We start from the raw sequence: 72,089 nt of genomic DNA, 5'->3' as shown, positions 1-72,089 counted from the left end.
TAATTCGTCTTGGTCACAAATTCTTCTCAAAATGGCGTACATGAGTTTTAGGATATAAAAAGAGTTATTTTGTAAAAGGGTCGCATGTTTAATATATAATTAGGGTGTGGGTCGTGAAAGATGTCGTTGATGTGAAAGGGCGGTAGACTAACGGAAGACCGTTAACAAAACGTTAGCTGACTTTATTATTTTGCATAATACCTTGAATACACATTGACGAGCGTTGACAGTTTATATATCGTCAAAAGATACATATCTCAAGTTCTTTTCCATCTTCTTCCCACTATTCCATTTCTTATTTATCTATCTCAAAACCTCTTGTCACCCATACAGAGTTACAATTAATTACTGCTGTTGCTGTTATTGTCGTTGAAGCTATTGGTGGTTTTATTGAGAGATTATATCGCACTCGGTGATATGGCGATATTTCACAGCTTCAGGAATTAATCATTCTTAAGTGTGAAACTAACAACTAATTCCTTCTCCTCTTTATTGGTTTAAGTTTTATACCGACATCACCATCTTTTTCAAATTCCTCTAAACGACTCGGTACGCTAAGAAGATTCTCGGCGGTGGTAAGACTTATTTTCTAATTTCGTTACTAACAACTAATTCCTTCTCCTCTTTATTGGTTTAAGTTTTATACCGACATCACCATCTTTTTCAAATTCCTCTAAACGACTTGGTACGCTAAGAAGATTCTCGGCGTTGGTAAGACTTATTTTCTAATTTCGTTATTGTCCCCATTTATGCCTGCTTGGATTTTGATTAATTTTTGTTGAGTTATGAATCTGTATAAGTTTCAATTCATGGATTCAGGCAAGTCTTAATTTGGGATATCAATTTTGGATATGAGTGTGTAGAATTTCTTATACTTGAACTTTTATAAGCAGTCAAGATGTTCGACGAAATGTTTCTGTATATTTTCCGGTTAAGTTTTTAACTGGGGAAAAGATATGATGATTTACCTATTTCATAAGGGCATTTTGATAAAAATATTGGATTGTCAAAGTCAGTCCACGACCCTTTTGCATCAACTACAACTTCCACAACCCAGATCCTAATTAGATAGTAAACATTCGACCCTTTTACAAAATATCTCATATAGCAAAATAAAATGATTTTTGTTATGATTTGTTAATCCAACCGGAATCGTATAATAGTGTTGATTACAACACCGTATCTTATACATAGCGAAATACGAGTGTTTAATTTAAATGCCATGAACACAATGAAATAAACTATGTAGACAAATATAGAAAGAGTGAATGGATTCTTATTCATTCCTTATTATTAAGTTTCCAAAGACGTACATCGTCAGTGGACCAGTACAAGTATATATATATATAGAAGCAAAGAAGAATTAGTCGACTCCGCTCAGGGATAAATATCCCTCTACATGGGTCACGTCAAAGAGGTAAGTTTCATTCCCTTGCTAATTTTGTGGGTCCCGCACATAAATGTGTTACCTGGTGGATCAGCCACCTATCCAAGCCTTTCATAATACCCCCCTTGGATGATCCTCTATTCCGAATATGTTGTCTCATCAAAGCTTTGCCGGTAAACCAGATGGGACAGAATCCGAGCAAAGAGTCGTTGCCAAAAAAAGAACCAACTCTGTATATTTTGCTTCGTGGGGATCTTGTCAGGAAAAACCATCTGTGGCAAAAACCTGATTTAAGTAATACGGCCGATTATTCGATAACCGCACTCCAGAGAAAACTTTGTGGGTATATACATCTCTTTAGATGATTATCATCGTCTAAGATGACATCTCATTAAAACCCTCGCCAGGAAAAACCCAGAGGGACAAAACCTGAACGAAGGAAAACATGAGTACTCAGAACAATAATAGAACCGCAGATGTTGCCTCGTTAAAACCTTGCCCGGAAAAACCCAGAGGGACAAAACCAGGACGAAGGAAAAAGAGTACAACATTTCTAACTGCAGATACCAGTGGACTCGCATGCCACATCAAAACCTTGACAAGGAAAACCCAATGGGAAAAAACCTTGACTAAGGAAAAAGAGTACACGACGTAATGTCCTACATAACCAATATCCATAGTATTCTGTGGCTTTACTCCCCCTGATGAGTAGGAATCTTAGTTGATCATTCTGTTCGACAGTATTGCATAGAGACCATGAGCCATCTTCTAATGACTTCAGCAGCTTCAGCTTCCTTTAGTTGAAAAACTTGGTCTGATCTATCTTTAATTTGTGCAATTTTTTAATGATCATCTTGTTGTTCCAGACTTTTAATCTCCACTAGATTTGTTTGAACAATCATAATCGATCGGAGGATGAACAAGTATCCTCTACTACCAGACTATTAGCTAGGAAAATGTTTAGCTGCTTTAACAAACCTGCCTAAAATCAAAACTTAAACAGTATGATTAGCTTTTCTCTGTGGGAGACATTCAGCGATCTTTTATATAAAAGATCAAGCTCAATGGTACCACGAAGATAAAGGAGTTTTCTTCGGACCAATGTCTCGATATTGGTGCTGGATAGAACCAAACTTACATGTTTACTACAGACCCAATATCAGGTACCTATAACATATATCAGTTAATGTACCATTAGTTTACACATCTTTTGTGTAATACAAGCCACAGAGTGATATATCTCCTTGGTTGAGATGTAAGCCGATCAATCTTAAAAATAAGAGATCGAATGATTAGCTTATCCATTTAAACATGTCTAAACCTTTATGGTTGATGAAATTAAAGGACTTCTAGCTACAATGCTCAATCAAATTTAGCCCTTGTTTTACCGAGATTTTCCATCTCGAACTCCTGCTTTAAGCATTTTTGTGCTTTGGAGAATTCTTCAGGAGTTCCAATCAAATAGATGTTGCATATTTCAAATCTAGTAAATGCATAGTTTATGAGCATGTAAAATGGTTCACATATCCCTAGGTAATATAAGAATTCACTTAGACATTGATCACTTTCGTCCTTATTGAGTAAATGCTATGACATGGTAATTCTACTGAAAAAACTTCAGGAATTTACATGCAGTTTTCTGTATCTAGTCTTTCATACAGATCCGCAGTAACCATATCAACTAGATGCACATCGAGTCCTTAAATACTTCCAGAAAAATACCATAAAGGTAGATGCACCCATAATATGGAATATGTTACAAAGAAATCCATCTCAGGTTCCTGTAAAAGACTTTGTGCCATTAGTTGACTTTACTTTTCTCACTATGCACATACACCCACTTTTAGCCACTGGGGGTTAGATTAACGGATGTTGGAACTGCAAACACCCGTTTGTGGCCAAGAGTATCTCACATTATCGAGTGTTCGGGATGCAATACCAAATTTATGCATTTTTGCGAGAAACTATTATTCTGCTTTGATCTCTCCTGGTTTAACCAATCATACATTTGATGACATTCCCATAGAGAGTGGTTTAAACCAACAATACCTACGGTAGTATCAGTGGATACTTTGACTATGTCATGAACAATCATTGGATTACGATCGCAAATTTCTCTATTGCATGTATGCTTTATTGGGATCTTCTTATTTTGAAGTTCCACATCCTTTGCAGAGACGTTCTCTTATTATGAGAACTATACTCAGAGAAATCAGATATTCCTTTGATAGTCTCTTTGAGAGCACTATCTTTAAAATGATTGGGATTGGCTCTTTCTTTTAGGAGGTGAAGATTTAAATCCACTAGTTTCACTCCCAAGGTGTGTCTTAAATGCCACACTAGCTACTACATTCAAAGCTTCGCAAGGAAGCAACTTGATTTGCAATTTCTGAAGATATCAAATCTTCTGCATGTCTTTCATTGCTGAAACATCAAGATGAGATACATCCTGGTTTATCTTTGTATAAACCAGGATACTTCACGCCGTTTTCAGGCGATAGCCTTGATACATCCTGTTTTATCTTTGTACAACCAGGATACTTCACGCCGTTTTCAGGCGATAGCCTTTCCTTCCCCCAAACGGTAGAAAGACTTTTTCATAAAATTTGCAAATCTTGTAATAGAGTAGTAACAGCAGTGGAATATAGCACGTCTCAAACAGAAAAACATGACAATGGTTACATGAGTAATAAGTTCAAAGTGCACAAGAACATCAAATGTGCTCGCCATCAATGCCCAAAGCATTACTAGGATGATACAACATCAACAGATGACAAATAAGAGTTTTATTTAAAATCTATATGAGTATAGATACACAGTTACCATTAGGTGAGATGTCGAGTCATTTATGAATACCAGACCATACTTCCATCAACCTAGGTAGTGTCTGCGGAAACTCACTTTCAAGGGTTGGCGCTATACAACAAGTGACATTAATTTTCTCACTACGCTTTCATAAAAGCATCAAATTTTAACTGATGTTAAGACCAAGGTCCCAAAAGCGTACACAAGGGAGAAAACACTTCAATATGGACCTTAGTCTATACTTGCCAATCTATAAACTCTGTCGATAATTCCTTGGCAAAGGGGGATATCTATCCACAACCATTTCAGTAGATACTCTGAATATTATCGACAACCAGTTCATAATCAGCTAGTTAACGATCTCACATCATTCTCAAGAGCATGAGGATCTTTTAATCCATTGATACCAGATTTCAGTATGCGGATACTCTTTACCATGGGATATCAACGCAACCTTTATGGATGTGCTCCTCGTCAGGAGGTATATCAACTCATAACTCAAAGAGAATATGAACGTTATCTGATTATATTGGATTACCTCATACAAGAGGTTTTCGCCTATGCTTCTAAGCATATTTCCGGACGAAAAAATCGTTGCGATTCCATGGCAATCCTTGGAAGGACTTCAATATATGCCGAATCAAGCAAGCGTACTCTTGCTAAATCTAGCAACAGAGTAATCTCCAACACCTCAGACATTTCTCGGTGTGAGAATTTAGATGAGACACAATTGGAGTTAACCAATATCGTCGACGATTCTCCCCCTGACCCTCAGGCGGGAATGTCTCATCAACAGAACCTTCAGTTCCGCATTACTCTATCTATCAAGGGAGCAACTGGGTGCAGAAAACAACAGTAACGCGTAACCCATGAGAGGTAACTGATCAGGTTTCCTCTCTCGTTTACTGTCCAGCTGGAAGAATTTAAAGAATTTACATTTCCATGTAAAATCAACAGTAAACTGTAAAATAAATTATGTGACCATAGACATTATCTCAATATCAGTACCTGTCCTTCCAAGACGACCGATAGAGATCAACAACAATGAACGACACTTCAGGTGCACGTACTGTGTTTTTTATGTCACAACGATAGCAGAGCTCTTCCAGTCTCAAAGATGGCTTATTCAAAACAATCACTATGCTACCGTCCCGTATTATTCCACTTCTGATGGTACGGTATTCATCAGGTTCTTAAACCCGAGAACTATTGTGGTTCTCATATTCAAATATGCCTACCGCAATTGTATTTTCCTCATTTTTCGTGTCTATTCATTTTCCAAAAATAGACTAACATTTGCATAGGTACTGCTGCAAATTTAATTCACCAAATTTGTGATTTTAGGTAATAGCTCAGGCGGCGAGAAGACATGATATTAACTCAAAATATCATTGAAAGAAATGCGGCACTCATTATCGCTCGACTTTTATATATCTAGGAGACGCAATTAAAATATGCATCACTCGTTGTTGTCGACACAACATATATGAAGTGCAGATTAAGCACCAGCTCCTTAAAGCTCGTCGATGCATATAATTGGCGCATATAATGCACACCGTAAAGCTAGCGAGAACACATAAGGGCGCAAAATATGCAGTTCTTCTTATTTCTCATCGCAACATTTTACACGGTGCATTTATCTTCTCTAACATCAAGCCAAACTATTTATCATAAAATCCATCGAAGAAAATATACGTATCAAACTTACAAGCTCAAATTTACAAGCATACGATACCATTCTTATCAGCAAATTTCAAATTTCACCGCCTTTTTTGGGGATGAAATATTAATTTTACCACAATAGACAGATGAGCACACTTTCTGCAAATTGTCTCAATATCAAACTGTTGGTCACTTAATGGCCATTGATAGAGACCGGCTAACCATGAGCTAGCCTTGATGTGTCCGCTCCAATGTCCAACCATTTCCGACTTCACGAGGAACGGTTTAGTAAAATCCAGAGATTGCTAGAGCAGGGGAAAATTAAATTTGCACTATTCATCCATTTTAATGATACATCAAATCCCTGCTTCATTGGTACTCTAGACCAACGGTACCATAAAATACGTGAACAAAAGAAATTAATCTATACCTTTACAACTACATATGCTTCCCTGGTATATGTCTGTATATGAACTTTTGGTAAAGAGACTTAATTAATCACTTAAAGTGATCATCTCTTGTCATCAACCGTCCCTATCTGTGACCAAAAGAAACCAATTAAGTAAGTATATGGCTATATACATATTGCCTTTAATTAAAAGAAAATATGTAAGATGAGAAAGAAAATTTTGTTCAATTTTTTCTGTATTTAGCCAAGAACTCCAACTCCGTATACGGTAGAATCCAACGAGCAGGTATGTGGAATGAGCGATTCGTGTTGATAACGTGTTATGATTTGTTAAACCTGTTGGAATATGTGGCGCAATGTAAACCATATATGTATAGTTAGGATAGTCCCACATGGAATAAGAGGAAGTATATGTGGTGTCTAATAAGCTTGGGCATCTCCTTACATAGCACCGAGGCCTTTTAGATTAAAATCTCACACCTGCTGCAACAGGTGGTCAAGTGGTGACAATATCGGTGCTATGTGGTCGGGCCCAGAAGTAGGGTCTGGCGGTCCGTGAAAATCCTAACAACTGGTATCAGAGCTTGGGTTAGAGCTTTAGGGTTTATCGTAGTACGATTGGAGTGGGAGTTATGGGTGATAATAACGAAAGTAAGGTAGCTAGAGTTAAAGTTTTCAATGGGAAGAACTTTGCGTTTTGGAAGTCTCAGATGGAAGACTACCTATATGAGAAAGACCTTGCTGATCCATTGGGTGGAGTTGCGAAAAAGGGAGCACGCAAAGACGATGAATGGAAAACTCTTGATCGCAAGTGTGTAGCTGTGATCCGTAGATGTCTAACGGAGGAAGTCTACAATAACGTACAAGAGGAAACTAGTACGAAGAATCTTATGGATAAACTTGAAAAGTTGTATCAAAAGTTATCAGCCTCGGGGAAGATTATGTTATGTGAACAATTATTTAATCTGAATATGCAAGAAGGCGAAGCGATTTCAGCACATCTTGGGAAGTTTAAATCTATTATTTCTCAGCTTTCAAAAATTAGTATTACTTTTGATGATGAAGTTCAAGATTTGCGGTTGTTGTTGTCATTACCAAAGAGTTGGGAGACTGCAAGGACAACCGTTAGCAATTCCGCAGGGAGCGAGAAGTAGAAGCTGATGATGTGCAACAAAGGTTGATCGCTGAAGAGGAAAGAAGAATAGAACAAGGTTATAGTTCTAGTACTTCAAGCTCGGCCTTAAGTTTGCAGGAAGAAGATAGAGGCAGGAGTTCAAATAAGACACTACAAGCGCGATTGTCTGGAAAACAAAGGTGCTAATAATGGTGGAAACAAAGGTAATCAAGAAGAGGTCAATGTAGTTGCAGCTGCGGAACCGGTGAAGATCCTTGTTGATAACAAGAAGGTGATTATGGAAGGTTTTCTACTACTATCTGAGGACAACCAAGATGAGTCTTGGATTACAGACTCGGGAGCTTCTTTCCATGCGACGGGTGATAAGAATATTATGATATCTTACAAGGAAGGATATTATGGCCAAGTATTCTTAGGTGACGTTGAAGCATGCAACATCATTGGTTTGGGTGATGTGATCTTGAAAGTCAACGGTTCTACATGGAAATTGAAGGATGTACCACACGTTCCAAATTTGAAAAAGAACTTGGTGTCTGTGGGTCAAGTTTGTGATGATGACTGTGAAGTTGTGCTTACAAAACACAATTGGAAAGTGAATAAAGGAGCTATGATATTAGCTCGTGGAGTTAGAGTCGGTACTCTATACCGGACTTCAGATGGAACTACTTTAGAAATGGCTAGTAGTGGTGAAGACACTAACTTATGGCATAGAATATTAGGGCACATGAGTGAGAAGAACATGAAAATTTTATGTTCGAGAGGATACCTACCTAAGGTGAAGTCTGTTGATATGAGTTTTTATGAAAACTATGTTCTTGGAAAACATAAACGGGTTAGTTTCAGCAGAGGCGATAGAGCCTTGAAAAGTGAGAAACTTGATTTGGTTCATACAGATGTATGGGGACCTATTGATGTTGCATCTCACAGCGGGTTCCAATATTATGTCACCTTTATTGATGATCACTCAAGGAAGGTGTGGCTTTACTTCATGAAGAATAAGTTCGAGGTGTATGAAGTGTTTAAGAAGTGGAAAGCTTTGGTTGAAACAGAAACTGGTCTGAATTTGAAGTGTCTAAGGTCAGACAACGGTGGTGAGTATGACAAAACATAATTCTTACAGATATGTGCTACAAATGGAATTCGTTTGGAGAGGACAGTTCCAAGGACGCCACAGGAGAATGGAGTAGCAGAACGTATTAATTGGACGTTGAATGCACGTGCTAGGTGCATGAGGTTGATGTCTGGTTTGCCGGAGACCTTCTGGGCACATGCAAAAGAGACAGATGCTTATCTAATCAATAGGACACCTAGTAGTCCATTAGATATGAAGATACCAGAGGAGGTTTGGACTGGAAAAAATGTAAGTATTTTATATTTGAAAGTTTTTGGTTGTGTTGGTTATGTTCATCTTAGTCCCAGTGAGAGGTCTAAGATAGGTGCTTAAGCAAAGAAGTGTATATTTCTTGGTTACGGAAATGATGCCTTTGGGTATAAACTTTTGGACTACGAGGGTCACAAAGTTATTAGAAGTAGAGACGTCACTTTTAATGAGAATGATCTGTACAAGGACAGGAATAAAACACATGTTGAAGATGTCGGATCAAGCAACGTCGATAAGGAGTTGTATATCGATATTGATGATGTTTCTGGAAAAAGTGTGGTACAAGAAGAGCACGATGTTGCTGATGGCGGAGAAGTACAAGAAGGGACTTCTGCTGCAGTGGGAGTTACTCCTACAGTTCCACAAGAAGTAATAAGATCTTCAAGAACTCCGAAACCGAACCCAAGATATGCTCTGAATTATCTATTACTTACGGATGGAGGTGAACCTGAAGATATTAAAGAAGCACTAGCGGCTGATGATTCAGGCAAGTGGCAACTTGCTATAGAAGATGAGATGAAATCACTTGAGGAGAATGACACTTGGGTGTTAGTAAAATTACCAAGAGGTAAGAAGGAATTGCATAACAAGTGGGTTTATCAGATGAAATCTGAAGCAAATTGAGAAATTTTCTACCAAGCGAGGTTGGTTGTGAAAGGTTTCCATCAAAAACCTGGTGTTGATTACAACGAGATATTTTCTCCAGTTGCGAAGGTTTCCATCAAAGTCTAGTGGCTTCTGAAGATCTCTACCTTGAACAGTTGGATGTAAAGACAACTTTTCTTCATGGTGACCTAGATGAAGAAATTTACATGAAGCATCCAGAAGGATTCATAGTAAAAGGAAAGGAAGAGATGGTGTGCAAGCTAAAGAATAGTTTGTATGGTTTAAAACAAGCCCCGAGACAGTGGTACAAGAAGTTTGATAATTTCATGCATAGAGGTGGTTACTCACGGTGTAATGCAAATCATTGTTGTTACTTCAAAAGGTGCGGTTCTGACTACATCATATTATTACTATATGTGGATGATATGTTGGTTGCCGGAACATCTCTACAAGAAGTTGAGAATTTAAAGAAGCAATTAGCAAGTGAGTTTGCTATGAAAGATATTGGTGAAGCAAAACATATTATTGGTATGAGGATCATAAGAGACAGAGCTAAGGGTGTACTTATGCTCAGTCAGGCTGAATATATTGAACGAGTGTTGAAAAGGTTCAATATGGAGAATGCTAAACCAGTTAGTTCTCCACTTGGAAGTCAAATTCGTCTTTCAAGTATGCAGTGTGCGAAGACAAATGAAGAAAAGGAGTACATGGCTAACGTACCATATTCTTCGGCGATTGAGAGTCTAATGTATGCTATGGTGTGCACGAGACCGGATATTGCACATGCAGTGGGAGTAGTGAGTAGATATGCAAGCAACCCAGGAAAACAACATTGGGAAGCTGTGAAGTGGATTCTCAGGTATTTGAGAGGTAACAAAAACGTACCATTGTGTTATGGAAAAGGTGGTTCTATCTTGAGGGATTACGTGGATGCATACTTCGCAGGTGATGTAGATAAAAGGTGAAGTACGACCGGTTATGTTTATACTATGGGGTCAGCTGCAGTGAGTTGGAATTCACGGTTACAGAAGTTGGTAACATTGACTACTACGGAAGCGGATTACGTATCAGTAACAGAAGCGAGCAAAGAGATGATTTGGTTACGAGGTTTGTTAGATGAGTTGGGAAAGGAACAACGATATAGTGTTCTGTTTAGCGACAGTCAAAGAGCTATATATTTAGCCAAGAACTCAGCCTATCATGCTAGGACGAAGCATAAAGATATTAGTTATCATTTCATTCAGGATATCTTAGAAGAAGGAGAGTTGAAGCGCGAGAAGATTCTTGGTTCGAAGAATCCGGCGGATATGTTTACCAAGGGAGTTACATCAGACAAGCTAAAGCTCTGCAAGGCTTTAGTTGGTCTCTCAGAATGAGGATTTGGGAGGGGAGCCGCACTGACATGAAGATGTTTTAGCACCGTCAATCCAAAGTTTAAGAAAAGAAGAATTGAAGACAATCAATGAGTCTTCAAAGTGGGAGATTTTTAGTTAATTGAAGACTAATTAATTATTTCTTAAAGTTAGCCGTGATATTTTAATAAAGGGGTTTCCTAAGCCGGTTATAATTCTTTGTGGCCAAGTTCGTAACCTATATAAATAGGTAATTAGGCCTTGTAGAATTGTATTATGTAGAAAACGATTTAGAGATGGGTGAGAGATTTCTTGTATAGCTTTTAGGGCTAAATCTAGGGTGTCGTTGTGAGAGCATATTCGTGAGGAACTAGAGACAAGGTTATCGTCTCGGGTAATTTTTGCGGTGTAACCAAGGGTTTGTTGGGATTCACACGATGTTGTAATCGTTTTTCTTCATAGTGGATTTGAGTTGGTGCGGCTCAAAGTGGACGTAGACAATATATACAAGTTGTATGTATTGGTCGAACCACTATAAATTTTGTGTCTTGTGAGTTGATTTATCTTTCTCATATTATTATAGTTGCTTGTACTTGGTTTACTTATTATTCATCATAATATCTCAAGATCCGTTATTTCACGGTTGTCAGTGATTCCATAAGCAAATCATAAAATCTTAGGGTCTGACGGTCCGTGAAGATCCTAACAACTGGTATCAGAGCCTATGGTTGGGGCTATTGTCCGAACAGAGAAGTGGTTGTGGATGTCACCCGGTACGGCGCAGGTGGAGTCAGACTCAAGGTGGAGCAAGCAAGGCCCAAGGTAGAGCTGGCGCTTAAGGTGGAGTTAATGCCGCACCCCATTAACTCAGGTGGAGCATGGTTCTGTGGTGGGAAAGGTTGTGCTCAAGGTGGATTTAGTGCTATCCTTCCCATTAACTCAAAGCGGAGTAGGGTTCCAGGACGTGTAGTGACAATAATCATGTTCGATGGGTAGCATATACTGACGGTGATCATATGGTGGAGTATGATTGGATTGGTGAGGTGGTTTAATCTCGCCAAGGTGGAGATTGTTGGAGTATGTGGCGCGATGTAAACCACATATGTATAGCTAGGATAGTCCCACATGGAATAAGAGGAAGTACATATGGATCCTAATAAGCTTGGGAATCTCCTTACATAGCACCGAGGCCTTTTAGATTAAAATCTCACACCTGCTGCAACAGATGGTTAAGTGGGGACAATATCGGTGCTATGTGGTCGGACCCAGAAATAGAGTCTGACGGTCCATGAAGATCCTAACAAATCCAACCGGCATCGTATACTAGTGTTGATTACAACACCGTATCTTATATATAGCGTAATACGAATGTTTAATTTAACTGCCATGAACACAATGAAATAAACTAGGTAGACAAATATAGAAAGAGTGAATGGATTCTTATTCATTCCTTATTATTAAGTTTCCAAAGACGTACATCGTCAGTGGACCAGCACAGGTATATATAGAAGCAAAGAAGAATTAACCGACTCCGCTCGGGATAAATATCCCTCTACATGGGACACGTTAAAAAGGTAAGTATCATTCCCTTGCTAATTTCGTGGGTCCCACACATAAATGTGTTACCTGGTGGATCAGCCACCTATCCAAGCCTTTCATAACAAGTTTTGTATTTTTTTCCTTCTTTATTTTGGTTGAGATAATAAAGAATTGGTATCTTGGGATCGAAATCAATCAACTTGCCGGCAGGCCCCCCTGTGGACACGTTCTATATTAACGCAGCTCAGATGCATTGATGGATTTAAAATCAAAATTCAAGCTTGACAAATTAATCGTTACTCGAGATCTACAGTGCATAAATTGCTAATATACAATCCATAATGAGATGGTCACTTACATTGAGCGAATACATCGCCGATGCCTATTAATGCAATTCATTGAGCATAATTTAAATATTCGTCATTTATATACTACAGAGTCAACGGGTTATCAGATTTAACAAGCAAATATCCTACAGAGTCAAATATATGGGATCCAATCAAAATGATAGTTGCTTGCTCGTTGGTCGGACGGTTCCCAGGTGGTAGTTGCTTGCTCGTCGCACATTGATTCCTCGCTACAGATATTAATATACCCAACGAAATCCTTTTCGTGCAAGGCCCCAAGGCATATGAGATTCTGAATTAACTACCGTCAAAATAGAACATACATGGGAGAAAGGGAGATTAATGCTCTAGGTTTCCATGTAGGGATTGAGTTGGAAGAGACTTCCTCCATGTCTCTTGATGACGATCTTGAAGAAGTTAGTATGATGACGAAGAAGACGCCCGTAGCTTCATCTGTTCTCGCGTTCAATAATCTAACCTACAGTGTTAACACAAGTAAAGAATGGAGATTTCGTGGTATCCTTGGCCGAAAAGATACCGAAGCAGTAACAAGTACGCGTGCCAAGAGAAAAATGTTGCTGAATAATATCTCAGGTGAAGCTAGAGAAGGTGAGATTTTAGCTATTCTTGGTCCAAGTGGTTCGGGCAAGTCCACCTTGATTGATGCACTTGCCAATAGGATATCCAAGGAAAGCTTAGGAGGATCGGTAACACTGAATGGTGAAACTCTAGAGTCCGGGGTTCTTAAGATGATATCTGCTTATGTCATGCAAGACGATTTGTTATACCCTATCTTAACAGTTGAAGAGACGCTCATGTTTTCTGCTGACTTTAGATTGCCACATTCTCTCTCGAAAGGCAAGAAGATGGAAAGAGTTCAAACTGTCATTGATGAGCTAGGCTTGCGTAATGCAGCAAAGACCATAATAGGAGATGAAGATCATAGAGGCATCTCTGGTGGTGAGCGCCGTCGTGTTTCAATTGGAGCTAATGTGATTCGTGATCCAATTCTATTGTTTCTCGACGAACCAACGTCAGGACTGAATTCGTCATGTGCTTTCATGGTGGTTAAAGTTCTGCAACGAATTGCTCGGAGTGGGAGGATAGTGATTATGTCAGTTCACCAACCTAGTTCTAGAGTTGTTTCCCTGCTCGATCAGTTGATCTTCCTCTCCCTGGGAGAAACCGTCTACTATGGCTCACCTTTTAATCTCTCACCTTTTTTGTCAGAATATGGTCATTGCGTCCCAGAGAATGAAGATACAACCGAATTCATGCTTGATTTATACCGCGAACTGGAGGATGTACCTGGTGGGACGAGAAGTATGGTCGAATTCAACCAAGAATGGTACAAGAAACGGAATCACCCTTCCAATTCAGAGTATTCTACCACCAGGTTGGATGAAAGCCTAAAGGAGGTCATACCAAGGGGGAAACTCATTTACAGTGACATTGGTCTGACGTCATTTGCAAATCCATTTTGGTTTGATACGGTTGTGCTCGTGAAACGATCATTAAGAAACTCAAACAGGATGCCCGAGGTAATTATGAATCAAATAGGTATCGCACTATTTCTAGCCTGTTTTTTAGGGAGTTTGTTTTGGCACCTTGAGCAAACGGAACAAGGGGTTCAAGAACTAATAGCGTTCTTCGCTTTTATGGTGACGACCATCTTTTTCTGCTGCACAGATATACTTGCAGTTTGCATCCAAGACAGGCACATCTTTATAAGAGAAACAGCATATAATGCGTACCATCGTTCATCTTATGCCCTGTATCGCTCAATTATAGATATACCCATAGTACTTATAGTATCTATCATTCTAGCATCAATAACGTTCTGGTCAGTAGGTTTAGAAGGTGGATATTCCGGTTTCTTATTCTATTTCCTTGTGGTATTCACAGCATTTTAGGAAGGCCATTCAGTAATTACTTTGGTTTCAGGGTTGACCTTTAATATTAAGGTGGCTTATGTACTAGCTGTGCCTATAATCGGTTTATTCCTTATAATTAGTGGTTTCTTTATCCATAGAAATAGAATACCATCATACTGGATTTGGTACCATTATAGTTCAATTGTGAAATACCCGTACCAAGCTATGTTATTGAACGAATTCGATGTGCCAGATTAATGTGTTGTTAAAGGTACTAATGAACCAACCCAGTCTTGCTTACTAACTGGACTGGATATAGTAAAAAAAAAAGATATAAATGATTTAGGCAAATGGAGTTGCCTGTGGATCACGTTGGCTATGTCTGTTCTCTATCGAATTCTGTTTTACTTGTCTTTAGTGATTGGCAGCAGGAACAAGAGGAAGTAGATGGGTCAAGTTATAGAGTAAGTGCTGCACTGGCCGGTACTTGTTATGTATGTAATATTTGTTCATCGACTATATTATCGATATGTATCAGTCCTTCAAAATTGTTCAATAAAAAAAAGAAGAGTTTGATGTTTGTTCTTAATACCTCATATTCACCTCTATATAGCATGAAAATGACTTTGCAACTGAAATATATAACATAATAAGACAATTAATTAAGTCCAAGTAAATAGGCAAACACCCTCCATCATAAGCTCCCTAATTGTAGGAACCATGAACGCTTAACGAGATGCCAAATCCATGAGCTCATTCTAGGAGGAGTTTTTGTTTTTGCCACATGGACGCTGCAATATGCTAGTTAGGAAGTGGATGAAATAGATAACAATAGCATGTATCGCCTGTTATAGCGTTGCAAGTAGTTCGAATTAACGATCTTAATTGGGGAGAAAACACAAATTTACCCTATTTCTAAGTTCTAAAAAATTACCAACCCATCACATGATCATGATCAATCAAAAGAAAAAAATCACGTGATCATCATAAATGTATATGAGATCATCCGTCCACACAAATCCATAAACTTATTCTATGTTTTTATGAATATCCATAAACTTACACTAAGCTAACATGTTGTGCTTGTGTCATGCCAGATCACGTGTTGTAAGGTGTTGTGTTCGAATTATATTGTGTTGTATTGTAAACGTGCTGGCACCACCCATTTTACACCATTGTCAAATGTAATTATAGAACTAATCGATTATGGCCGAGATGTTGAAACTAATAGTACATGAGCTAACTGTTAACAACTTCATTTACTTGCATGTTGTTTACATCTCATGTTAGGAAAGGTATTAAGAACTTCATTTACTACAAAAAGATCAATCATGTCCATAATTTCATTAGGAAAGGTATTAAGAATAAACACAATGATTACGAGTACGAGTACTGTTAAATGTTAGTAAAATACCTACTATCATAAAAAGTGAGAAGAAACTCTCAATATCGATTACACTTTCTTTGTAGAATCAAAATTCACATGAGACAATGAGTACATACACAAGTAAATGGCTACTGGGAATAAAGTTAAAGAGGTTGTGAAGTTTTTGATTTCGTCATTTTAAATTGCAGCAGAACAGTTAAAGGTCATATCGCATGCATCAAAAGAAGTAATGTTTTTTTCTTTGGCAGTAGACTGGTGCAATGAAGGTGGCCTTGCATCAACTTTTGGAGCGCATAACTAAATTGAAGAGCTAAACTAATTTTACCGGTATAACTAATAGTCGTGTACCAGCTATCAGCTACCATCTTAATTTCAAATTAATAGGACGTTATATACATCTAATTATCCATGTAAGATAAAGCTTAATTATGCCTGTCTAACTACATCAGAAGAAAAATGCTGCCTGTGTATTATTATTATTATTATTGTTATTTTGATAAGAAAATTGAAGTACTCAATTAAAAGTTTTTACAAGGAAGTGAAGAACAAAACAGAACCAAAAGATAATAACCACTAAGATCCCTAGATATATTGGGTGTTGGATTCGCAACACTGTTGCCTCATTAAAATCTTGATAGGGAAAACCCATAGGAGAAAACTATGATATGTCGCTGTTATCATTGATTTTTTCCTCCTATGTCGCTTCCTGTGTATTAAGAACAAACACTATGATATGCCGCTCCTACCGAAAATACTTACTAAAGTATTACAAAGAAGATAAAAATCTCAAATACAAAGCACAGTTTGGATAACTTAGCCTATGTAAAGAGTGGTCAGGATTTGTCGTCACAAAAGATAAATTTATGGATGTAATCGTTTGTCATAACTGACGGTTGTGATTAGAATTAGAAATGCATCTAATGGATAAAATTTACCATGTCACTAATGTTCCATTAACTCTTCATAATAAATATTTATTAATTTGTCATGATAAATGTAAAATTAAAAATGATAATAAATAAATTATATTCTATTAATGATGGTAATAAATATATTTCTCTTAACTAATAGTTAGGATCAGTTTGGTATTATAATGAGTTTTACGAAAGTGCTTTTTCGATGTGCTTTACTGTGCTGAGCTATGTAAAAAAGTAATTGAACAATTGCAAAACATAAACTAAAGCTAAAACTGATTTAAAAATCCATCAAATTGTGTTTGAGAAAATATCAGGTTCAACTATCATTGTAGCAAATGACAAAAACAGACATATCTTTGAAAATTATTTTATTCTATTTTACCGTGCTTAAAAATAAGTAAACTTTTTACAATTAGACATATATGTAACTAGGGTATGACCCCGCCGTAACCACACGAACTTTGGATGGTTGTTGCTGTTATTATACTGTTCAATGCAAACTTATTAATTTTCTAATAAAAAATGCAACCTTATTATATTTGATGCTTTTTATACGATGCCTCAGTTCTTTTAAGAGCATACATCTTATGGATTTCAACACTGAATTTTTTTTATTTTGCATAAATGTTCACTTTCGATTCATCACTGAAAAAAATTTAATTCATCGTGGGTAAATGTAAAGTGGTTTTTGAGCCGGTGAATTTGCATAAAATTAAGAAAAAGGGTGAAAATCATGTAGAATAGATGATTGATATGTTTTTTTCAATGCTATGGTGGGTGTCGAAGATGTTTGAGTGAATTTCCTCTGATATACAGTATTCATTGGATTTTTTGAAAGATTTTTTGTAAGTTTTCTTTCCACTATTTGACTGTCCATAGGAAACCAAAAGTTTTCATTACATTAGAAGTTCTACTTAGATTCTCTTGGTTGGTGAATGTCGTGTTTTTTTTCCTTCCACACAATAGTTTAACTATTTGACTGCCTTGTGATCATACATCGTGAAACATGGAATTTCTTTAGTTACATATATGTTCCAAGTTCACCTAACGATGAAATGGAACCCAAGCCCATATGCTAGCCAAAAAAGTGAAATAACATAGATTATGAAGCCCACTGCTAAAATTTACACTAATGGAATATTTTTAGCTGATCAGGTTGGAGAACGAACACTAAAAAAACTGTAGGAAAATATTCCACCGACTGTCAGTCAATAGTTCCAAACTCTGACTTTTGGTTACTTAATTTTGGATTCACACTTTGTATACAGTGGTCATATTAATCACCAAAAAATTTCCTACTGCATCTGTTGCAAGCCAGACATTCCCAGCCACCGTAAGCCAACATTGTTCTGGCATGCACATAGTTTTGTTAATATCTTGCATTCATGTGAGAAGAATCTTGGTAATCAGCAAGGGAAGACATACATGCAATACAAAATCATGCAAAGACTATACTCAGTCAGAAAATTATGTTGTAAAATGAATCCCATTTATCTTTTAAGTTCGGTGATGGTGTAACTGTTCTTAAAACACAAAATGTCAAGGGAAACTTTGCTTTGTGTGCTAGGAAGTGTTATTTGAAGTGGTTATGATTTTCTAGACTTTTTGGCCACTTGAAAAGAAACGACATGTGGAAAATATGTAGGGGGAAAATGGTGAAGAAGCAGAAATCAAACCGGTGGCTGCAATTATATTTTCTATTGATTTCCAAGAAAATTCACTCATCTACGTTGGACATAATTGAATGTTAACATCGATAGTCCCTCGTGTTATCCGGAACAACACTGGAAAAAGTAAGTTCCTCACAAAAACTTAAATCAACAAACGCAAATGTCATCTTATCCATCGCAAAAATGAAACTCAAAAGGCCATCACTTGAAATAAGTATGCAAAACCACTTAGGACAAAAAGAAAGACAAAAATGCAAAATTCAAATTACCCACACCAACAACTGGGGACCTTATTCTTCGAAGTTGAGAAGCCATTAGAAATTACTGCATCACTGACAACAAAGAATGAAAATAGACCCAAAAGCTACAAATGCGAAAGTAGCTAAATAACATTCTTGCTATAATTATGGTAGAGTATGAAAGGTTATATACTAAACGCCGCTATGATGTTCTTTATGAAATTAATAATTCTGAAAATAACCGAAGTACGTATCACAAACAAAACAATTCGAACCAAACTATTACATTAATTGCACAACAAAAGTTTGTTTCCATAGGGATGTTTGAAAGTAAGACATAACAAACGGTTAAAAGCCGAATACCTTAGAAATCCTGGTAGATTTTAATGGATGTTCGCAAATCTTCTAAGCGAAAGTTTAATAAAATATTCATCCATTGACGATACTCCAAGTTCATGCACCACCACTTGCTAACCTTCAAATGTAGTTATTTTGGTACATGATTATGTAGTCCTATAGGAGTTATATGTTTTATCCATGGATTCTTCAATACTGATATGTAAATTGTCTATTCACACACAAAGAATATAATTGTTAAAAAGCTATGCGACTAACCTAGATTCCCTTTATATATTATTGAAATAAAAAATGAATTGGTTTTATTGGGAACAAAATATGAAGACATGGAAATCAAAAACCTCTTTAGACATATTCGACTGATTATAAAGAAGCCTTCAAATCTCATGTCTATGAAGATCACATCTCCATTCATAATAACAATTAAGATTATAAGTACATAAAGAAAAGTAAATATGTGGTAATTACGGGATTGTGTATTACCTTAAATTTGGAGAGTTTCAATGTATGTTATGAGAGCCTGAGTTTATCAAAATCGGAATCAACACAAAACAGTGGGAAATTTTCTTAACCCTAAAATACCTTCAAAATCAACTTAAAAAACATATTAGAGTTGAAAAACATAAAGTTCTTAATAACCTATTAGAGCATCAACACAAACACCCTAGATAGCGAAATTGAGTATGAAAGGGAAAATCTTAAACAAATAAACCTGCACAAATGACTGAAATATGTGCGTGACATGCGCCATGAATCCAGCGAGGCCGAACAATGAATCAAAACTGGAAATTTCTGAAAAAAAAATAACATCAATCAAATTTAGTGTAACAAAGAACAACAATCAGAATCAATCCTAATAAGAAAAGTGAGTCATACCTGAGATAATGAGTTACCTTAGTTTCAACCTCGAATTTGCGAGATTTATTTTGTTGAAAAGAGAAAATCCTAAAAACATTGATGAGCGAAATTCATTTCCTAACTTAGAATCAATCTGGACAGCAAAATAAGTTAGGAAATTCATGTCATCATCAAAGTATGAAATCAAAATATAACAATATAAAAGAGAATTGAAGTCTGCAGAGAAGAAGAGATAATTACCATGCGCAAAAGTTTTAAACTAAGATCATCGGTTGATCAATTAAAATCTTATAATTCAGATTCATTTTTCGCTTTATGTCTTTTTATTTTATTTTGTAACTGCTGCCGATAAGCGTTTTTCTCTTTCTTAAATGGAATGAATCTCAGTTGAGAAACGACTTTCACATTAACTCTGCATGATATTAGGGTGTGCAAAAACGTGGAGAGTCCGAAGAGAAGGGGAGAGTGGAAAACCTAAAAAATGGATGAATCTCGAGTCTTGACTTCATTAATTTTAGGGACCGTCTTTTATACCCCTAAAATGTAAATCTCTGAACGATCAAATTATGGCCATCTTTTATGCACCAAAAATGTAAACTTCCGTCCAAATAGAAAAACACTATTGTCCTGGGAAAATTTTCACCGTCTTTTATGTCCCCAAAGTGTAAATTTTTAGATGGTCGAATCGTGACCATCTCTTATGTCTCCAAAATATTGATGGCCATCGATATAGAAAAACACCGTTGTCTCTTATAATATAGAATATTAAATTTACCAATTAGTATTATTATCAGAAGCTATTATTTTTCTTAACCACTTTTTAAAAATCAATAGTTATTTAATATTTGTTGTTGATAGATTCTAAATGATATAATCTATTAATAATAATAATAATAAAAAAGTTTTAAAAATGAAAAATAATTATCTTTATAGAATAAAATATAACGAATAAAAATGGGAATATATAGATTTAGGGATAATTTTTGTCAGTTAAAAAAAGAAATGGGATAGAAAAGAAAAACAAATTTGAAATTAGGGATAGACTATATCCTTTGCAAGCTCCTTCTGCCCAACTTTTAAAAGTTGATAGAGTTTATAATTGTTTTGCATAAAAAACACTTTACAATATTTTTACCAAACACTCGGATGAAAAAACATTGCTATAAATATGTTTTCAAAGTACTTTTCTTGAAAGAAAAAAGCAGTACCAAACTCAGTCAGACTGGCTAACAATTATATTAGTGGATCATAGAGATGGTGGCAGGTATTAATGCCCAGTGAGTAATTTCGCATCGTCTCACGAATTTCTTAATGAATTATTTAACGTTATTTTTATTCAATGATTATGGATAACATTGGTTATTATTATTAGAATATATTTTTATTAGGTGAAGTAGTTAACTATTTGACTTACTAACTAATATCATGGTTTCATTATTTTAATATCGTAGAATGCAATGGTCTGACCCTTTGTCATTTGGCTATTGTGGTTATCTGACAGCATAGGGTCTCCATGGTCGCCGATGCGGTCATCCAGAGGCATCTTTCCAAGAGGTCACCAATCACAGGATTACTCTCTTCCGAGCATGCTTAACTATAGAACTTTTTGCCAACTATGAAGCCAATTATGATGAAATGGTCTCGGTGTTAGGAAAGAAAAACCATTACCTATATTTTATTCGACGAATCCTACATGCAGAGTCGGAATACTATAATACCACCACTTTAATTGGAGCCGTCCTCGGCTCCAGGATATGTTCAATCCTAGACTATGGCGTTCTTTGTCACTCATGAGACCCTTCCTGACACAACATACTCGTCCAACATACTCTTTCACCCTCGACAGGTAATCTACAGTCGGCTCTGGTACCATTTGTAATGACATGATCCTCCGTCAATACTGTCCCCACTTAGCCACTGCGTTTATCTGACGATGTGGGGTTTTCAAGTGACACTGATGCGGTCATCCGTCAACAATTTCCAGGCGAGTAACCCATCCATGGATTACTCCCTCTCTAGAATGCATAAATATAGAGATTTTTTCCAACTCTGGATCCAACTATGTTGAAAACGCCTCAATGTTTGGAAATTACAAACCATTACCTATATTTTGTTCGGTGAACCATACCCGCAGAATTGGATTATATACTTAGACTATCTAGGTATTTTTAATAACTAGAACTACATCATATATGAGTAGAATGGTTTCCATCAGAAATGGCTTACTGTTTTAAAATATAATAGCTAAAGTGAATGCATTAGCTTTTCTTTATGTTTTTGAAATAGTAAGAACATATAGTACGATATGTATCGTTGAGTCAATTCTGAGTTTTACTCTAATCTGACTGTTCTTAATGGGGACAAAATCAACAAGGATCTGAATACTGTTAATACCTGCATAATTATTCTCGAGACATATGAGTTCAGGTGTTGTAATTTTGTTACAACCTACATATCTTAGTAAGGGATATGCAAAATGGAAATACCATTTCAAATGATTGATAATATATTTTAATAACCAAAAAACATATCAATAATGGTTCTTTTTTTTGGGAGAAAATTATGGAAAATTAATACCGATATAATTCTATGGATGGATTGAGGATACAACCAGGGAAAGGAAGGGCATGGTTTGGGAGAACTTCAAGGAGGAAAATGTTAGAAATGAATCATATATGAGTACATATATAAGAAAAGGTTTGCGGACTGAAAAACAGAAATATCTATCTGTTTTTGCTTTACCTTTATCATGATAAGAAGGGCAAACTTGATAATTAATAAATATTATATTTAATATCCATGCGTAAAAAAATGCATAACCAAATAAAAACTATGCCTGTGTCGTTACGGCACGGATTAATCCCTAGTATCCTAATACAGAAAAGCTAGGTTCTTGTAAACTTTTTTCCTATTTACTCAATAAAATTCAGAAAAGCTAGGTTGACCGAGAATTTTGAGGAGATGTATTGTGGGACCTATTCAAAACCATATAGCCCTCCTCATCGTTGGATCTCCCTCGAAATTTTTGTCGGGACAAATTGCAGCGGTCTATCGCGCCCTTGTAAATATGAGCAGGTACACACGAGTATTGTTATTTGCTAGTGGGACTGAAGTTAAAATTACAGTGTGCATGTGTACGATTTTTTACATGTCACTTGTTAGAGCAAGTCTTATGATGGAATCCAAACTATTCCAAGTGTGGAAAAACTATGGAATGTCAAGTCTAGTGGCTTCCAAGTGGGAGTCTTCCACAGAAAATCCAAGAAAGGTTCCACGGTTTCGTGGAATCCATATGAACGCCAATAAGAATAGCGTTAAACGCAATTAAGAACGGAGCTAAAAAAACGCAATTAAGAATTGCGTTTTTTTTTATCCGTAGATTTAAAATGAGTTGTTGAAATCTAACGGCTGAAGAAAAGCTTCATTCTTAATTGTGTTTTTTTAGCTCCATTAAGAATAGCGTTTATACTATTCCACCATTACACTTGAGCTTCCATCCACAGTTCCAAGTGCTGAGGTGGCGTGGAAGATGGAAGATGGATGGATTCCACCATAAGACTTGGTCTTAGTATTTCTCATATCCTAAATTGATATTCAATACACTCGAAAGTTTTATTAGTTACTTTGATGTTTCCACGATGACTATAAACAGACGGAGATAGATAAATAAAGCTTAATTGAGGGTCATGGAAAATAATTAGGGGCCTCACCCAATTTATACCCACCCCATAAAAGATAGAGGGCTTCCAAGATGTTAGTGAAAATACCAATTTAGCCTTCTCTAATAATTACCCTAAAAATATCATTAACCACTAATCTTGGCCCCAATCTTCATTTCAATCAAAACTTTTTCTCCTCCCATTCTTCCTTTTCTCCGCTCCCTTCCTCCTTTGTCTCCCATTCCATTAACAACTTCTGAGAAAAAAAATTCTCACCGATTCATCGTCATAAGTGAACTAAAACCCCCTAATCTAAGTTGGGTTTGCATTTAATTTGATTTGTTGATTGAAAAATTAGGTTTTCAACTGCAAAATTGCAGTTACAGTTCCAGGGTCGTTAACTACGTTTTTTTTATTTCTTAACGATTTTTTATATGCATGTTAACTTGATGAAAAATCGTTAACCATTAGGGTGTAGTAGATAACGACCTTAAACCTGGTTTTCATCCCTAGTATAGTGTCGTCCAGGAATTTCTAAATCGTTAACGATTCTTCTCGACGACCCTTTTTAAATATGAACGACTCTGTCTTATGCAGAACCACCTCTCTGTCCCAAATACTGATAGGGTCGTCAATATATTTCTAAAGCGTTAACGATTCTCTGTGCGACCCCTTTATGAAACTAACGACTCTATATGATACAAAATTTGTTCTCTGTTCAAGAAATAGGAAGGGTCGTCATTTCAAATGGTTGTAATCGTTAACTATGTTGAAGGGTCGTCATGTCAAATTTTTGAAGTCGTTAACGATGTTGAAGGGTCGTTTGGTTTTATAAATTTTGCCTTCCGACCCTTGATCTATGAAATGACGACTATACTATGAAATGGCTCGCTAGGGTCGTCAGCATATAGGAATGCCAAATTAACGACCCTAAGAGTAACATCTTCAGAGAGTAAAATTTTTTTGAGTCGTTGGGTTCTAAACATATTAATTTAACGACTCTATGTGACCTAACTAGCTAGAGTCGTCAATTATATCACATTTGGTTGACGATTTTTCATAACCTGCAAAAGTTGCAGGTTATAGTCGTCAAAGGTTGTGTCAAGTAATTGACGACTCCTTAAAGTCGTTCGTTTATTACCCTCTCGACTTAACGACCCTCACTCTGAATAGTTGCATAGTGTACATGAATCGTCAACTTGGAGCATCATTCATACAATTTGAAGAGTATAGGAAGTTAACCTGATTGTTTTGAGCTTCGGGTTCTTCATTTTGAGGATTGGTTCCTTCATTTTGAGCAATAAGATCTTCATTTGCACCATTATTGAAAGCTTCCTCTATTAACATGTCTTCATCATATATCCAATCCATTACCATCAACACAATCATGTGTGTTATTTAAACCTTCACCAACATCACTTCCTCCACTAGAATCACTCATTTCAAATAACCCTAAGGTTTCCCCCAAAAACTCACCTTCTTCTTCTCCACAACATAAAAATACAATTTTTCTTTTATCAAAATTTTAACCCTACATCTGATTTTAATCTAACTAAACTAATTAACAACTAATTAACTTAATTACCACTAATGATTTGGGATAGTTTAGCCATTTAAAAAAAAATGGGATAAGGGATAACCACCATTTACTATTTCATGACCTTTTTTTGTCATTTTGCCAGGGGCCCCTAATTATTTTCCAGGGCCCCCAATTCAACGGTGTAAACAAACCATTAGACCATTCAGAATGCCGAACTTTTAATTAGGGACTTAAATTAAGAATGCCTTAGAAATCTTGTATACTCCCCCGGTTCATTTGAACGAAGTACTATTTCTTAGTCAATTTATCCTATTTTTAGCCTAAAATAAAAAAATGATAATATTTGTTTTAAAAAAACAGAGGTGTTATAAAAAAAAGATGCAACTTTTTTACGAAATATAAATATGTCAGAACTTGACATAAAACTATACATCAGACTTTCGTGAATTTTTGTAAATTTTATAAATTTTTAAAACTTTTTGAATTACATACACAACAATCAATCATATTTATGTTGTTATTTTTCTTCAAATTTATGTTTGTCAAATATTATTCATTTTATCCCCAGAAATGAAGCATATTTTGAGAAATTTTTTTTGAAGGAACAGGGGGCTATGTAGAGCAGAAAATTGGTTAAAAAAACCAAAATCAATAATTCCTGGGTGAAAAAGACATTTAGATTTTGATACTGTTTAAATGGACAAAAATGTAAAAATAGCCAAGATGTAAACAGTTTCATCATACCCATTTTTAAATATTTTTTCTTATTTTTAATTTACATCAGGATGCATCTAATTTCATCCTTGCTATTTTTTAAGTTTAAGTCAGGATGAATCCAGTTTCATCCTTGTTATTTTTTTGGTGTCCATTTCACTCATAATAGTTTTTACTCGTCCATTTGAACCATGTTTTAGAAATATTTGGACAAATGACCAATTTTCCGTACATAAAGCCCTAGACTAATTATGTTTCTTTGAAGGTGTTCAAATCCTTTAATTCATAAGTTCATAGTAAAGAAACAACAATGACTGACAAGCAACGCAATACACAACTATACATTACTTGTTCTTTTAACATAATAAATCAGAGATCCAACGGCTCAATTTCAACTGTGAAAATACCAAAATCGATAGCTTAATTTAAAGAGGGGATCACGCCAAAGACACTTACATTGGACATAAGAAACCAGTTTGCAGTACACTCGCAGCAGCAAATGGCTAGTAAACCAGGCATCGTCACCGACTGGCCATGGAAACATCTTGGAAGTAGGTTTAAGGTACTTTACATCTATGCCTTTCTATATTAGCTAGCTCAATTTTCTATCACTGCACAACCATTATGAAATAAAATTCTTTTGTTCCTAATTTTTTTGCTTGTTTGATGATGATGAAAGTACATAGTTCTGGCACCATGGGTGGTGGATAGCATGTATACTGCTTCGAAAATGATGATCAGATCAACATTGAGAGAAAGCGACAGCAGGGACATCAGCTGGGACGACGAAACGAGGATGTACCTGATCATCCTCCCATTTCTATGGTCTAGGATAATACATGCCCAGATTTGGACAAGCTATTCTCGTTTTAGAACTGCCAAAGCCAAGAACAGAATAATTGACAAGCCCATAGAATTTGAACAAGTTGACAGAGAAAGTAATTGGGATGACAATATCATATTCATGGGAGTTATATTCTACTCGAGTTATAAATGGGTACTAACTGCAGCTAAGTTGAATTCACCAATTCCATTTTGGAGAACAGATGGTGTAGTTATGACAATTCTACTTCACATGGGTCCAGTTGAATTTCTCTACTATTGGTTTCACAGAGCTTTACATCACCATTTTCTTTACTCTCGCTACCATTCTCACCATCACTCTTCCATTGTCACTGAACCAGTCACATGTATGTTCATCAAACCCTCCATTAAGAAATATGATTTTAAGTTCATTACGAAGTTTATGTTCTTATTGATGATTGTGATGTTTTTAACATGTGATGCAGCTGTTATACATCCATTTGGGGAGCATATCATTTATTTCCTACTCTTTGCAATACCGATTTTAACAGTGATTTTCACCGGGACCGCATCGGTAGTAGCTGTTGGTGGTTACATCATTTATATTGATTTCATGAACTACTTGGGTCACTGCAACTTCGAATTGGTCACTATATCATATGTCTTCAACATCTTTCCCTTCCTCAAATACATCTTCTACACGCCATCGTAAGTGTCCTTTTGTAGTAATTCCTCCGCAGATGGTCATTGCACCGGGACTGAGTTCTTTTTTTTTTTTGATCAAGGATATTTTCTCATTGTTTGCCTAACATGCAGGTTTCATTCCCTTCATCACACCCAGTTCCGAACAAATTACTCACTATTCATGCCAATCTATGATCTCATATACGGAACCATGGACACGTCTAGTGATGAATTGTACGATACCTCGCTGAGGAGGAGGGATGAACAACCAGAAGTTGTTCATCTTTCGCATGCAACAACACTCGATTCAGTCTACCACTTAAGACTAGGAGTGGCGTCCTTGGCATCAAGGCCCTATAATCCTAGTACCAAATGGTATTTGATGTTTGCATGGCCGTTAACTTATATGTGGAAAGTCTTGTTTGGTTACACTAATTCCTTTGTAGGTGAGAGGAACACTTTCAATGGAAGACTAAACATTCAGACTTGGGTTGTACCAAAATATGCTTACCAAGTAAGTTACGAAATCTGAATTTGATTATGGTAATCTGGGCTGATGCATCAATTAATGCTAAGAATCATTTGGTGGTTATTTTTGCAGTACAAGTTAACCTCGCAAAGAGAGAAAATCAATGTCTTGATTGAGAATGCCATACTAGAAGCTGAAAAGGCTGGTGTTAAGGTCATCAGCTTAGGTCTCTTGAATCAGGCAAGTAACTCCCTAAAATTTTATTTATGTATGGCGCTTATAAAGTATGATATCAAATCTTTCACAAGTTTCAACTATTTATTGTTTGTTCGTTAATGCTGCATTCAGGATGAAGAACTTAACAATAATGGGAAGGTATACTTAGAAAAACATTCAACTTTGAAGATAAGGATTGTCGACGGCAGTAGTTTAACTGTTGCTCTAGTGGTTAACCACATCATCAAAATCATTCCTCACGGTACCAACCAAGTAATAATGAGAGGAAAATTCACAAAAGTGGCGTACACAGTTGCGTTGATTTTATGCCAAAAAGGTTCTCAAGTAGTTGTCACAAATATGGATGAATTTGAAAAGCTCAATTTGAAGTTGAAGGCCATGATGATGGAAGCAACGTCATTAACTTTGGATATTAGTAGTAATCTAATCCTCCCAACAACTTCGAATCACGCTCATAGTCAGGTAAGAAAAATATATTGGTTAATTTGGTCTATCAAAAACTGATATAATCGATCAATAACTAAATAATATACGTTTACAACAGGTGTGGTTAGTGGGTGATGGATTTAGCGACGAGGATCAGACGAATGCTCCAGCAGGGACATTCTTTGTCCCATTTTCGCAAATTCCTCCATGGATTGGGAACTTAAAAAATATGCGAAAAGACTGCGTCTACTTTAACACGCCGGCAATGACAGTTCCGTCCACAATCAAAAACATTCATTCTTGCGAGGTACTGAAATTTGTAGTTACCTCTACCTAATTTTGATGTCAGCTTCTTAATAATAATATGGAAAATTATATGTTACAGGACTGGTTGCCAAGAAGAGTTATGAGTGCATCGCGAATATGTGGAATAATTCACGCAATGGAAAACTGGGACTCGCATGAATGTGATAGTGACTCGTTGTTAACACTGGAGGACGTTGAGAAAGTATGGGTTGCAAGTTTGCGACATGGATTCCGTCCTTCTATTGCCCCTGTTTGATCGATCGAGATTAGAGTTACATATTTATCTATGTTTTCCATATTAGTACCAAAGTATCACTTTGGGATATTGCTGCCACTATTTTGAATTATGTGAAGGCTCCGTGCACAACGTATCACTTTGCTTTCGGTAAAAGCGTACTATTTATTTATTTTTGAATAGAAGGTTATATTAAGAGAAAAAGCTTTTACAGAGAATTGAGCATAGAGTGTTCCCCAATTGCTCAAAATGAGACTATGGGTTACAAATTTTGAATGGCTTCTCTTAAATATAACCCATGCTTTTATTAAATATAGCCCAAAAAACTTAAGTTAAAACAAAAAGCCAAAATTTCCAAACAAGTCTTAATTTTTTTAACTAATAATCCTGTTTCTTCCCTAAAATCAAAGTATAAGCCCTAACTTTTTCTTTGTAGATCCAAACTAAATTAGTCTTCAATTTAATATCGATTAATCTTATTATTCTTACAGATTTCCCAATTGTAAGTTTTAATTTATATTTTTCCCTTAAAACAAACTAAACCCAATTTTTCTCATTTTTCCTAAATTGGGATTATTTTTCCTAAATCATGATTAAAGTAATATCGGCATTTTGATCAAGGTTATATATTCTAATTGTTCCCTTAAGAAATCTCCACAATAATATCAGTCAAAAATCGAAATCATATCAACTAAGGTTTTGATTCTTTTCCTAAAATCAATTTTTTAAAAGTTCATAAGCGTTATTATTCTATAAAAACTCTAAGATGATTTTTTTTCTTAATCATGATTATTGATTACATTCAACTAAGTAACCTTAAAAATCATCAATTCTGTCATAGATCTAATGTAAATTGTATTACAAAAATTATATGATTAACTTTTATTTTATATTTTTGATTTAGGGATTTGATAATTTATTTTGGGTATATATATAAAAATTGTGTATGATATGGGTTATCTTAATAATCATAAACATCTGTTTGGTTAGATTAATGACTTATTTTATGTGGGTTATGGTTGATAAAAGCATGAGCTACATTTAAGAGAAACCTTTCGAATAAAAGATTGTAGAATCATATTCACGACGTTCTTTCACAGACTCCTACACTGGGGTTGTTATCAACATCAGACATTAACAACTCCTTGTTCCTCTTGAACTCCCGATTCATTATTCCCAGACTATTTTTGTTTTTTTGAGAATCTCCAATCCACTTTATTAACGATAATTGATTAGTTGTTCTCAAGTTTTTCACTTCTAAACCTCCATTTTCCTTAAACATGCGGATTTTAGTCCAACCTACCCAAACTAGTTTTCTCCAAGTTTCCAGTTCACTCCACAGAATCTTTTGCATAATCTCATCAGTCCGTTTTTCACACTCGGCGAAGATGAAATAAAGATAAGTAGTAAATTGGTAAACGCGTAGCACAAATCTTGAAAAGAATAAATCTACGTGCTTTATTCAAAAAAAAATTCCTAAGTCGCCCACTATGGCTCCATTCTGATCAAAACATGCTACAAGACAGAAGTACTACACCAATGCTCACAAACTCTCCCAACAAGATTTGTTCTTTATTTGTATTTACCTTCACATAAGGGATTTTTATTATTGCCGTACGAGCTATATAGCAGATAAACTGCCTAGAGAAATTGAGAGGTTCCATATAAAATCGTCTGACATGATACTTTTCTCGAACAATCTGGAGAAAAATTAAACAGTTAAAGATTCAAACTCTTTTTCAAATAAGATCTAATTCCAATATATATATATAAGAGCATAATATCAATTGTCCATAAGCAACATACAAGATTTCAGATTAGATTTTAGGACATAAAAACGAAAACTCGATTTAGGACGTAAAACACGTCTCATTTCTTCATGCCCAAATGTCAGCTCCATGTTGGCTCCAATTAAAGGTGTTGGTTCACCTTAATTGTTTTCGGTTCATGAGTTCTTAAAGGACGACGACAATCTCTAGTCACGGTAGTGGCTAAGTGGGGCAAAAAATTGGCGGAGGGGAGAATCACTACAAAGGGTATAGTAACGCCTATGGGTCACCTGTCAGGGATAAGAAAGTACGTTTGACGGGTTGGTTTAGGTACTGGTCTCATGAATGGCAGGAAATGCCGGAGATGTGGGCTTGTATATAAATTTCGGGGTCGAGAAAAACTCCAATTTAAGGTTATTATATTGTAATACTCGATTCAGCAGGTAGGGTTTGCCTAATGGAATATAGGTATTAGTTTGTCCTTTTATAGCACTGAGGACGTTTCAACATAATTGACTCAAGAGTTAGGAGTAAACTATGCAGTTAAGCGTGTTGAGAAAGGACTAATCCATGGATGAATGACCTCCGTGTAGGTGCTGCTGGATGAGAACAGTTGAAAACCCATACTTCTAGATGGCCGTAGTGGATAAATGGGAACATCCACGGTGGAGGATCGGGTCAATAAAATTGGTATCAGATCCATGTTTCGATCCTGAGACCCGTGGGTTACGGGCCCATCACGCTTTATCTGTGCCACTCTAATTTGTATTCATTTTTTTTATTAGTGGAACAATGGTCCATACTACAACCAAAATCTTTCAAATGAGAGATTATTTGGCAATTATGGGGTTCCTTTTTCGCCATGAAGAAGGGGCGTCAACCAATAACTTCCCGGGAAAAGTGGAGCAGGATCATTCCGCAACAAATAGAAGTATAAAATTATATTTTTCATTCGTAATGAGCGTACCCTATACGGATATTATTCCCACTTAGCTATGACGGTGATTCGACAACGTAAGGTTTTTAACAGACACCTGTATAGTGATCCTATAGCTGCTTTCCGGGAAGTTTTTGTCAACTTCAGAGATTTTTGCCAACTTTGGAGACAATCATATGTTGTAAAGGCTTCGGTGTTAGGAAATAACAAAACATTATCTATATTCCATTCGACGAAGTATATCTAATGTGTATTACATGTGTTAATGGGAACCTACGATTTTACTTCTTTATAAAACTAAATCCAACAATGTTCAGATCTTATTGCTTGTCTTAGGATACTAAGAATTTTTTTGACAACTAAGCTCTAGTGGCATTTTGGGCTTTTTAGATTTTTCAAAAGTTGAAGAACAAGAATATCTAATGGGTCCATGTGCTATTACCATTTTATGTAAAAATATTTCAAGTTCCTGCATTTGAACGTTTATAGGTGTTTATGCACCATGTTGTTCTAATACTGATGAAGTGAGATTGTTTTTGAGGAAAATAGAAGAAGTAAGGAGCTTCTGGCAGTACCCTTGGGTAACTGGAGGTGATTTCAACGAGATTAGGTATACTCATGAGAGATCTTAAGGGGATATCAATAATTGGCATTAGAAAATTTAATAAATTCATTTCAAGATATCATATTATTGATCTTCCTTTGATTCGTTCCACTTACACTTATACCGGTAACCATATTCAGAGTGTCAAAATGTGTATTGACAGATTGTCCATTTCTGTTCCTTGGGAAATTGAATTTCCAAACGTGGTTCAACATGCACTTACTCACCTTATCTTTGATAATAGCGTGATTGCCCTAATTTGCGAAGGAATAAAACGTGTTCCATTTCCATTTTGCTGTGAGTATTTTTGGTTTTATTATTGGAATTTGTTTCATTAATAATATAGTAGTGGGTGTCTTTTTCTGTTGCCGGTAATATGGACAATATTTTCTGTAAAAAGCCAGTTATTGAAAGAGGGGAGCAAAGAATAATATGGGGAACTTGACAAAGTTAGAGGAATCGGATGAGATCTTCAACAATCTTGATTTTCGAAGTAAATTTAAATAACAGCTTATCTGATGATCAGTAGACTGGAAGGGTTGCTTCTAGCTACAAGTATTGCAGGTTAACAGTGGTTAGCGCCGAGAAGTGGAGATCAATAGACTGAAAGGGTTGTTGCTATCTAGGAACCATGCTATATGAATATTTGTTAGAATGTGGGAATCCGACTCAAAACCAATTGGAAATAAGTAGAGTGGCCCTAAGGATTATAATCAAAAGGATCTTATATTGCCCAGACAATGTGGGACTAATAATGTCAACACGCCTCCTCACGTGTAGCCTCATTGGGTCTAACACGTGGAACAATTAAATGGGATGACGCGGAGTTCAGGCACGGTCAAATGACTCGTCGCAAATAGACTACTCTGATACCATGTTAACATGTGGGCATCCAACTCAAAACCAATTGGAAATGAGTGGAGTGGCCTAAGGTTTATAAACTGCAGGATCTTGGATTTGTCAGACAATGTGGGACTAATAATCTCAACACTATGTAATATGTTCGATGTTCTTAAAGCTGACTTTCTTAAGGTGCTAATAAAGGATTCGACATAGGAGTTTTTTAAATTGGAGGACGAACAACAATTTTACTTCTAAAAAAAGAAGAAGAAGATATTATTGAGAAAATAAAAGACCTCTGACATATTATCCTTATTCATGTGGCTTATAAAATTATTTTTAGGATGATGGTGGGAAGATTCAAGGTTATTATGCTTTCTGTGATTTATCAATATCAAAATGCTTTTATTAAAAATAGACAAATGTTTGATGGCTTTCTAATTGCAAATGAACTCATAGACTCAAGATTTAGAAGTGGGTCGTTAGTGCATGTGGTTTATGAGAAGGTTATCGATCATGTGAATTGGAATTTTTTCCTTCATCTAATGGGGTTTGGTGGCAGGGAGAGAAGTTGGTTCAAATGCTTTGTCGAATATGTTAAGTTTTCTGTTCTTATAGATGGGAGTGCTTATGGATTTTTTACAGGTGGAAAAGGAATAAGGCAAGGTAATCCAATCTCACCTTTCTTGTTCCTTCTGGTAGACGAGGCTCTTACTTACATGTTTAAACAAGCACAAATGCAGCGGCTTATATCTCTGGTTTCCCGGTGCATAATGAGGACACGGTTATTAGTCATCTGTAATTTGCAGATGACACTCTCATGTTCTTTGATGAAGATACGGATCAGATAAAAATAAAAGACTTATTCTTCTTTCAACGGTATGAGCAGTTTTTAAACTTTAGTCTTTGCAGATGACACTCTCCTGTCAACGGTACCAATCGAAACAAATATGGCCTCTACCATATTCGTTATCGATAAGGATTACCGGATATCCGATAGTCTCCGTCGGATATTAAAAATATTTTTCATTATCCGTTCCGATAACAATGTCAGATATCCGATAATATCCAATAGTAATCCGTTATCATAAAATAATTTAAATTCATTTCTAGTCTTTCTCTATATTTCATAAATTATAAGAAAAAATATCAAAGAAATTCTAAGGAAATTCAACTAAGTAAAACCAAATGCCTTGATCAAATGCAAAAATTTGTCTTTAAAATTATTTAAATTAGATTTAAACAAAACTCAAATCTTCTCTATCATAATTGAAAATTCTCTGATTTTCTCACAACCAGCAAATCTAGTTGTGTTTTAGTTCTTCCATAATATTTTTATTCCTACGTCTTCATACACTACCAAGTTAACAAATAAATATATTACTCAAAAAGATATTAAAAAATTGCATATGCATTTTTTAACAGATATTGGATATTATCCTATAGGGTAATGCCTTTTCCATATCCATTTCATTAAAGTAAGAATATCTTATAAGGTATTCGTATCCGAAATTTCGGATAATATCTTAACTCAAACATACTCGGGCGAATATCGAATATTCAGTTATCCATTAAATATTCGAATACTCAATACCTAAGGATGTCTCTACTGTTTTACAGGCTTAAAATTTGAATCAAGACTCAGTTGCACTGCTGATTGCATGGGACCTTATTCCTGCAGCAATTCTCTGATCCATATGACAAGAGAAAAACATGCGAGCTTTCACCGACAACATATGCGATGAAAAATGCTATGGAGAACTCAGTTACACTGCTGATTGTATGGGACCTTATTCCTGCAGCAATTCTCTGATCCATATGACGAGAAAAACACGAGAGTTTTCATCGACAACATATGCAATGGAGAACACGGAAAATTACTTCTCATACCGTTGGGCCTTGTTTATTAAATAAAAAAATACCGTTGGGCCTTAATGATAATATTTTCGAGTATTTTATCTCAGTGGTTAGGGGTGAGCATTTGGCCCGTAATCCGCGGATTTAACCGAAACCAGCCGTTTTTTTGCGAACATATGACCGGACCGTTCGTTAATGGGTTGGATGAGGATGGAACTTTTGAAATCCAACGAATTACGGATTGGACCCGCATGCAACCTTAAAAGTCTGTTGGACATACATATCCATTAAATTAAGGGACTTATATAGTTATAGAAAATACTATGGATCATTACGGAATTCTTAAGGTGTTTGTTCAGAGTGTTAAACATGGAATTTTATATTTGTATACATATATAGAATATGTTGGCTTTAAAATATGTTGGCTTTATTTTCTTTATTATAAATTTTAATTAAGACAGATCCATTTGGATTATTCGTATCCAATCCGTCCATCCGTGCATCCACTAAATGCAAATCCATTGGATGTTGGATTGGATGCGGATGACAAATTTGAAATTCATAATGCGTTGAATTGGATACGGATGAAGTGAAACTAAGTCCATACTGACCCATGCTCACCCGTTTATAACTGGCAAATTATATTTTTTGGTTCTTTAAAATGCAGGACTTAGAGCTACTTGTACTCTTTGTTTCCTGTTTTCCTTTTTCTTTCTATCTCATCTTGTATAATAAGAGTGGTCTGAGTCTTTTGTACCTTTTTTTTAATCGATCTATTCTTTCTTTACCTTTTAAAAAAAGATTAAAGTTCAATAAAGTACTTACTGTTAGAAAAACACTCTTAATACAACTACACTTGTTGTTGATCCAAAACTCACACGAGACAATGAGTACATACACTACACAAGTACATAGCTAGTGGGACTAAAGTTAAAGAGGTGTAAAATGTAAAGTTTTTGATTTAGTCGTTTTGAATTGGAGTCAAAAGGGATTGCAGACTTGCAGTAGGCAGTAGGCTGATATCATTTGACAGCATATGCAAGTGGCCTGCATCCTTGACCTTGCATCAACTTTTCAATCGTATGACCAAAATGGAACAAGTACCCATACTTTTTTTCCACGGCGCGGAACTTTACCGGTGTAACTAATAGTCGTATACGAGCTGACAGCTAACATCTTTGTTTCAAGTTTTCAACTATCAGCTAACATCTTAAATGCAACTTTATCGGATGCCGTTCTCACTTTTCGATATTACGAAGACATCAAGTTCATTCATTTTATTAGGAGTAAACTGCAATCCTGCAAACAATAATACTTATAATTAAAAGATTAAATCAAATTTATCTATGTAACTACCTACGTATTTACGATCTGGATCTCCAAAGTAAAAGTCCTATACGCAGCTAACTTCGAAATTATTATTTGTACCAAAAATCATTTTTAGGCACTGAACACGGTTGATTTGATGATAAAGATGATATAAAACAGAATTAATGACACAAAACAAGTATAAATGAAAAAAAACACGAATTTAACGTGGATCGGTGAGTATCGCTAACGTAGCGGAAGCATAATAATTTGGTCAATGATCCAAAAAATAGGGAAAATTAGCGTGAAATCAATAGATTCACAAAAGCTATAAGAAAACTAGAGAACAATAACTAAATAAAATATCTTTGATAAATCAAATAAGATAATAATGTTGAATGTGTAGAAATTCTACAAGTCAAGGTCTACTTATATAGGCTTCACTATTTCCTAAAAGTAATAAAACTAGAAAAGGAAATCATACTAAACTAATATGTTCTAGGATAGTTCTAGAATAGAGAAATCATACATTAGGATATAATACTAGAAATATGATACGGTTTGACACTAAGCGTAACTTGGTCTAGATGTTCTACATCAGGCTCCCCTTCTTGAAAAGAACTCGACCCCGAGTTTGGTGTTGGAAGAGAAACATCATCGTCGGGAAAGTAAGGAAAGATATCCTTAACATTGAGTGTAGACAAAATGTTCGTATTAGCTGGGAGGTCGACAACATATGCATTGTTGTTGATATTCTTGAGAATGCGGATAGGACCAATCTTATTATACTTCGTCTTGTTGTAAGTACCCGTTGGGAAACTTCCTTGCTTAAGTACACCATAACCAGATCACCAACTTCATAGGATTGAAAACGACGTCGACGATCAACATCTAGCTTGTACTTGGCATTAGCAGCTTCCAAGTTTTTCTTTATCTTATCATGTAGCACTTGTAGAGACTCTATTATGTGATCCTCCGCAACATTGGAACTAGGAATGGATGGTAAAGAGATGAGATCCAATGTATGGTTAGGAACCTTGGAATAAACAATCTGAAAAGGTGCATAACATGTAGATCTATTAGGAACTGAATTATAGGCGAACCCAGCTTGAGCGAGATAGATCCCATTTTCTAGGCTTGTCTCCGGATAAACAACGAATAAGATTCCCTAATGATCGGTTTACTACTTCAGTTTTCCCATCTGTTTGTGGGAGAGCTGTACTACTAAACTGCAATTTGGTTTGGAGACGAGTCCAAAGTTTCTTCCAAAACCAACTTAAGAACTTAGTGTCTCGATCAGAAGTAATGGTCTTTGGAATACCATGCATGTAAACGGACTATCTCACGAAAAAAAGATTTTCCGTAGTCACAATATTCATAGTCTTCTTGCAAGGAATAAAATGTGCCATTTTTGAGAAGCGATCAACAACCACAAAAACAGAATCATGAACTCTTTGGATTCTTGGTAAGCCTAGAACAAAATCCATTCAGATATATATCTTCCCAAGGAGCATCTGGAACTGGATGAGGAATGTATAATCATGTATTTTGTGCATAATCCTTACTTCGTTGACAAACCATACAACGTCGCACAAAATCATGGACATCCTTCTTGAGAGAATTCCAAAAGTAACGAGATTCGTATAGAGATATAGTCTTATCTCGCCCGAAATGGCCAGAAAGACCACTACTATATAACTCCTTAATAAGGTGTTCACGAATGGAACCATCGGGAATGCATAAGCGACTACCTTTAAAAAGAAACCCATTATGTAAAACAAAATTGCCCGTACCCTGTTGTGTGGAGGAACATTTCTTCCATAGTAAGGAAAAGTCTGGATCACTAGGATACAACTCTTGAAAGGAGTCAAAGGCAATCACTTCAGCACATATAGTAACAAGGAGTAATTCACGAGCACTATGATTTGTGAAACGTCTTAGTGCATCTGCAACCTTGTTGTTCAAACCAGACTTGTGCTGAATAGAGAACGTATATTCTTGTAAGGTAGAAATCCAACTGGCATGCATTCTATTGGATGGTGACTGATTCTGAATATACTTGAGGGCTTGGTGATCAGTATACAAGATAAAATCCTTATGTATTAAGTAATGTCTCCATTTCCGTAGTGCACGAAACACAACATAGAACTCTAACTCATAGGTAGACCACTTTTGACGAGATTTGGTAAGTTTTTCGCTAAGAAATTCAATGGGTTTACCCTCTTGGGACAAAACAGCACCAACTCCTAATATGGAAGCATCAGATTGTACCTCAAAAAGCTTGTTGAAATCAGGTAGTGCAAGGATAGGAGCAGAAGTAAGTCTTTCTTTTAGTAATTGAAAACTTGATTCAGCTTCATCACTCCATAGGAACCGTTTATCCTTCCAAATGTCAGCAATAGGAGCTGCGATAGAGCCAAAATCCCTTACAAATCGACGGTAAAAGGAAGCTAAACCATGAAAGATCTTCAGATGTTGTCTTCGGAGTAGGAAAACCACGAATAGATGTGATTTTGGAATCATCTACTTGAATATGACTTATTTCTAGAAGTATCATGGCTGTCAGAAGGTTGGGAAGTGACTGGGGGGTTTGAAGATGAGTGGTGGAGTTGGGAGGGTGGAAGTATGAGGATGGACAATTTCAGATTGGGTTATAGGTAATTCTCCAATTACCTTCATTCCTTCGTGTCCCATGAACTTAATATACATATTTACGAAATTCTTTTGTGATATCTTCGAAACGTTCATTGATCACTGTGGTTAGATTCTTTTTGAATATTGATTCCCATTGCTTGGATATCAGTTTCTAGGTCTTTCTTCAAAATGTTCCTCAATTCTTCAATCTTCTTATCACCCATGTTAGTGGACGCTCTCAATCGAGGCTTTGGTACCACTTAACGTAGCGAAAACGTAATAATTTGTATCAAGGATTCAAAAGGTAGTGAAAACTAGTGTGAAATCAATAGATTCACAAAATATATAAGAAAATTAGAGAACAATAACTAAATAAAATATCTTTGATAAATCAAATAAGATAATAATGTTGAATGTGTAGAAATTCTACAAGGCTAGGCCTTCTTATATAGGCTTCACTATTTTCTAGAAGTAATAAAAATAGAAAAGGAAATCATACTAAACTAGGAAACTAATATGTTCTAGAATAGTTCTAGAATAGGGAAATCATAAATTAGGATATAATACTAGAAATAGAATACAGTTTGACACTAATGTCAAACATGGGTGACTTGGTCTAAATGTTCTACATCAATCGCCTACGTCGTCGGATCAATGTACTTTGGGAGAGATATTTTATTGATATAGATATTACATCGGTTAGAAAAGCATAGAATAAGTTTTTATCATGCTGTTGAAAATCATGTATTTTAATAATTGTATAGGCTTGTCTATCAAGTTACTTAGCAAAATATCTTCTTTTATGTTAGTGGAGGTGAATACGGGCTTGATGGGCTTAACTAACGGGCTTTACTTACAATTTCAACTTAAATGCACGTAATTCATGAACGATTTTTTGTGGATCATGGGTTTTTTGAGGGAACCGTAATTTTTTATTTGTAAGACACTTGGAAATAAATCTAAGCCACCCGTTGTCCAAATATTTATATTAACACCAAAATTATCCTTTCTAATTAAGTTTGTATAATGATTAGTTAAATAATTATTTTAAGCTAATTAATGATTAGTGTAAGATTAAATCAATAAGAAAAAATTTTAATTAAGTTATTGAAAGAGAAGAACAAGAAAGAGAATATAAGAGTTTGGGAAAAAATCAGTTCTTTCCTACTTTTTTTTTTTAAATCCGAACCTTCAAACTACTCGGACATACTTCAAATTTAGTTTTTTGTTGTGCGAATTGGCCAAAGTTTTCTGAAAATTAGAAATATTATAGCTTGCTTTGCGCTAAGTCAAACACGTTTGGCTACAAGATCTGAAGAACAGCTAGCCGAACTTATCTGCAAATGTGGTTCGGCTAATGTATATGAAGGCACATGTAGCCGAACTTGGTTTTAATAGAGTTTTTGATTTCGGAGAAAAAGTCGGTTATGAGAAAGTAATTACGACGTAACCGAACTCAATAAATAGATTTTCAAAGAAAACCCCAGTTAGGAGGAAAAAATACGAAGTAACGAAACTCAATATATAGGATTTTAGAGAAAAGTTCGGTTAGGAAGAAAATTTTGCGACATAATCAAACTTTTTTCTGAAAACTAGGATAAGAAATCAGAAAGTTCGGCTGGGAAATTAAAAGGTTCAATTAGCAAATAAAAAGTTCCGGATATGAATTTTTTTTTTTGTGAAACAACCAACTGTTCTTCATTTCCAGAAGGTTCGGCAAGTTCGACAAAGTTTTTTCATGAAATTTCTAACCGAACTTCTCTCTGCAACATCAATTTTTTTTGTTACTACTCCCTCAATTTATCAAACACAAATGTACATAAAATACAATTGGCAGTACCTCTAATATACAAAATTTTAAAATCCGGATTTAAAACAATAAAGAAAATAGAGAGAAAAAAGAAGGATGAGAGAAGGGTTTAAAATGAAATTTGGTTAGTACCTCTATTTTGTTTGTGGGCCCTCCTTATTTTTTGACACCTATTTAACTGAAAAACATGCCCCCTCTGAATCCCCCGAACCACTTAACTTTTTGAGAAAAAGTAGAAAGTTAGAAAAGAAAAAAAAAACTAAACAGTTATGTAATAAAACTGTTTTCGAAGTTTTTTTCTATTTTATATGACGTGTCAGCATTTAAACAGGGACCATATATTTCGAGTATGTGGCCCGACCACATTGTAGCCGCAACGTATTTTTTTATGTTTAGGAATTAGAGTTTAAATTAAGTTAGTAGGTTTATGCTTTAAAAAAAAAGAAGTTAGTAGGTTTAGAAGGGAAGTTATTATGTCAGTTAATAATTTAAACAAGGATAAAATATTATGAAGCACGGATACTTCAAAGTTGGTGACGTATCCGTATCGGCGCCGTATCAGTATCGGATACCTAGGGATACGTATTAGATACTCCATTTAAAGTGTCACCTTTTTTTAATTACAAAAAAGGTAGGGGATATTCTGGGATACCTCTCAGGTGATGTTTGTACCGTGTATAAAATACACGGAAGGTCCGCAAATCAAGCCCACAAAGGAAGACTTCAGAAATCTTGCTGCCCAAGTTGCTTTCGTATCAAGTTTGTATCAGAATTAGAATTACATGAATTATATAAATACATGTATCATAAACCTTAAAGGGATATGAAATTTTAGGTTAACTAATCCATGAAAAAACTATTATGTCAACCAATCAATAAAATATCCCCGTTCCTCCGTGGATGTAGGCACACCTCATCGAACCACGTTTAATCTTTGTCTCCTCTTATCGTTTTCTAGAAAAAAAACGTCGTAAATCTCTCACAAATACCTGACCCTCAACTGTCCTCCACGGGATCCACGGAACCCACCAAAAAAAAAAAATACGAGACAAATTTGGAATGCGGTTTTGATGTGGTTAGGGAGAGCGTCTGAACCACTGCCAAAAAAAAAAATCTCTAAAGTCCAAACGTACCACTTCCTCAAAATATGATGCTGCTTCGTTGTGTCACTGATCACCGAACAGTCAAATACAATATAAAAGTGCGCAGTGGGGTCACTGACTACTAAACATTGACTGAATTACAGTAGTAGTTAGATGCCCAAGGTTAAGAATGGAATACACTTATCACTAAGCTTAAGCTTAGCTGTATAAATTAGCATGACTACCACCCAGCATATATGTCATCATACACATATATTCGAGTATTTTTGTTTCTCCTGAAGAGATAAGACTTACTTTCTTAGACTCTCTATTGGTCTCCAAATTTTGATTTAGGCATATAATGGAATTGATTTCGGTTGTTGAATCTTTGGAGCACCAAACCATCCTAGTTACTGGCGCAACTGGTTTTCTTGCTAAGCGTAAGAACCTCCATTGATCAAACATATTCATTAGTTATTTCTTTTCAGTGTGCAACAATTTTTAACTACTTCTATGCAGTTTTTGTGGAGAAATTGCTCAGGGTACAGCCTAATCTGAAGCAACTTTATCTTCTTATAAGAGCTCCCAACTCTGCGGCTGCTGCTCAGCGTCTCGATAACGAGGTATATAAAAGTGCAATCCATCTAAATTCCTTAGCCGTTGCAAATATTTATACTAATGGCCTACTTGTACGTATAAAGGTGTCCGGCGAGGTGTTCAGGGTTTTGAGAACAAAACATGGTGGCACATACAACACTTTTATTTCTGAGAAGGTGACACCAGTTGCCGGTGATATTTCTCTTGAAAACTTGGGAATTAACGACTCGAATATGATCAATAAGATAAGGAAAGAAGTTGATGTTGTCGCTAATTTTGCCGGAGTTACAAAATTTGATGAAAGGTAATTCACCTGCCTGTATGTTTTGGCCTGTAACTGAAACTGAAATCTTTTTGATTAACTGGAGAAATATGTCATGTGTTTCTCTTTATGCATGTGATGAGAAGATATGATGTCGCAATCCGTACTAATACTATGGGAGCTAGGCATGTTTCGGAATTCTCCAAGAAATGTGAAAAGCTGAAGTTGCTTCTTCACGTATCAACAGGTTAGTTTTGCTTTCATCATTCACCCACCAAATAATATGAAGCTTGCACGGGCATGTTAATAATACCATTAAAAACATGTACATATATGTGCATATCAGCGTACGTGTGTGGTGAGAAGTCAGGATTGATATTAGAGAATCCTATAAGAATGGGCGAACCGCTGAATGGGACAAAGTCACCTGAGTTATTAGACATTGAAGTAGAGATGACGCTTATGTCAGGAAGACTGAATGAACTCAAAGCTAACCAAGCTTCCCAGAAAGAAGAAATGATTGCCATGAAGGAGTTTGGCCTTGAAAGGTTAGACAATTTTAAAACTAGTGCTAATATCTATATATATTTACATATGTACCCGTTATTTATATCGATATGATTATATGGGTGCTTAACTTTATTTTCCTATCTTTCTGCAAACAGGGCGAGATTATTTGGATGGCAAAATTCTTATGTGTTTACAAAGGCAATGGGAGAGATGATAATTAGTAAATCTAAAGGACATGATCATAAAATTGTTATATTAAGACCCGCTATTGTTACTAGTACTCTCAAAGACCCATTTCCTGGTTGGATCGAAGGCGTTAGGTTCTGATTCATATCAACCTTTACAAATAATAACTAATTTAATTAATGTCTGTCTTCTAAAGGGAACATGAATCTCGTCAATGACTGAATATTTACTCTCGGTGATTTTTCATTTATTAACAACAGGACCATTGACGGTTTCTTCCTTGCTTTTGGTAAAGGGAAGAGTAGATGCATTGCAGGGAATTCTCAGATCATCGTAGATGTGGCAAGTTAATTAAGAATTTATATGGAACCCTAAATTTTTTTCACTTAATTATATTATAATTTTTTTTAACTTTATTGGGCGTGATAGATATTAGTTTACCATGCAGATTCCAGCAGACTTGGTGGTGAATGCGGCAATAGTTGCAATGGTTGGTCATGCACACCAGCCATCAGATGGTGATGATAGGCCGTTCATATACCACTCGGCTTCGTCTGCTAAAGCGCCATTGCATGGGATTAAGTTGATAGATTATGGTTACAATTATTTCTCTAAGAATCCAATGCTATCACCACCGTCGAAGGGGGAAAGTTTTGGAAAACCTATCAGGATCTCTTCTCCTATAATTTTCCCCACCATGACGAGCTTCTTAATATTCTTCTACGTTACTTGTGTATTTCCTGTCAAGGTTCGCGAAAACTTATATTACCAATTTTATTATATTCCAATGATGAATCTCGCAATATCTAATCCCATATGCTCACTGCTTTTTTATAGGTTATGTTGCTCTTGAATACAGTATTTGGCAATTATTTCCATGATATATGTAGCATTGCGGAACGGAAGATTAATCTCCTTTTACGAATGATTGAACTTTATAAACCATACGCTACCTTTAAAGGAATGTAAGTAAATTTAATGCATAGGTAAGGAAAATGCAACTTAATACGTTGCCATTCTTTAATCTATTGAGATGTTGCACCACTTGATATGATCGCAAGGTGCTGCTTATGTTGAGTCGCACTTTCCTTGGTCTGTCTGCGGACGTGAAAACTCGATACAGAAGACTCTAACTCTCTAATCAATTTTTGCTATCTTAAATTGCCATCACCATTCGGGTACAAATTTAACTCATTAATGTTGTTGTATGTTTCAGCTTTGATGACTCGAATACGGAGAGGCTAAGAATGGAGGTTAGATTGGATGAAGCAGAGGCAAATATGTTATACTTTGATCCCAAATGCATCAACTGGGAGGATTACTTCATGAATGTTCATATTCCGGGTCTTGTAAAATATGTTTTTAAGTGATAATGAGTTGGATCTCCTCTGAGAAGTTTATCATGGTTGCTGATGCTAATATTAATTGCAGATTTAATATCCTATCTATACATCTACAAATGATAATGATGATTATCCAACCCTTTCATCATCACCCATATTGGAGAACGTGATAGTAGAGAACTCCTTCTCTGTTGGATGGTTCTTACTGTATTGCTTAAGAAGAAAATAAAATAAAGAATCACTTGAAAGCTACAGATTATTTATTTTTCGTATGGACCACTATATATAGGAGGTTCTTGATGTAATTTGCCGCTTCACCCTTTTATATTTCAAAAATTCTTGATAACCCGAGTTAGGAAAACCACACGGAAACCGCTTTTAACAAAATTTCAGTGGGCTCCATCATAAGTGGCCCTCCTGCTATCCTCCGGCGGAGCCCATTGAGATCCACCCAGAAAATCTGTGAGAGTTTTTTGGAATGTTTTTTGGTGTGGTTTATCCGTCGGTCTGTTAAGAACCACTGTTTATATTAGTATTTTTTGCTTTTTCTGCCCATATTATTTTTCATGAACCCTGTTAACAGGAGGGAGATAATGGATTTGAGGAAGAAAAAAAACTGGCTAGACTCTAGTCAATATCCGTTCGAAGTCAAATGAAAGAATAAAACATAATTATTTTGTAAATACCAATAATACCCTCTCTTAACTGGAATGAATAAAAAAATCCTAATTGTCGTTTTTCCTCCATAGGTTCCCCTGTTTATGATTTTAGATTTTGTACCAGTAAGAACCGATACACCAACTCGCGCTATCTTATTGAAATTATTTGCATAAAATAATTTCATAATACTTAATGAACATGAACAATACCCATTAAAGCTTTATAGATTCAAACCGAAAACCCTTAAAATCATTAATTAAACCAATATCCATTGATCTGATAACATAACCAAAATTTATTTTTATCTCCAAATCATTGTATAGTGATAATAAAGCTTAGTAGTAAGACATATAATTTCATTCCTATCAAAAGGGATTGATTATATGTTGAAGAAGATGACGATGGAATTTGATAAAAATCGAATGAAGGTAACTAGGTACTCTGATGAGGTCCCGTCAGCTTCTGATGATTGTTACTTCCACTTATATTCCTATTACTCCGACCTTGATTACCACTACCATGATTTTCTTAGAGAGAAGAATAACTTTACATGAAGACAATAATTTTTATCTTTGTTGGTCGATGATTTTATCTCCAAGGCTATGATGGACATTTCATTTACCTATTAATAAATCAATCCCTCCTTTAAAGTTTTAATTCCCTCGTAATATTTTCCTCCTCAAATTTATTCTTTCCCTCCTAATAACGGGACTTTTTTTCATGGATCAGAAATTAAAAGAACAAAAATATATATATATATTAAACCGATTTCATTTGTAACAACGGTTCTCTTCTGGTATCAAAGTTTTAACAAGCTCTCAAAACTAAAAACACAGTTTATTTTTAATTTTCATATGGAAAGCCAAGACATATTCCCGTATCAAAATGAGTCACTATCAGTACAATAGAAGAGCATCTAATCTGGTGTAGAAACGAATCTTTAGAGCTACCAACAAATGTATATGTTAACCATGGGTGAATGTATGGGAAGGGTCCATTGACATCCTTATGTAGAACATTCTAGGATAATCATATCACCCAAATAAATTTGGGGACATTATTTAAATACCCCTCAAACCCTTGAAATATATCCTTATTCAATTTTTAAAAATATCTATACCTTCTGAAAAAGTGGACACAACTAATATAAGTTGTTTTTAAAAGTGGACGCAACTTTATACAAGTTGCTTCCAAAAAGTCGAAGCAACTTTCTTAAGTTGACTCCAAAATAAATTTTTACCCCTCGAGGATATTTGTACAAAATCAATAAAAACGGAGGGTATTTATAACATTCCCACAATAAATATGGCGTCTTAAATCCCAAATGACCATTAATTTAAATTTAATCTTTTCAGTGGAATGATTATCCTACAATGTTCTACATTCCTATTGAAAATGAGCATAATCCTAAAAGTATAAGCTATCACATGCCATCATCTACCATATCGAAAATCAACTATTGAAACAAGAACAGTTGAAATTAAAGTTTAATTGTACATGGTGAGGTTTGCATCTCAAAACTCACCAATTTCATTTGAGAAAATGTCTCCGTAAGAAACTCAAATCAACTGATGGAGTGAAACAGAGGGTAGTAAATTAGAGATATTGAACAAAAATAATTTTTCTTTGCCCATTAAAAAATGGCCCAATTCCACGTATATGGCAAACTACCGTTAAATTCTAAAACCAACAAACATATGACCAAAAGAGCAAAATATGACCAGTAAATTGACGCTCATGTTCCTGAAAGGATGACGTACACGACTGCATGATCAATGCAGTAAGAAAATTTTTGGAGTGCACTAATAGTGTGTTCGAAATATTGACCAGTCAACGGGATTCTTGTTTACCGGTTAACAGCACACGATGCTATGCAGTCAACGGTCAACAGTGCGTTTTTCGAGTGTCCATTAGGAGTACTATATGGGTCAGTCAACTGGACTTAATGTTACACAGTCAACAATACGTTTGTTGGACTCAATGAGTCCTCGTTTGACCAAAACCGTTACGAAAAGGTTATTGTGGAGGGTAAAAGAGATATACCACCATTGCCAAAAGTCTAAAAGGACGCTTTTGGATTTTTGAACCGCAACAATACTTGCCTCGAATATCATCTTTTTTAAGTCCTTTCCCGGTAAACAACTCTCTCCTATTTTATCTTACTCGATCATAAATTTAATATTTTAATTTTACTTTATAACGGAGTTTTTGTTATAGTATATATTCTTGTTTTGATAGTTTGGAATAGTGGTCTTGTATTGTAGTATATTAAAATTAGTGTGGCCGGGGTGATCAAATTGATTTATTCAATTTAAACAGAATATAGTGGAAGATCACGTATACCCACCTCCGCTGCTAGGCAAATATTTATTTCCCCACTATTATTAGAATTGCCCTAACTATTCGAGTGATCAAAAGGAAAAAAAAAAAACAATCTGACTGTATAGTATCCTGTAGTATCAGCTGTGCACATCAGTAGCAGGGAGATTTGGAAGTTTTCCTACAATCTATTCTATGTATTCACTAGGGGAACCTAAATGTAATTCTTTGTAACATTTTTTTCTTTTTTTATTGGTAAAATTGGAAGGCAATTGATATCTTTTCCATGGAAAACCATAATCCTCGACTACGATTAGGCGTAAACAAAACTATTGAAAGTCGAATCAATTGACAATAATGTCGTCCCAAAAATGGCAAAATAAAAAACCGTCACCTATACTTCCTATATTAATCATGACCGTTGATAACCGACAAAATTACGCCATTCAATCTAAAGTTGTTGTTAATGAAATTTTACTAAGTTGTTACAATTAGGTGTTGCACAAATATTACGGTTATAAATGTTATTAAATCACTGTTGGATATTTATTTGTAAACGCTGTTACAAATTGCGCTGCAAAAACAACTCCTATTTTGGTCGTCCCTTCACTGCTGAAGCAGTCATCTAATTTTATCATATTCACGTAGTATTGAAAAAGAAAATGTGGTGAAATTAAGGGAATGAAGAACAATATTATCATCAAATTTTATTCAATCACGAGTAACCAAATTTACCTATTTTCGAAATACTATAGGGAGTAAATAAGTTGGATGAGCTTTGATGAAGTTAATAAGAACTAAGAGGCACGTATGAGTGGTAATTGGCATGTGAAGGATCTCCCGTGAATAATTAATTAGAATAAGGATTCAGCTCGGCCGGATATTAATTCCATCTGACTCTCGAATTGAACAGAAAATATTAAGCATCCGAGGATATTCCCCATAACCATAGATGCCGGTTTTATCCCTCGGTGTTACAAGTGGTATACAATTCCCAGCTGTATCACATTCGGTATGTTTTCTACTGAAAACAGAATAATGATGTGCGTTGTCAGGATATGTTACAAGATCGTTAGCGAAATGGCAATACAGTCGATAGCAACTATAATTCTTTGAGGATCTTCTTGTCAATCTTGCGATTCGTATCTGGGGCACGTATTCAGTGAGTGCGTGCAATTAGTTTTGAGAGTTGTTTAACAAGGAACGGGATTCTAAACGTGCAAGATAACAGTATTTTTAAATTAAGAACCAATTAAGATGGATACTAAGGAAATGAACCTCCTGTTAATACAGGTGACACCTCATTACCAATTACAAGCGCATTATGTAAAACAACTACAAATTGTTTTTCCATTTTATTTTTATTTTATTTTATAAAAAAGAATTTAAAACCTCTCCATTTCGCTGATACGTTGAGATTGCATACAACAAGTTCAGATCCTAGTTAGTAAGTTCGCGAATGATTCGCGAATCATTCGCGAATTTTTCCGTATCACGAATTTTACCGTCTTATTCGCGTACGTTTGCAACTCCGAACCCAAGTCGCGTATTATGTGGCATTCCCGGATTATTCGCGAATCGTTCACGAATTTTACGTATCCCGAATGATACGTCCGCTTAATTCGCCATAAATTCTTTAGCTTTTACTTTTTAAAGACTCCACTTTCCGGGCTTTACTTCCTCCCGAGCATACACGACCGAATATTAGACGTGTTGTAATTTTTATGAAACAAAAACGACTGAAGAGATTTGAAGGTGAAGGTGAGAGAGATCTCAAACTCACTAACCAAGCATCTAAACCACCATATGACGTCATCTTGGATAACTAATGTTGTATATATTATTAATATCATCATATTAAGTTTATTTTTTCTTTAAATAACTCACACATATGCATAAAAATTGGTCTATGACCTTATAAATACAAATTATTTGTTATATATAGATACCGAATTTTTAGAGCCGAACTCACATTTATAAATCGAATTATACACGTACGTATGCCGTTCCGAATTACTGACGAATCACTTCCCGTTGACCGAATTTTGGACCGAATCTGGATTTTACAAAACCGTATAATACTCGTACGTTTACCGTTCCGTGCGTTTGCCGAATCCCGAATTGCTAACTAGGGTTCAGATACGTTAAATATGAAAAACATAATAAAATATAAATATGTTCTCTCATAATAACATTTCAAACTCTTCTGTTGGTTTAACATTGGGAGTTGTGTGATTAGGACAATATTCAAGCACTCATGGTGATGAGGCTATCCGTTAACATATCAGCCTATCGGATGAACATCAATACTAATAGTCATATTTTAGGCATGAATCTCAATTATGATCTATATGTCCAAACTAATAGTCAATTGGTGGAGTGGTTATTCTCCACGGTTATGTATCCTTCAAACCTCAATTTTAATGAGGTAATTTAATAAACACAAAATTGAGGTTTGAAAGACATTTAGATTTTGATATTGTTTAAATGGATAAAAATGTAAAAATAGTCAGGATGCATACAGTTTCATCCTACCGATTTTTAAATACTTTTTCTTATTTTTAATTTACATCAAGATGCATCATGTTTCATCCTTACTATTTTTTATGTTTAAGTTAGGATGAATCCAGTTTCATCCTTGCTATTTTTTTGCTGTCCATTTCACCCATAATATTTTTACTCGTCCATTTGAACCATGTTTTAAAAATATTTGGACAAATGACAATATTTCCGTTTAATAAATCTTTCCTTTGAAAAAAAAAAATACCCGTCGAAATTTCTTTATACAGTTTTGTTTTTATTTTTATCTTTTCTTTGTTTTTTGTTTCCGGAGATTGCGTTAAATAAGTGAAATCTCCGTTGATAACATCTCTTTTAAAAGCTCATCTCTTCAAATATAGATTTTTAAGTGCCTCCAAAATTTTGATAACAGTCACAACTTTTCTCTCTCGTCTCTCTCGACCCCCTCTTTCATCCTCCACCAAACCATAGCGTCTTCATCCTCCGCCATCCTTGACTGGTCAGATTTGATCCTATGACTGGATCTGATCAGATATGTACATTACATTGTTGGTTATCTTGTAGTGGGTCAGATGGTAGCCATGGATCCCATATCTCTCTACAATTTTCTGGATCGAAAAGGATGTCCCCCTTTTTCAATTTCTCTCTTCAAATCTCACCTCATCCTCACTACCCCATCATCTATGTAGTTAGTCGCATCTTATTTTAATTTGCATCAATCAAAACCAAACAACAAACACCCAGATTTCGACCCAATAAAATCTCCATTAAAAACTTTTTTATACACCCATACATACTTCATTTCCCACACCCATTTCTTGCATCCGGCCAGCACCTATCTCCCATTTTCTGTTCGGTTCTAAACCAACAAAGGTGTTGACTTCTAAAGAACAAATCGTTTCCACTCTCGGTTCTTCATGGTGCCGGATTTTTTTTTTTGTTGAATTTCTAAATATTACTACCTCCGTTTCAAAATAATAGGCAGGTTTGTGTGTAAATACTACACTTTTACTTCTTTTTTGGTACTGGATTATGTTGATTTTCATATTTCAAGGTTACAAAATCAAGTCATATCAACAGATTTCAGGGATTCAAAATCAAGTGATCCTGATGCAGCGGTGGACTACAAATGGTTGCAACGGTGATCTTTGGAATTGATGTTGTGTAAATTAGGGTTATATATTCTCTAATGTAAATGGGACGTTCCCATTCGATATCTCTAGTCTCTGATTATTTGTAACGGGTCTTGGGCTTCGATGAGGTTTTGTCTATTGAGCTCTGTTTTCTCACGGTTTGTAAGAATTTATTGCGGTCCTCTTGGGTTATCTCCTCAATCCTTACTCTTCATTTGGAAGTTTTAGTTTTTTGTGCTTGATTGAAATTTTTTGTTGAGTCTTATTGTAAATAAATGTTATTTCTTCGATATAACCTTATTACACGATCAGAGAGAAAAAAAAAAGATATTTAAAGAGACTCAATATTTCTTTCGTCAGCAAGAAAAAGCTATTGTCAAATTCTCATCACCAGAACCAAAATCTCATTTTCGTATTATTCTATGGAGGATCATGGTGATTCACTAGCTAATTTGATTCTTTGATTTTACTCTATTTTGGTTGCCACTAACAATTAATAATAGGTTACAAGAGAATAGGTAAGATTAGTCGAATTATGAGAACTATACAATCATACATCATCATCAATCCGTAAAAACATTAGTTTTTCTTTTTAATAGACAGTAAGCTAAGTTTCTTCCTTTGTGCTATTATTCTAAATGATTTAAATTTAGATTATAATTTAAAATATCAAGAGATTCATTTCTTCACCTTTCACAGTATATTCAAATCACTATCCGATTGATTACTCAAATAGAATCCTCAATTAGAACAAGGATTTACTCATTTTTCATGTGATATGAAGAGTAAATATGCTCTAGATTGACCTTAGGATATAAAGGCAGACCCATTTATTCTATTACTTTGGTTACGGTTAGCATAATTCAAAGAGAAAATAAATAAATAATAATCAATAGTGTAGCAAATCATGTGAATTTGATATTTTCAATAAAAGAAAAGAAAACCCATAATTAATATAAATAAACCGGTTTTGATTATTTTATTTTTTATTTTTATTTTTCAAAAATTGTGATTTTAGAAAAACTAGTTCGGGGCTTGTAGGAATTATTTGAGGCTTATCAGTTTCTTCCCCAATTTGTGCAAATGGATATTGGGCGATTAAATTGGGGAAAAAGACCAATCTAGCCTTAAATTAACCATAATTCTAATTCATATAAATACAAATCATTACTATTTTCAGCTAAAAACAAAAAACCTAAACTTCTAAAACAAAAATTAAAAAACTTTTCATATTCTTCTTACCAAATCTATAAACCCTGATCATTTTTTTTAGTCTTTTTGTCCAACTATCAACCATCCAGCTAAGGTAAGGTAAATCCTCATCAAACTCGTTTAATTATTAAAAAAATTTCATTGATTTACACATTTAAAACCCATTTCTGAAAATCAAAATTTTGATTTCTACCTAGAATCGATTTCTTTATATCCATCGTATCCACCAATTCTGGGTTATCTTCTTCGTTCCATGAAGAGTGTACAATACAATCGATTTACACATAAGATGATTAAAGTCCACTGATTCTAGGCGGAAATCAAAATTCGTAAAGACACCAGAATCGTTTTGTAAGTACATGAACATAAACCGATTCTAGGTAATTATTTTATTTTATTTTTAATTTTTCTATTACAATCGGTTTTATATACGTGGCTCTCATTTGAGATTCCCATATCAGAAGAGGGATATATTTATATGTCTGTTCATTCTTCCGTGCATTTTTCTAGACAAAATGATATTACATATATATCTTGTGCAGCAATTGTCTAACTAGATATTTTTTTATTGAACTTATTTTCATAGATATGGATTTCAACCATTTTAAGTTTTACAACCGAAAAATGTCAAATCCCTGGATTATGATTTTAAATGATGGTGTGCATACCTGGTATGTGTACCATGAAGTCCATACATTCCGAACTACTATTTTCAAACCTAAACATTTAAGAATCTTAAACACATATCAAGTTAGGTAGAAATGAACGATAACCAAGGTACATGGATCATTATAAGTACTCTAAGAAAATAAAGACACAAATCTTGCTCAAGTTTATAGGCATACCTTTTTAGAAGAATCCAACCGAATTTTACAGCCTTACCGAGCATAATCTGTGTGCCCCAATTCTTGTGCTTCCCTCACCGAATACATAGTAGAGCATTCCTTGGTGATGATTCACTTACATCACACTTAAGTTGTGTTGAGGTGAGCAATGTTTTGCTCACCACAAGTGACTTTTTGGTTATCATGAAAGAGATCGCCTTTAGAACCTTTCACATCCGAATCCTTCTTTTCAAAGAAATTTTTAAGTTCTAACATCATGGATACTTCTTTCTCAATAGTCATGGAATTTTCTAGGAGATCATTCCTTTTCACACTCAAACCATCATTGACTTTGTTTGGTATCCACTTCTGAGTGTGTTTAGGAACAGCCAGAACCTTCTTCCAACTACTCTCTTCTAGAATTCTCGGAAGAGAATTTTATTGATTATTCTTTTGCAAGTTAGTATTTCTCCAATTGGGAGCATCGGATCTTGTCTTCGTCTTTACAAGGTTATCCTTTTGATAATCATTATGATTGTGAAAAGACTTCTTTTGACGCTTATAGGAAAATCTAGGTTTATCACAGCAATAATTCTTTTGGCTAAAGGTTGGAAAGTTACAACCTGTAGTGTTAAGGGATTAGCCTTAGCATATGATCTTGGTTTCACAACTTCTTCTAATGCCCAAACAAGAACATCATGAAGTTTCTCATTCCTTATACGAAAACAACATCTCCTTTCCAGGTGACCCTTATTTCCACAATAGTGGCAAACATAAGGAATGATCTTACCTCGATCCGTATGTGCTGACTTTGGAGGTTGATATACATTGCTCTTTCGAAATTTAACTACCGGTGAAGGTATTTCACTTTTTCCATCAGTGGAACCCTTTTGTTGAGAAGAATCACTAGCCTTGACAAATTTTACCTCTTTTCAAATACATGGAGCATTTATTACCTTATAGACCAATCCTCGTGTATGAGTGAATCTTAGAACATGATGGATGACCAACAACAGATCTCCAATAAGTGCATACAGAATGATCTCCATAGGGAGAAACCTGAAGTGATCCATGAATGATGCAACAAAAAATGGAAGCAGATCACAATGATTTTTGCTTTCTCCTAGCATAGTGGTTAATTTGCTTGAACTAGTATTGAACTTTTTCAAGTCATCTTCCAACATCTTGATTTTATCAAGAGCAACAGCTAAATCAGACTCAAGGAGTTTTTATCGAGCGAGATAAGCGTTTTCTCTGTTATCAAAACTTTCTTGCTGAGAGTTAATCCTTGCTTCATTTTCTACAAATTTCTCTTCCAACAAGAAGTATTTTTGATAAACATTATCACATTCAAGTGAATTTCCACTGAGGTTTTCCTCGGAATATTTGAGGATGGACTCGCAAGAGCGATTCCAACCATAAAGACCTCCATAAATCCTTTTCAATTTCTTGTTTTCTCGATAGAGAGGAGTCACAAGAGGTGTGACACGAGAAGTTGTAATCTTCTTTGTTTTCAACGAATCAAAAAACTTAACATACACTGATACTTCCTCATCAACATCTCTATCAATATCTGAATCACCTTCATCAGAAAGTTCATCCAACTGTTCTTCTAGGCGTGTTTCCCAATCAACAGTTTCTACATTCATAAAATGTTTTGATATTGACTTAGATGTGACAGTTCTCTTAGGTGAATTCAAGCTTTAAAGATCATCTGGTAATTTCTGACCTGGTAAGTTATTAGAGATAGCACTTCTGTCCATAGATTCAGATCTCTACAAACACAGACTTATAAGGTCTTGAACGTTTTTTCCTGCCCTGATACCAATTTAAAAATAGGGGGTCTAATAACCACACCCAACATTTCGTTCGACAATCCGAATAGAGAAACTCCAATATACTTTCAAGAGAATCAACTAGACAGTCAGACTCAATCTATAGAAAAGTATATCAAATAGTTTATATCTCTATTTCTCAATTCAATCTGCAATCAAAAAAATAGGAATTTGCGAGCCTGATTGAAATTAACGCACAACCTGTGATATTTCTATTATATAAAAAAATATAATGCGGAAAATAAATAACACAGACACCAGAAATTTTGTTAATGAGGAAACCACAAACGCAGAAAACCCCCGGGACCTAGTCCATCTTTTAACACCGCACTGTATTAAGCCACCACAGACACTATCCTACTACCAATGAGCTTCGGCCTGGAATGTAGTTGAGCCCTAATCAATCTCACACTGATCAAGGTACAGTTCCGCTCCTTACGTCTCTGAAACCCAGTAGGACTCTATGCACTTGATTCCCTTAGCTGATCTCACGCACAACCAAGAGTTGTTAGAACCCAAAGTCGAAGAGTTGATAAAAAAATCTGTCTAACAGAGAAAAGTCTATTGAGATAGATAAATCTGTCTCCCATAGAAATACCTACGAGTTTTGTTCTGTCTTTTAATAAATCAAGGTGAACAAGAACCAATTGATAAACCAGACTTATATTCCTGAAGAAAAGCCTAGTATTATCAATCACCTCACAATAATCTTAATCGTATGGAAGAGAAACAAGGTATAGTATAATCACAAATGATGAGACGAAGATGTTTGTGACTTCTTTTTGTATGGCCTATCGGAGATGAATCTCGAGAAAATTTTAGAGAACATAGTACTCAATACGATAAAACAGTGCAAGATCAGAACACGCAACTACAGAGAAGATTGTTGGGTCTGTATTCACAATCCCAATGAAGTCTTCAAGGTCGTTAACCTACAGGGTTTCATGAAAAACCTAAGGTTAAAGGAGAATTAACTCTACTCGCAACTAGTATCACACATAAGGTGCGGGGTTTCCCAGTTGCTAGAGTTCTTCCTTATACAGTTTTCAATTCAGGGTTTGCAATCTAAGTTACCTCGGTATCAAAGCATTCAATATTCAACATTAGATGAAAACCTGATTATACTCAAGATAATATCTTTCAACCGTTAGATCGAACTTATATACGAATGAAATGTACCTTCATTTAGGTTTGAGTAACCGTACCTAAATGTGTACACTAGGTTGGCTTAACAGTGGTTAACCAAGTTAGCTATGTGAACACTTTCATATCAAACTTCTTCATCTTAACCAAAACTAGTTCAAATGACTCAAATGAAACTAGTTATAGATTTGTTCAATTGATATATTCTCATAAAGTATACAAGAACACAATTGAAGAAAAATCGGTTTGATTCACTCGAATCTATCCTAGACCGAGACATCGCTATAAGTAGACTAGAAATCAAGACTTATAGTTTTGATCACTAACATTGAAAAACAAGCTTGAGATAGTAACGCTTGCGATTTCGACCGAGCAGTGCTCTAACAATAACCCATACATATATTTAGCAGTTGTTGTAATGGGTGCATGGTGCATGCTATTACCTTATGCAGAATGTTGTGAGTCTGCCCCCATGTAATAACTACTTTAGAAATTAAGGTCCTTCCTTCGATTTAATATTCAAGTGAATCAAGTTGGCATCGTTTTCGTACAACTTTTTTTCCTTTGACCAATATATATATTTTCAGAAAATATGTTGTTATTGTTGGAATTTCAGCTTCATAATCATCATTCATTATGCTTAAACAAAATTATAAGAACCCTTATACTGAAAAACAAACCATAACCCTAGTTTTATCATACTCAACAACATCTTTATGGATACACACAACAGTCAAGTAATAACTTTAATTAGCTAAACATAGTCTTCATATTAACTCAACAACATGAATCATAACTATAACATGACATAACAGTACAAGTGAAGAAGAAAGAAAGAAAGAAAAGCATATCAAACGAAAACATGAACATGACTTAGCTTCTACTTCAATTTCTTCTCATTTCTCAGATAGAATTATCAGAAAAATACATATGTATAATAGGATAGAAGAGGGATGAGTCATTAGCTATGTGTCATCCAACCTATCCTTTATTAGTTGGATGACACCTCAGCAGGTGAGTCATAGGACACCTAATCTGCTGACTGTAATCCTAATTAGCATTAACCCATATTAACCAAAACATGATTACCTTAAACTAAACAGGATTACCTTAAGCCAAACTAATTTGTTGCTAAACCAACATAAATTCTAACATCTCCCACTTTGGTTGGCAACAAATTCCTTTCCGAAAACAAGCTCAAAACATAATTACGCTAGCATTCGACTATTGAGACTCATATACCATTTAGAAGATGCATACGCCATTTCTATAATCATAAAACTAGACAGATCATAATCTTAAGCAAAAAAAAAACGCTTTAAATGGCTTAACCTTATGCCAAAACAAACCATACTTTAAACTTTATTTTTCAAACCAGAAAACTTAAACTTGAATGAATATTTATAAGCTTTCACTGCAACTTTATATGCTCTTACTGCAACTTTACATGATATTACCGCAACCACATGGTCTTATTAATGATACTAAGATATGTCTCCGTCGAGACAAGTATACTACTGGCTCAATTAAGAGGCATGTTTCCGTCGAAACATATAACAAGTATACATCTGGATCAATTGAGATATGTCCGACAAGAAATGTAACATCCCCGAAGAGATTCATCTGACTCAATTGAGGTATGTTTGTCGAGATATTTAACATCTCCGAAGAGATTCATCTGACTCAATTGAGGTATGTTTCTCGAGATATTTAACATCTCCGAAGAGAATAACTGGCTCAATTGAGGTATGTTTGTCGAGATAAGAGATATCTCCGAAGAGATTCATCTAGCTCAATTGAGGTATGTCCGACAAATTAATCAGTGTCTCACTCGAGACTTGATCTTCGAAAAGATATTCATCTATGACCTTGATCTCCGAAGATATTTTTATATGTGCACAAAGATATATTCCTCCGAAAAGACTTATTCTGTTCTCATCACAAACTATCTCAATAGGGACTTTCTGTACTGACCTCCCATTAATTTTCCGTTCTTTAACAACGTAATCATAAGGAATATAAACATCAATACAAGTTCAAACAATTAAGATGATAACCCTAAAAAATGTTACCATACTCCCACTGTTTTTCAGAACTCTGTCACATACAATGATGTATATACTTTAATCTACACATGAATAAAACATTAGTACAGATTTCGATACCATCACAAGTTCACCTATGGGTAAACCATGATGTACAAGAATCTTAAAAATGCTAAGTAATAAGCAAAAGTAAACATCTTAAACTCAAAACATGACTCGTTATCATCACAAATTCACCTTTGGGTAAAATTGCGATATACACGAGTCTAACCTTACAAGTTTAAGATCTACATTTCATGCATAGCAAAGAAACAATTCCATTAAACCTTTGGGTTCAATAGAAAAAGAAAAAAATAAACCAAGCATAAAACATGATTCATTTCAAATAGTACTAGTATGAATCACCTTTGGGAAGGTTCACACTTCCAACATCCAAAATAAATCATAAGAAAACCTTGCTTTAATCGAAATTGATTAAGAACTCGTTTGATACTTTCTGATTCTTGTGTTTTGAACCACAAGCCTTTTTATTTCTTTATCTAATCTCATTTATACGCATCCAGAACCTAGTAACCTCTCAAAAAACTAAACCACAGAAAAAACTTCATTCTCCTTAGAAAAACCCTTTCATACTCTCAAAGTACCGCTTTGGAAAGTGCGGAATATCAATAGTTACAACTTTCAGAAATTGAAAAGTAAATGTACCTTAAGTTCAAAGTTGTACCTTACATATATAAATTTCTCAAAGAAACATTCTTGTGCTTGAGAAATCATAACTCTCTCCAACATACCAGCAGATTCCATAAACATAGTACAAGCAATTTTTAAAACATTTGTTGATAATCTATCAGTAATCAATGTAATTTAACTATGCACAGTACCTGAATAAAAACAACATAATAGCTTTCTAAAGATGTATTTTCTGTTGTGATTCCTTTCATAGCATGTTAATAAGCATACTTAAATATCTTGAACTCATAATACGACTTGGTATCACCAGAAAGTCACCGTTGGGTAAAAAATACGACATACAAAAATTCCAACAAGTTTATGATGAATAATTCATGCATAGTAAATAATAAGGTACAACATGATTCATTTCAAATATTACCAGTATGAATTACCTTTAGTTTAATTCATAATTGAAATATCTGAAATAAATCATCATCAAACATCAATTCTCATGCTTTACACCAAACTGTATTTAAAGAAAAACATACCTTAAACTCGACTATTAAACGTTTGGGTATAATAAAAGTATTCATGACCGAAGCATGTGCAGTAATGTAGAGACTATCTTTATCCCTGTCAACTGCTAACTAGCCATATCTGTTCCTCTAATAACCAATTTAATGGTTTCTCCCCAATAGCACATATATCACCAGCATGGTTAGTATAGGACTGGGCAACGATTGCTACACCTACAAGAGTAAGATGCAGACAACCCACTTTTTGCTGCTATACTACAAGACCTGATACTCACCTATCAACCTGTCTGCAAGTATCTCCTTTAGTTATTCTCATCAACTTGACTGTTGAATTCAAAGTAGCATAAGCCACACAGTAATAATCCATGAATAAAAGATTCACATAGTACAACTTAAAGAGATAATTAGTACCGTATTTTACATCTTTATGACTTTCCTTGTCCAATAGCACTAGTACAAAAATGTCTTTTAGACACGGTATTTTACCGTGTCCAAATGTCTACGGTCACGGTAATTCATTTTTGAAAAACCGTGACTAAAGCCTGCGAGTTAGTGCCAGAGACATCCATATACCATAAATATAAAATAGGCAAAGAAATAACAAACAAATATCCTGAATTTATATTGAAAATCAAACAATATATACAAAACGTGCAGGTTTTTGGTCTCAAGTCACAAAGTATGATTTTGAAAGTATTTTTGGAGCTTTATGTTCCTCCATTATTCCAAGAGACACGACATCCCATCTATAAAATGATATACCACATGCTGCAGCATTTCAAGTTCACGATTTCAAATAAAGATCATATGTAAAGTTTTTGTCAAACTTGAGCAGATTTCGGTAACATTTCAAGGGAAATATAGTTAATCACTAATAATCAGGGAAGATCGCTAAGTGAATAATTTTGCAGCCACTAGCCATCTAAGCAAAACATGCTCAATCTCCAGGACATACTTCATACTTACTGTGAAGAAAAAACCATAAAAAACAAACCCTTCACGTAGAGTAATGTTTGAATAATGTTAGAAGGTTTTCAGCACAAAAACCCAAAACAGAATGACCAGACAAAAAGAAAATCTTTCAAATGCATCAGCATTTCAACTTATACAAATATAAGTTCGTTGAATAACTTCAAGCTAGGGGTGGTCCAGATTCCTAATACACCAGAAAAACATCAGCCATTTTATTTAACACCACACACCTAGTACTCCAAAGTCAAGCCAATGGAGGGCGTGCAGTACTGCACAAATAAAATTCAGCTTGGACGACTATGTTGACTATCATCAACGGATTTATAGCATAAATGACGGTTTATTACCTACATAGAGGTAGCACTTACCCATATAAGGTTAATCAACAACATATTCAGACAACAAAAGAATAAAATGAACTCAAGATAAATCCCCAAGGAAGAAATCAGATAAATCCCACACGCAAGATTCCTGCATAAAACAGAACGTTGGTTACAAGAGCTAGTTTAGTTACTCATTTTAAACGACCGTAAATATGAGTAGAATAAGAAACGGCTTTAGGTTCAGAAACAGTGACTTATCCACTTCAGTGTTTCCTGATTAGAAGCAGAGTAGGATCATCACTTTCTCCGCCACATTAATTCGAATCAAACCTGTCAGAATGAACTAAGTTTTAAGGTCATCTTCTTCAATGAAGCTACAGTTCATTGAATATTTAGAATTGGTCAAGGCCGCATCCACAGACTAAAAAAACAACTTCACATATCAGATATAATACCGTAAATAACCGCTTGTAGTAAAACTGGCCACAATGAAGGAAGAACTGAGTGATCTTGTGAAAAGAGATCATATACGAGATAATAATTAACTTTCCGTTTCACTAAGAAGTTACAGAATTAGTTCATGAACCTACTCAGTTCATCCTAAAACAAACTCAACATGTATTAAAAGGAATTAAGGTCTATAAAACTTGCATCAATTGTTCCAGATTTGGCATTATGCTTCCATGTTTTCAGATAATTCACATAAACAGATTGTGTATGATAAGTGGATGAATGACATGCAGGAGAAAAGTAATCACACGACTTAAAAATCGGTACAATACTCCGCACAGAAGCGACAATGATATTGAATATCTCAGTTGAGGAGACAAAAGTTACCTGCAATAGAACCAAATATAACAAAACCATAGCTCTAAAATATCATATGGAAAGGCCTAGGTAGGTATAATAAGTAGTTACTGCTGCAAAATTGAATCGAAGTCACATTAGGTTAAGGATATCGAATATGTTCAATCAAGCACCAAGGAAGAAGGAGAGTAACCTCAGGAAGGGGGGGGGGGGGGTTCGATTTTCTATACAGCCTGCGCAAGAATCTAATGGAATCTGGATTAGTTGCCCTTATGATCTTTGGATTCACTGTCAAAGCAACATAGCAAACCAATTCATCTTTAAAAATAGGTATTCATAAAAAATAAGATGCTGAGGAAGAAACTAAGTTACTCTTCACATAAACAGAAAAGGCATGGATCTCCCACACACTAGTGACGTTTATCTTCGGGTACCTATTTTCAAAATCAAATACAGTCAAAATTGGAAAAAATAATGTGCCGTGATTTCAAATAAGAATACCCTAATATACAAAGAATTCATTGAGTATATCATTGCATTCATTAAGCAAAAGCGAGTCAAATATTAACGCCTTCAGACTCTTACCAGAAAAAACCCAAGCTTAATGGAACATCAGTTTCACCATCAAATAGCAAAACGCGATAATTACTGTGTAATCCTCTAGTTTTAACCTTCAAATTTTCTGAATAATGTAATTCTGATCAAGAGACAAAGAAAGAATGGCTAACTGATTCCAAACTTCCGATTGATTTACACAGGATGATAGGAATATGAAATCAGTTTGAACAATCCAGATAAAATAAGGCTTTTTATTTGGGATTCAATGACAGAGAGACGAAGAAGTAGAGAGGAATGATTACCCAGAACGTAAGCAAATCATGGGAGACTGGGAGTGTAGAAGTTAGGTTAAGAACCAAAGCATTTCTTACATTCTATCGTGTTTCGAAAATGTGGATTGATTTACACGATGTAAATTAGACACGCGTCAAATGTACCCGTATCCAAAGATATGTGAAATGGTCCTGGAAACTCATTTACCCGAGACAAACGAAGCTTTAGTCCCGTTTATAGGTACCACCGTGACGAGGTCAACCGTGACCAAAGACCATAATTCTACTAGTGTAGGAAAGTATTGTACATTTGCAGCCAATAGCTAGCAATATCCAGACATGTTTTACTTCACCGTAGTGTTCAAGAAAACTTTATTCAACTACCAGTATCATGGATCTATCCATTCTGTTCAAAGGTTGCAGCCGACATAACCACGGAGCTGTTAACATTCTTCAATTGCATCCGAAGTAGTGGAAGTAGCCAAAAAATTTAACACAAAAGTGCTTGCAAGAGTCTCGGGCTATATAGAGAAAACGTTGGCTTCCACTGTCGGAGTCGCCTCCGTAAAAACCAGATGGGTCCCCGACCCTCTGATATGTGAACCAAATTATCTCCTGACATCACTATATAACATAGCAATACACACCTATCATGATTAAGCATAAGGCATACATTACTATAGTTTGGCACACAAACCATAATCCAAAAATAAAAATAGAGTCACAACATTTCCCCACAGTTCACCAAGACATAATAACCAGCATCATATACTCTATGGAAACTGGTTCTGCCCTGCTAACAAAAACGACCTTGACTTTATATGAAAGACGAGTTGTTGCTTGATGAGCTCTGTGTCTAACTATTCTCAAAGCAACTGCAACAGTAGAAATCTCCATGGAAATACCATCCATAAGATATTCGTCAGACTTAAGTGATTCTAGAGGTCTGAAAAGTTTAGGTCTCTTTGATATTCCATGTTATGACCTACAGTCGAAGTACCACAACATCCAATTATGACCCACAAAACATAGTTTCAAATCCTTCCACTAACATTACTACCCAAAGAAGTTACAGACTTCCTTGTAGGAACAACAACAACCAAAACTCTTGAGGACCCTACACGTACCCTACTCACATCCCACGGATTTGATGTCAACTTAAAATCTTAAACCATAACCTTAAAAATAAAGTACAAACGAAAACATCTTCAAGCAACATGTTACGTAAAGATTGAACACATAAATCATTACTTAATATTAGTATGTGGGTTTAGAAGCATCACAAAAACATGATTGGCATGATTCAATCATCAAGATAACAACCACTCTAATGAGGTTACATAATAGTAGAGTTTTAACTTCAAAACTCTAATTTGTGCATTTGTCTGCTGATTTCATAACCTTAACCATGGCTAAAATTTCATGATTACAGATAATGAATAATGCATCCATTGTGAAACATAATATGGACATCAACATATGATAAATACTTAAACCATATGCTCCAACAGAAACAGAAAACCACTAGATTTGACATGAACATCAATAGCTAATTTTAAGATGTGGTTAGCTCAACTGAGATCAGATTGACCCTCATGCTAGCAACAACAAATTCCATAAACAACTAAACCAACAGGAATTTTGCATATACCCTAGTCGAAGAACATGAAAAACTAGGGGAAATAGAAGTAGAATGTTGGAATTTCAGCTTCATAATCATCATTCTTTATGATTAAACAAGATTATAAGAACTATCTTATGCTGAAAAACAAACCATAACCCTAGTTTTATCATACTCAATAACATCTTTATGTCTACACATAACAATCAAGTAATAACTTTAATTAGCTAAACATATTCTTCATATTAGCTCAACAACATGAAGCATAACTATATAACATGATACACAACAATAAAAGTTAAGACGAAAGAAATAAAAGCATATCAAACAGAAACATGAACATGACTTAGCTTTTACAACTATATCCTCTCATTTCTCAGATGGAATTATCAAAAAAATACATATGTATAAGAGGCTAGAAGAGGGATGAGTCATTAGCTATGTGTCATCGAACCTATCCATCATTAGTTGGATGACACCTCAGTAGGTGAGTCATGATAGACACATTTTTGTGTCTAATTTGTCCTCAATATTCCGTATCATTAGTACTCGACTTCGTATTTATTTTGGTGTTTTGTGTGTTTGTAGGTATTTCTTTGGAAATAAATATTGTTGGAAAATTCGGCTCGCAAAGTTGCTCGGAGCACCCCGGAGGACAATTGCTATACAGACCCCCATTTTTGCTAAGTGTCACCCACGACTATATGTAGCCCATTTTTGTCCAAATCACCCAATTTTGTCCACAACACCCATCTTTCTCAAATTTTCAAAATTGGCGGGAAAATAATGTTTATCATTGTCAAATTTCAATCAAGAATTTGGAGGTGTTATAGGGAGACTAAATGGCTGAAAATTTATGGAATTGTTCCTGGGACATATACAAAAGTATTACAAGTGTTTTGGACGATCCAATTTGGCTTAAAAATCCGTGAGAAGAAAACAGAGCAGCACGTGCATGAGAGGAATAGTTCACGGGATTGCATGAGGTTTGGAGAATTTAAACGTGTTCTGCTCATGTTTGATGACTCGAGAAACACTTTGGACCTTGAAAAAGATAAATAAGGAGATTTTGCAGATGTAGAAACGCGTGAGAAGCTAAATCAGGGAAGAAAATATTTCCAGAATATTTTCTTTACTGCCCGAGTTCAATGAAGAATATTGAGAATTATGGAGTGATTAAATGAGGTTGAGGAGTATAAATAGATTGCTGGGATCATAGAGAAAGAGGACGGAGAGTTTGGGGTCGAGAGGAGATCTCAAGAGGCGTGAATCAAGAGTTTTCAGAACTCTGTTTCTGTTGCTGCACCAAGAACACGAAGAACAAAAGACTACCAGAGGCAGTCGTTTATCAACAGTGACAACGACAGCCACACGAGGGTCGCAGAGATACAACAACAACAGTTCTTTTTTATCGTTCTTTGTAACAGTGTTTTGCAACAATTATAAACGTTGCAAACACCCGATTTTCATCATGTTCTCCATTTCATCATTTGCACACCTACTTTGAGAAATGAAATCAACTTTTGAGCGTGTTTCCAACATCATTCCGCTATTAGAAGAAATTAGGCAGATGCCTGCTTATGCCGAGTTCCTTAAAGATCTTTGTACACGAAATCGTAAGCTTAATGTCCATAGGAAAGCTTTTTTAGCTGGTCAGGTAAGTTCCATTATTCTGAACCAAACACCCCCTAAGTATAAGGATCCTGGATGCCCCACCATATCTTGTGCGATTGGTAATCACATGGTCGATAAAGACTTACTTGACTTAGGAGCTAGTGTTAACTTACTCCCGTATCATGTATACACCCAGCTAGGTTTTGGTAAGTTGAAACCGACTAAAATGATACTACAATTAGCTGATAGGTCTGTCAAAGTCCCTCGTGGTGTCATAGAGGATGTTCTGATTGAGGTTGATAAGCTTATTTATCATGTGGATTTCGTTGTTCTAGACACCCAACCTGTTCAGGACCCAAGTCTTCAAATCCCAGTGATTTTAGGTCGCCCATTTTTAGCCACAGCTAACGCTGTCATCAACTGTAGGACTGGGATTATGAACATATCTTTTGGTAATATGACCACTGAACTAAATGTCTTCATGTTACTAGACAATCTTCTGAGAACGATGATTTAGAAGAAGTGAATATGATTAGCACTTTAGTTCAGGATAATTGGCTTGACACTTTACTGGTAGATTCTTTAGATGATTTTGAGGAAACCATTCTCTTAGATCAAATATGTGATCAATCTTTAGAAGAATCTTTTGAGTATTTTAAAGATTCTATGGTCCCAGAAATTCAGGCAATAGTTTTAGGTTTTTCTGAGAATAATGATGACCCTAAGTTTGGGGGTAGAGAACTAGAAGAATCTCTTGAGTATTTTAAGGACTCTGAAGATCCGGAAATTCAAGAAATAGTTAGAGGTTTGTCTGTGAACCCTAAGTTTGGGGGTACTGATGTTTTTTGTGATTGTATCGTATCCCTAATTAGAGTCCCTAACTTGGGACTTGAGCCTTGTACATCTGAGATATTACTTGAGTCTTTTCAGACTCCGCAACCCGATCCTACTGATACTATCTAGGAGGTAACCCAGGTATTAGAGACCCGTTTTTCGGATGAATCTATTTATCACGACACACATATGAAGTTCAATTACGCGCCGCAGATATTTGATGTCTAGCTAAAGACTTTAAATTTAGCATTTCCTAGGAGGTACTCATGCTTACAGTAATATCCTTCCTTATTTCTTTTTCCATCCATCAAGCGGTAACAGTTTCTTATTATTCATGCTTTTAATTTCATCTTTAGAACATTGAGGACAATGTTAGATTTAAGTTTGGGGGTGGGGAAGAAATTTTTTGTTAGCTCTTAGATGCAACAAATAAACTCCAGAGCCTAGAAATTTATGCTTATTAAGGTTGGCACTAACCAATCTAAGTGGATGGGAACATCTTGATTGTACGAGTTAAGGAACCAATATGATTAGATGGAAACATCTAAAGAGTCTATTCATAAAAGCACATAGCTCAGGTGTTAGAATTAAAAAAAAACATGGTAGTTTCGCCATATCTCGTTGAATCCTAATCCTTCTGTTTTTATTTTTTAAGTGATTTGGTGGGGCACACGATTCAAGTTGTTATCTTTGCTGGGGTGGAATAGAGTGATTGAGATACCAATATCAAAAAAAAAAAGACCAGACCATTAGACCAACCGGAATAAATTCAATAAAGTCGACCACTGGTGCCCTTGTATATGCCAGTTAGGTTGACCTAGAGTTAGGTTTATCAACCACTGGTCCCCTTGTATATGCCAGATGTGTTGATATTAGTCAGACCGGTATCTCAGTCCATTAGGATAGGTCATCTTGGCAGAGGCCTTCAAACAGATATGGGAAACACCGTTCACTTTTAACCATCTCTTTATCCATCTTCTTAATCTTTCCATGTGATTGGTTGACTCCGGTTATGATGTACAGAAACTATCTGAGTAGAGCTCTGTCACTTATATATGAATTTTAGTATGCTGAGTGCAAACTCGTGTACAACAATTGGAATTTCGCATCAGGGTACTTCCTCCTGTAGTCAATGAGAGTATGCCAACCAAGGAGATTCTTTAGTGCCTTCCAAGGTTCTGCGTAAGTAGTTAGGGTCTGGAGTAAAGGTTTTGTGGGTACATCTCTGGTAAACCCTCCGGAGACAACACTCTGCCACTAGGGCTACCTAGTGGTTTAACGGCTTGCTGCACGTGCTAAGTGTAGTCATTTTTATTTTCTAGATTAGATTTTCTCGAGGACTAGCAAATAATAAGCTTAGGGGTATTTTGATAGACACATTTTTGTGTCTAATTTGTCTTCAATATTCTGTATCGTTAGTACTCAATTTCGTATTTATTTTGGTGTTTTGTGTGTTTGTAGGTATTTCTTTGGAAATAAATATTGTTGGAAAATTCGGCTCGAAAAGTTGCTCGGAGCACCCCGGAGGACAATTGCTATACGGACCCCCATTTTTGCTAAGTGTCACCCACGGCTATATGTAGCCCATTTTTTCCATAGCACCCATTTTTGTCCACAACATCCATCTTTCTCAAATTCAAATTTTCAAAATTGGCGGGAAAATAATGTTTATCACTGTCAAATTTCAATCAAGAATTTGGAGGTGTTATAGGGAGACTAAATGACTGAAAATTTATGGAATTGTTCCTGGGACATATACAAAGCTATTACAAGTGTTTTGGTCGATCAAATTTGGCTGAAAAATCCGTGAGAAGAAAATAGGGCAGCACGTGCATGAAAGGAACAGTTCACGGGATTGCATGAGTTTTGGAGAATTTAAACGTGTTCTTCTCATGGTTGATGACTCATGCAAAACTCATGCAATTGAAAAAGATAAATAAGGAGATTTTGCAGATGTAGAAACGCGTAAGAAGATAAATCAGGGAAGAAAATATTCCCAGAATATTTTCTTTACTTCCCGAGTTCAATGAAGAATATTGAGAATTATGGAGTGACTAAATGAGGTTGAGGAGTATAAAAAGATTGCTGGGATCATAGATAAAGAGGACGGAGAGTTTGGGGTCGAGAGGAGAGTTCAGGAGGCGTGAATCAAGAGTTTTCAGAACTCTGTTTCTGCTGCTGCACCAAGAACACGAAGAACAAAAGACCACCAGAGGCATTCGTTTATCAGCAGTGACAACGACAGCCACACGAGGGTCGCAGAGATGCAACAACAACAGTTCTTTTTTATCGTTCTTTGTAACAGTGTTTTGCAACAATTATAAACGTTGCAAACACCCGATTTTCATCATTTGTACACCTACTTTGAGCAATGAAATCAAGTTTTGAGTGTGTTTCCAACATCATGATGAGCTAAACCCAATCCTTGGGTCTATGGAGGAAGCCGTTGTTTCGGTAAAAGTGATATATTTCTATTAATTAATTACAACAACTCTTTATGATTTTTGCATTGAACTAAAACATGTTTATATGATTTTGATTAGTTAGGCGTATTTTCTCTTGATAGAATATGCTTTCTTTAGGGTTTTTATATTATATGCTTGGATTAACATCTATTCTTTTGGAAATCTACATGTCTAGGCAATACTATTAGAATCAATTTGAATGTTGAGTTTCATAATTATTGTTTTATTAAATCACTAATATCAACCAATGGTGGAATCCTAGCCCTATTCTATCCATAATTTTCACAACATCTTTTTAATTTAGTTTGCTATTTTTATTTATTAAATCTAAAAATACGCTTTCGCAAGTCTTGGACGAATCATATTACTACAACAACATTGAAAAACATATCAAGTCATATGACACCTAAGCCGCTGAATGTAATCTTAATTAGCATTAACCCAGATTAACCAAAACATGATTACGTTAAGCTCAACAGGATTAACTTAAGCCAAACTAATTTGTTTCTTAACCAACATAAAGTCTAACAATTATTACTTAATTACAACTAGACATGCAAGTCCGAAGTCATATATTTATTAGTTATGATCATACTAGCATAAAGAGAATTGATGGAGAAAATAACTGAAATACAAGTGTCCTGTTGTGACTTCCAAGGTTGTGAAATCGTAAATCGCTGAGCGAATCGTTTTTTAATTTTGTGAATCGAATCACATATTAAAGCGTGAATCGATGATTCATGGTCGATTATTAAAACGTATATTTTCTTATAAATAATACTGAATTATGCTAAGTATCTAATAAAGACCACATTCTTTTGCAAAGCTTTGGTGTTTTATCTAATATATACAAATAAACTTCGTTGAAAATCAAAAAAACCAAAGTAGATCACTGGTTAGAGGTTACTGTTATGACATTGGTAGTCTTGCGTTCGACCCTCCACCCCCTCATTTCACCCTTCATTTGAAAACTAATGTTTGACTTTAGGAATTAGTCAAGAATCGTAGTCAACTATGGTTGACTACACGATTCAGTGGAAGAACGATTCCACCAGGAGATTCAAATCGATCTGCTTCAAAATGAATCGAATCGTACGATTCAAATCGTGAATCATACGATTTTTAAAACCATGGTGACTTCCACGTAAAAAGTCCATTGATGTTAGATGTGCAAAACATGTCGGTCTAGCACAACCAAACTCACAAAGTCACTGCCTAGCGTATTGGGTATGCATGCCGTGCAGTGTGACGTTGTGTCGGAAATTGGAGTGTGATGTGATGTGTTGTGTGATGTCTAAAAAATTAACATGCATGTTATGCTGTGTGTGTTATGCCACCACACTTATTTTATGTTTTTTCAAAGGAAATATTTTTCAGATATTTCGGTATTATATATGCTTTAAAGAATAATTCAATGTAATAAAAATAAAATTTCAAAAAATTGGCTAGAAAAAATAAACTTTCACGAAATATATTGTAGATACGAAATACCGCTCAACTAACAAGAATGCGAGAAGATCGTTACTCAAAGGCGAAAATAACAAGTCCAGAACGTCATTGCTGACGAGCGCAATGACGTCACGAGGAATCACACTTAACATGTGAAGTTCAACGCGATGATAATACATGCGCGATTATATTGCTCTCTCAGATCCGAATTTGTAGGCTTTATTAGCTGTCCTCCACTATGTAACCTCTTATAAAAGGGACCAGAAGCCATTGTAGAAGAGAGATACCTTTTTTGAAAGTTTGTGTAAGGAATTTTGGAGAGAGAAAATTATTTTTTCCCCAATTTAGGGTTTTCCCACATCATACTTGTATTTGTTCATGTTCTTAATAAGATTAACTTAGAGATTCTTCCATTATGTTTTAGATCTACTTGATAATATTACTTGGGTGTGGTTGTGGGATTATCCGCAACTACATTTTGGCGCTAGAAATCAGCTCGGATGAGTAAGAGGAGTGTTCCTCACCCGTGAAGTTTTTCAAAATAGTTTGGAAATAGTTTGTTTTGTTTAAATATTTAAAGCTTGTTCTTCGTTTTGATAGTTTTGGATGGTTTTTTGATTTCTAGATCTAAGAAGAAAAGTTTATGTTCTTTCTAAAAACGGTTCTCCGTAGTTATTCCTTAGGATTTCAAAAGTATTTATTATACTTTGTCGAAAATTAATAGAGTTTCAGGTAAAAAGATGGTGAGAGTGGCGTCCAGATCGGAACATGTCATAGCAGCAAGAAAAAGCATACAGATCGCAACAAGAAGAGAAAGAGAAATAAGTGAAACCTCAACCATGGGAGAAAGGGCTAATCAAGAACAGAACATCCAGTCACAAATCCATCATGTAGAGGAGGACAACACCCACAGGAACATGTACGATGATGTAAGCATACATACAACAGATACAGATACGGTAGAAGAAAACTGGGAAGAATTCCCGAGCAATGGCCGATCCCAGGAGATGAAGAGCATATGACTATTAGGGAGTTAAGGCGAAGGTTAGTTGAGGAAAGACGAAGGGAAGAAGAAGAAAGGGAGAACTTAACACATCAAAATAAGGAATTAAGGGAGGAAAACCAAAGGTTCAACGCGGTAAGATCATGTAAGACATCAAGAACAACCTCAACATAAAGGACAAGTAGAAGTAAATCAAGTAGATCTCATCACAGATGCAATCGCGTGGAACACCAACTGAAAAACAATCATCTCGACAATTAGAATGTATGAGAGGATATATCAGAGCAACGCGATAACTATCGCAACGAACAAAATCATAGGGAAAACAGACATGAGCAATAGGGCGAAAATGATCGCAATGTAGAGGCATTAAGATTAAGGTAGAGAAGAAGCAGACCATATCGAAACCAACATCATCATGCGGGAAGAGACGACGAGAACTAAGATGACGCGCTGGTTTTGACGGGGAATGATACAAGAGATGAAAGGAGAAGGCAAAAAAGACATGATGAAGAAGAGCGAAAATTTCAGGAA

General features: G+C 35.4%; 3 protein-coding genes and 1 long non-coding RNA gene across 6 annotated transcripts; 3 read left to right on the top strand and 1 right to left on the bottom strand.

The window, feature by feature from the left end:
• Positions 1-12,946: 12,946 nt before the first annotated feature.
• LOC113290444 (ABC transporter G family member 20-like) lies at positions 12,947-14,536 on the top strand. Its single transcript, XM_026540050.1, has one exon. The coding sequence runs from the start codon at positions 12,947-12,949 to the stop codon at positions 14,534-14,536; it is 1,590 nt and encodes a 529-aa protein (XP_026395835.1).
• Positions 14,537-17,791: 3,255 nt separating this feature from the next.
• On the bottom strand, positions 17,792-20,298 carry LOC113285409. 3 transcript variants are annotated; one of them, XR_003328642.1, is made up of 4 exons: positions 20,166-20,298; positions 19,944-20,058; positions 19,074-19,859; positions 17,792-18,150 (listed from the first exon to the last, which is right to left on the bottom strand). It is a non-coding gene; the product is annotated as an uncharacterized LOC113285409 (long non-coding RNA). The 3 variants fall into 3 exon arrangements; XR_003328641.1 differs by lacking the exon at positions 17,792-18,150 and having other exon boundaries at positions 18,282-19,859; XR_003328643.1 differs by lacking the exon at positions 17,792-18,150 and having other exon boundaries at positions 18,282-19,859; positions 19,961-20,058.
• A 5,976-nt stretch (positions 20,299-26,274) lies between these two features.
• Positions 26,275-29,163, top strand: LOC113285408 (protein ECERIFERUM 1-like). Its single transcript, XM_026534299.1, has 8 exons — positions 26,275-26,400; positions 26,518-27,028; positions 27,128-27,350; positions 27,459-27,840; positions 27,928-28,035; positions 28,144-28,494; positions 28,577-28,765; positions 28,844-29,163. Exons 1-8 carry the CDS (start codon positions 26,338-26,340, stop codon positions 29,018-29,020), a joined length of 2,004 nt encoding a protein of 667 aa, XP_026390084.1. The 5' UTR covers positions 26,275-26,337; the 3' UTR covers positions 29,021-29,163.
• A 12,958-nt stretch (positions 29,164-42,121) lies between these two features.
• On the top strand, positions 42,122-45,001 carry LOC113285407 (alcohol-forming fatty acyl-CoA reductase-like). The gene is made up of 10 exons (XM_026534298.1): positions 42,122-42,280; positions 42,360-42,463; positions 42,542-42,741; positions 42,846-42,946; positions 43,046-43,247; positions 43,365-43,529; positions 43,656-43,737; positions 43,844-44,143; positions 44,233-44,360; positions 44,612-45,001. Exons 1-10 carry the CDS (start codon positions 42,202-42,204, stop codon positions 44,763-44,765), a joined length of 1,515 nt encoding a protein of 504 aa, XP_026390083.1. The 5' UTR covers positions 42,122-42,201; the 3' UTR covers positions 44,766-45,001.
• Positions 45,002-72,089: the final 27,088 nt, after the last annotated feature.

The sequence above is a fragment of the Papaver somniferum genome, chromosome 6, assembly GCF_003573695.1.
Source record: "Papaver somniferum cultivar HN1 chromosome 6, ASM357369v1, whole genome shotgun sequence".
NCBI classification, from domain to species: domain Eukaryota; kingdom Viridiplantae; phylum Streptophyta; class Magnoliopsida; order Ranunculales; family Papaveraceae; genus Papaver; species Papaver somniferum.
This window is presented reverse-complemented; position numbering and strand designations above follow the sequence as displayed.

What these genes read in the sequence shown, in the direction of transcription:
- LOC113290444 (XM_026540050.1), top strand. Translation starts at nt 12,947, where the DNA reads ATGGGAGAAAGGGAGATTAATGCTCTAGGTTTCCATGTAGGGATTGAG.
- LOC113285408 (XM_026534299.1), top strand. Translation starts at nt 26,338, where the DNA reads ATGGCTAGTAAACCAGGCATCGTCACCGACTGGCCATGGAAACATCTT. An exon ending in GCTTAGGTCTCTTGAATCAG is followed by an intron (nt 28,036 to 28,143) that starts GCAAGTAACTCC and finishes TGCTGCATTCAG; the next exon opens with GATGAAGAACTTAACAATAA. An exon ending in AAAACATTCATTCTTGCGAG is followed by an intron (nt 28,766 to 28,843) that starts GTACTGAAATTT and finishes TATATGTTACAG; the next exon opens with GACTGGTTGCCAAGAAGAGT.
- LOC113285407 (XM_026534298.1), top strand. Translation starts at nt 42,202, where the DNA reads ATGGAATTGATTTCGGTTGTTGAATCTTTGGAGCACCAAACCATCCTA. An exon ending in CTTGTGTATTTCCTGTCAAG is followed by an intron (nt 44,144 to 44,232) that starts GTTCGCGAAAAC and finishes GCTTTTTTATAG; the next exon opens with GTTATGTTGCTCTTGAATAC. An exon ending in TACGCTACCTTTAAAGGAAT is followed by an intron (nt 44,361 to 44,611) that starts GTAAGTAAATTT and finishes TGTATGTTTCAG; the next exon opens with CTTTGATGACTCGAATACGG.